Consider the following 72,089-nt stretch of genomic DNA (forward strand, 5'->3'; position numbering starts at 1 on the left):
CCCCAGCTTATTTCCCATTGTTATTGTCACACGCTTTGCTCGGCTCTGGCCACTCTCATCGCCGAGAAATGGAACCACAGATTAGAGCTCCACACTCACTTTGTACTGCTGTATGGCTCAGGCATGTCTGTATTTCTCAGGCCTTTCACACCATTCGCTTCGTCTGTTGCTGACCATGTACCTCACGGGATAGTGGAACTGCAGCTCGAGACTCCGCACTCACTTTGTGTTAATAACACGTCTCGTTTATTTACACATTCACACACTTTTCACACAATACCAAGATAGTGTCTAAACGATATGAACTTTATCCCTGGGGTGATACCAACTGATTTCGGGGTATAATTCCCAGGACGGTTCCCACTCCTGAATTTGAATGGGAATCCGGTATCAAGCTTTACACCACTTTTTCCGGTTACCAATGTGAGATATAAACCATAACAGGCACATATTATAATTATTCCGAAAAATAGACCAAAGGAAGCACTTATATTCTAACTACTCCCACAATGGTCATCCAAAAATATTCAAAAGACATACCCCAATATTTACTCATCTAGGAAATACAAGGGACAGATGGAATAGGTTTAAAGCACTGCCAAAAATAGTAAATAACAAGACTTATCCCAATCGCAATTATAGCTCCTAATCCAAATTCAAGCCACATAAGTCAATATATCAGTGTCGTGGTTTAGCCCCAGCCGGCAACTAAGCACCATGGGGCTGTTAAAGGGTGAGCGAGTCTTGCTGATCACTCCTTGGCTCTCCAGCCCACGAATCAGCTCACGGATGGGGATCAGGGAGTCTCTGTTGGTGTGATATTGCCGCCGGTGCACTGTTGTGGTAGCGATCGGCACCTGTTGTTCTTTGACCCTCAGCAACCCCACAACAAAAGGGTCCTCTGAGAGACCAGGCAAGGTGGACAGCTGTTTAATTTCTTCCGTCTCCAAGGCAGCTATAGCAAAAGCCCACCGGTACCCTTTTGGGCCCTTGAAATACCCTCTCCTGAGGTAGTCTATGCCCAGGATGCACGGAGCCTCTGGGCCAGTCACAATGGGGTGCTTCTGCCACTCCTTCCCAGTTAGGCTCACTTTGGCCTCCAGTACAGTCAGCTGTTGGGATCTCCCTGTCACTCCAGAAATACAGATGGGTTCTGCCCCTATATGGCTTGATGGCATTAAGGTACATTGTGCACCGGTGTCCACTAAAGCCTTATATTCCTGTGGGTCTGATGTGCCAGGCCATCTAATCCACACAGTCCAATAAACTCGGTTGTCCCTCTCCTCCGCCTGGCTGGAGGCAGGGCCCCTCTAGTCCTGCTCATAGTACTCGTTACCCACTTCTTGTAAATAGGAATCAGAAGTCCCTTCAAGAGGATCAGAGGTGAGATTCTTTCTGGGAAACTGCCCACTGGAAAGTGGAGCGACGATTTTTCTGGAGGAACCTGAACCCCCCTTTGTAATTGTTTTCCCTTGCAGCTCGCGTACTCGTGCCTCTAGGGTCGAGGTAGGTTTTCCATCCCACCTCCTCATGTCCTCTCCGTAGTCACGCAATTGAAACCACAGGGTGGCTCGCGGTGTGTATCCTCTATATCTTCTCTCTTGAACAGAAGAGCGCTTACTCCTAATGGCTGAGACACTGGTCCTTACGGGTGGAGGGTAGGGCATATCCTCTTTGAATTGCCGGAACTCCCAGGACAGTTTCTCTACAGCAGAGACACAGGCCCGTAGGGAGGAAGAGAGACTTTCTTCGTATTGCTGGAGTTGGCCAGCCAATTCGTCCACCGTTGGTCTCTCTCCGTCTTTCCAGGCCATTACTGCTAATGAGTTGGCATATGATGATGGTGCACTCCGTACAAACTTCCGCCACATAGGTTGCGTGCAATTGACTTCATCTGGATCTTTGGATGATTGTCCATTGTCCAAGTCACCATAAATCACCTCCAGCACAGCTAGCTCCCTCAGGTACTGGATACCTTTCTCCATGGTGGTCCACTTGCCTGGGTGACATAGAACATTTTCCTTGAAGGGATACCTTTCCTTCACACCTGACAGGAGTCGTCTCCAGAGGCTGAGGACTCGTGCACCTTTTCCAATTGCTTTGTCAATGCCCCCTTCCCTAGAAAGGGATCCCAGCTGCTTGGCTTCCCTACCCTCCAATTCCAGGCTACTGGCCCCATTATCCCAGCATCAGAGCAGCCAGGTGACAATGTGCTCACCTGGACGATGGCTGAAATCCTTTCGCATATCTTGCAATTCACTCAGGGATAGAGATCGAGTAGTTACCGTCTCTTTTATGAGTTCTTCCTCTTCCTCCTCTTCAAGCGATGACCCGCTCTCTTCCCTCTTCAGTCCTTGTGATGGCCCTGCTTCAGAGCACTCTGCCTCCTCACTCTCTTCCTCTGCCTCCTTCTTAGCAGAATCTTCCTCCTCCCTTACTAAACGAGCTGACTTCCGCTTCCAAGATTTCTTCTTTTGTATAGGGGCAACTGATAACGGGATGGGCTGGTTCTCTGGTTCAGCTGCAACAGTCTGAGTAGCTACAGTGCCCGCCGTGGGGGTTGGAGTATTCACAGTGCCTGCCACAGGGGTTGGAGTAGTCACAGTGCCTGCCACATTGCCATCAGATCCAGAGAGCCTCTCTCCCCTTTGCATAGTGTTAAATAGAGCTCGGTAGGCATGGGCCAGGCCCCAGCACATTGCAATGATTTGTGTCTCCTTGGAGCTGCCAGGCCGACAGCATACTTCTTCCAAATATTCTGCTAGTTTATCAGGATTCTGCACTTGTTTGGGAGTGAAGTTCCAGAACACCGGAGGTGCCCACCGCCCTAGGCATTTGCCCATGCTGTTCCACAAACCCTGCCATTCATAACTATCCAGCCTTGGGGTAGGTCTCTGGGCGATATTCTTAAATTGCTTGCCAACCTTAGACAAAACCGAAACAATGTTCCCCAGAAGTAGCAATAGAGGTATTTTAACTACCCAAGGGTGTTCAAAATACTGAAAAATTATTGTGATGAAGGAGGAAACGTTATGATAGAAGGTAGCAAAGGTACCATTCTGCATTTCCTCCATAAAAAGCCTTTCAGAGGCAGAAGTATAATTGCTAATCGTCTCCACAAGATAGTAGCCAAAATACAGTAACGGCTTTAGTACAGAGCTCAGATGATACCACATTAAGCTCAAGGTCAGTGTTCTAAAAACAAATCTCGCAGGCGAGACATTACTAATCATCGCAGAGTACAGCAGCCCGCAGAAACCAACACCAATCCTTAACATGTACAACAAAGACGAGAGCATCATGCAAATCAAATAAACTGATATTGTGACCTGCAACCGTTATTATCTCAAGCCTCGTGCCCCACGTTGGGCGCCAAAAAGGACTGTCGTGGTTTAGCCCCAGCCGGCAACTAAGCACCACGCAGCCGCTCACTCACTCCCCCTCCCCCCGTGGGGCGGGGGAGAGAATTAGGAAAAAAAACCCTCGTGGGTTGAGATAAACAGTTTAATAGGACAGAAAGAGAGAAGGAAACAACAATGATAATACCAACAAAGGAATGTACAAGAACAAGTGATGCCCAATACAGCAATTGCTCACCACCTGGCGATTGACAGCCCGTCCCCGAGCAGTGATTTTCGCCCCCCGGCCAGCCCCAGTTTATGTACTGGGCATGACGTCGTATGGTAGGGAATATCTCTTTGGCCAGTCTGGGTCAGCTGTCCTGGCTGTGTCCCCTCCCAGCTCCCCGTGCACCCCCAGCCTTCTTGCTAGCAGGCCAGCACAAGAAGCAGGAATGTCCTTGACTGCTCAGCAACAACCCAAAACATCAGCACATTATCAACAGTTTCTCATCCCAAATCCAAAACATAGCCTCACACTAGCTTCTGTGAAGAAAACCAGCTCTATCCTGGCTGAAACCGCATCAACCCATGGTGGGACTCGAACCCACAATCTTTAGGGTACCTTTAATACTCGACCCAAGATGGGACTCGAACCCACAATCCTAGTCCTGTACCTCCTGCATATATGACTTACGGATTTTATACAATGTTAGGTACCTTACAAACCTTAAAGAATAATATTACCAGGGAAAGGCGCTTTTATTTGGCTTACCTTCTTCCAGGGACTTGTCTGCTCCTGCAATGATCCAGGGGCCCGTGGAGCCTCCGCGGAGTAAGGACTCCGGGGTGCCTTTGGAGAGTCCCTGGTCCCGAGGGTCTCGCAGCCCAACAGAGGGTCTCCCGACTGGCTCGCCAGAATGATTCAAAGGAACCGAGTCACAGATGGACTGTAAGCCAAAGCACCTTTATTTTCACTAGCAGGGAGAGCATAGGGTCCGCACCCTACAAAACACACCTCCGCCGAGGTAGAATTTCAGTCAGCTTATATAGCAATCTTATCAAACATTCCATATGTGAAATATGTTTATCTGATTCGTGTGATGAAGTATAATCTTCTGTACTTTCATGGATTTCTCCTGCACCATAAAAAGGGGTATTTTACAGGAGAAAGTTAAACTACTTTGCTGGTATATCAGCTCAAACCAGTTTGACCACTGACCGCATAGTATTGTGTAAAGAAAGTGCATGCATAAGGTTTGGGGTCATCCTGGGGGCACGCCGAGGAAGATTCGAGAAGACTCTAGCAGGAGAAGAGGGCATGCGCTGAAGAAGACACGCCTGTTCATTAATATGTATTAGAAGACACGCCTATTCATGAATATGTATTAGCGAACAGGATCACGCTGAGGAAGATTCGAGAAGATTCTAGAAGGAGAAGAGGGCATGTGCCGAAGAAGACACGCCTATTCATGAATATGTATTAACGGACAGGATATAAACCAGGAACAGGAACTGAACCGCGTGCGTCTTGGTGGAGCAGAGACTCCCGGCGCACCCAGCGCTGTTTGCTTGCCTCTATTCGCTTAATAAATTGTAAATTTGAATTGGAATCCTGTTTGGGACTAAATCATTTATAACAATTGGGGGCTCGTCCGGGATGGTCTTGGTTCCTGAATTCTGACTTGATCTAGGAGGAGCGCCCCACCTTTTGGTGGCTCCTGATCGGGTCGGGTCGGGACTAACGCCATCCTGAACCTGAATAGGGGCAAGCAAAGAATTTGATTTTTTATGAGCTCCCTTGCCGGCTGCAGCGGTTTATTTTGCCCGTAATTCTGCGCGCGAAGATCCGAACGAAGACGACGGAGTCGTAAGTATTTAAGGTGTATACCGTTCGGTTGGGTAGGATTCGGTTGCCTGTGTGTGTAAGAGTGTGACTGAGACGGAACCTAGTTCCGAAGCGATTGTGGAGGTCTTCTAACCGCGGTTCCAATCTCCCGCGAGGGACTTGGCCGGTGAAGGACCGAAGCGATTCTTAGAGGATTCGTGGGTGGGTGATAGGTCCTAAACCCCCTGCAAGACACTCTTACTGGTAGCCAAGGGCTGTAGGAATTGCCACAGTAAAAATTCCTAGATGGGTCAGACGAAATCGAGAACCCAGGACCAGAAGAAAGGGAGTGAATTACTAGAAATACCTCCGGAGAGTCCATTAGGAATAATGATTGAAAATTGGAATGATAGGGGCCCCAGAAAAGGAAAAAGTAAATTAAAACTAGTTCAATATTGTATGGTAGAATGGCCAAAAGAACCTTTGAGACCACATGTCTTTTGGCCTGTGTTTGGATCTTTTGAAGACTGGGTCTGCCAGGCCTTAAATATATATGTTAATTCAAAGGAACCTTTTTGTCAGGAGGAAAGTGATTATGCAGGATTATGGGACAGAACTTTACGTTCTTTTCCAGCCTCAATACTTACATTAAAAACAGATGAAAAGTTTGAGGAAGAAGAAGAGGGGAAAAGTGAAAAGGAAAAAGATGATAAATGGGAGCCACTGGATAACCTACCGCCTCCATATTCTAATAATCCATCTCCGGCGGCGGCTCCCCCTCCGGTGGCCGTAGTACCTCTACCTGTACCACCGTTGCCCCTATCTCCACCACCAACAGCACCGGAATTAGATCGACCTCCGGCTGCATGTACGAGAAGTAGGACTGCTGTATCTGAGGGAGCTTCTCTATATCCCTTATGAGAAGTACCCCTCGGAGGCAATCAGGGAGGCATCGGGTTTGTGGCAGTCCCATTAAATACCACAGACCTAAGAAATTTCAAGAAAGAAATGGGGACCCTATTAGATGATCCCCTCGGAGTAGCTGAAAAATTGGACCAATTCCTAGGCCCCAATACTTATACCTGGGAAGAAATACAGTCCATTTCAGGGATCCTATTCACTGTTGAGGAAAGGGGAATGATTAGACAAGCTGGAATGAGAATTTGGGAAAGACAGAATCAGGCAGGACCCCCGGGAGATCAGAAATGGCCAAATGTGGATCCCCACTGGGATCATCAACAACCCCAAGGAAGACAAAATATGAGGCATTTGAGAACGTTAATCATACAGGGAATAAGGGAAGCGGTTCCCCGAGGGCAAAACATTACTAAAGCATTTAATGAACAACAAGGGAAAGACGAATCTCCAACAGAATGGTTGGAGAGGTTGAGGAAAAACCTGCAAATGTATTCTGGACTTGATCCGAATACAGTGGCTGGGACCGCACTCCTTGAAACACAATTTGTAGCTAAATCCTGGGGGGATATAAGAAGGAAATTAGAAAAATTGGAAGACTGGCAAGAAAGAGGAGTAGAGGAGTTACTTAGAGAAGCCCAGAAAGTCCATGTTAGGAGGGACGAAGAAAAACAAAAAGCAAAAGCAAAAATTTTTGTAGCAGCAGTAAGGGAAAGTCAGAAAAATAAGACGACTCCTGGAGAGAAAAGGGAAAAAAGAATAGAGCAGACACCCCGGGGACAGCCTTATCGAGAAAGATTTACAATTCCCGTCTGTTACTACTGTAACAAGAGGGGACATGTTCAGAAGAACTGCCGTAAGCGGGAACAAGATGAGAAGATGTTCAAAGAAGACTAGGGGTGTCAGGGGCTCTATCTTCTGGGGACTTCAACATCAACAGAGCCCTTGATAAAATTATTAATTGGTCCCCATAAAGAGGAAGTTTTATTTTTAGTGGATACAGGGGCCGAAAAGTCAACCATTCAAAAACTTCCAAAAGGAATAGAAAAAGGGAAGAGTTACGTGTCAGTAGTAGGAGCAAAAGGAGAGCCTTTTAAAGTAAATATATTGAAAGATGTAGAAGTAGAAAAGGAAAAGAAAATTTGTCTTAATGATTTACTTTTGCTCCCTGAAGCGGAATACAATTTATTAGGAAGGGATTTGATTTTGAAGTTAAACTTGAGCATTCAGAGTCAAGGGGACAAATTGCAGATTAAATTATACCCTTTAACACAAGAGGATGAAGAAGCTATTAACCCCTCAGTGTGGTATAAGGAAGGGGAAACTGGAAAGATAAAAATGGACCCCATAAGCGTTCAAATAATAGATCCGCACCGCCCAATTAGAATCAAGCAATACCCTATACCTATGGAGGGTCGAAAAGGATTAAAACCTGTAGTTGACAGACTTTTGGAAAAAGGAACCCTAGAACCATGTATGTCACCTCATAACACGCCCATTCTTCCTGTAAAGAAACCGGATGGGTCATACAGGATGGTGCAGGACTTAAGAGCTGTAAATCAGCGAACAATCACTAAATTCCCTGTGGTGGCAAATCCTTACACTTTATTGAGTCATATATCTCCCAAACATACTTGGTATAGTGTAATAGATTTGAAAGATGCTTTTTGGGCCTGTCCTCTGGATGAGGGATCCAGAGATTATTTTGCTTTTGAGTGGGAGGACCCCGAAACAGGGCGAAAACAACAATTAAGATGGACTGTGTTACCACAAGGGTTTACAGAGTCACCAAATCTATTTGGACAAACTTTAGAAAAAATTCTACAAGATTTCACAATACCTAAGGAGGTAAAATTATTGCAATATGTGGACGATTTATTAGTAGCAGGAGAAACTGAAGAGGGGATCCGAAAAGCCACCATTAAATTGTTAAATTTTCTAGGGGAAAAGGGATTAAAGGTGTCCTGATCAAAGCTACAGTTTGCAGAACAAGAAGTAAAATACTTAGGACATTGGCTGAGTAAGGGAAGGAAGAAGTTAGATCCTGATAGGGTATCTGGGATTCTATCCTTAAGACCCCCACAAACTAAAACGGAAATTAGGCAAATACTGGGATTATTAGGATATTGCAGACCATGGCTTGAAAATTATAGTGATAAAGTAAAATTAAAAACCTTTCTATCTCTTTGTGAATACATCAAGCCAGACAGCATATGGAGTTCTTACTCAAGACTGGGCAGGAATCAAAAAACCCGTGGGTTATTGTTCTAAGTTACTTGATCCAGTAAGCAGAGGATGGCCTGCTTGTCTCCAAGCTTTGGTTGCTACAGCATTATTAATAGAAGAAGTTAGGAAGATTACCTTTAGTTCTCCTTTAAAAGTGTATACCCCACACAATGTCAGAACTGTTTTACAACAAAAAGCGGAAAAATGGTTAACGGACAGCCGAATCCTAAAGTATGAAGCAATACTAATAGACTCCCCTGACTTAGAACTGAGGGTGACTTCTGCTCAGAGTCCAGCACAATTTTTGTTTGGAGAACCATCAGAGGAATTACAACATAACTGTTTAGAGGTAATTGAGACCCAGACAAAGGTGAGACCAGATTTAAGAGATGCTGAGTTGGAAAATGGAGAAGCGCTGTTTATAGATGGCTCCTCCAGAGTGGTAGAAGGGAAGAGAAAATCAGGTTATGCAGTAATTAATAAGGACTTGGAACTTGTGGAATCAGGACCTCTGAGTCCATCATGGTCAGCTCAGGCTTGTGAGCTGTATGCCCTATGTAGGGCCCTGGAATTATTAAAAGGAAGAAGTGGGACTATATTTACAGATTCTAAATACGCATATGGGGTGGTCCACACTTTTGGAAAAATTTGGGAAGAAAGAGGTTTGATTAATACTCAAGGGAGGAATTTAATACATCAAGAATTAATAGTAAAGATTTTGAAGGCGTTAAGAGAACCAAAGGAGATAGCAGTGGTACATGTGAGGGGATACCAAAAGGGATTAGATTACCGAACTAGAGGAAATAACTTAGCAGATAAAGAGGCCCAGGAAGCAGCCTTGAGGGCTAAAGTTGCCAAAATTAATGTAATACAAACAAAGGAGGACACCAGCAAAGAAGAACGAGAGGAAAGAGAGAAGAAGTCTACGCCAGAAGAACAAACAAAATTGGAGAAAATAGGAGCTAAATTAGAACAAGGAAAATGGACACTGCCCGATGGGCGAGAAATGTTGCCAAAAGCCTACACCAGGCGAATATTAGAACGTTTGCATGCGCAAACACATTGGGGTACAAAAGCGTTAAGTGATCATTTTCTTAAACAATTTGGTGGTATTGGAATTTTTGAAATAGCAAAGCAAATTACACAAGGTTGCTTAACCTGTCAAAAGGTAAATAAGACAGTGTTTCGACAAACAGCCACGGGAGGGAGAAAAACAGCTTACAGACCTTTTGAGAAAGTACAAGTCGATTTCACTGAATTGCCTAAGGTAGGGAGGATAAAATATTTATTGGTAATAGTAGATCATTTAACACAGTGGGTAGAAGCGTACCCTGTAGCACGAGCTACGGCACAGATGGTGGTAAAAATCTTATTGGAACATTTGATACCTAGATATGGGATAATCCAGTACATTGATTCTGACCAGGGCACACATTTTACTTCTAAAATAATAAAACTATTATGTCAATCATTAGGTATACAGTGGGAATACCACACTCCGTGGCACCCACAAAGCTCGGGGAAGGTAGAAAGAATGAATCAAACAATAAAACAACAATTGGCTAAATTATTGATTGAGACGCAAATGCCCTGGACGAAATGTTTACCATTGGCACTTCTAAACATAAGAACGAAACCATACAGTGAGACTGGATTATCGCCATATGAAATGTTATATGGCATGCCTTATTTTCAAGGAATGCCTCTGGGGAACAATGTAATTGAGGATCATAGTATCCAACAATATATAATTACCATTGGAAAAAGATTAAAAGAATTAAGAGAAATTGGGATGGTGGCCCAAACACCACCTTTAGGATTTGCAATTCATCAGCTAGAACCAGGAGATAAAATTCTGATAAAAACATGGAAAGAAAGAAACCTATCTCCCCTCTGGGAAGGACCATTCCTTGTTTTATTAACTACAGAAACAGCTGTGAGAACTGCTGAAAAAGGATGGACACATGTGTCACGAGTGAAAGGTCCAGTGAAGGAGTGGAAAGTCACATCTGACTGAATTGCTGTGGGAATTTTATTGCGGCTACTCCTGTAATAGAAACAGGAGTGAAACGTGAAATTCCCACAGTTGCTAAAAATCTATTTGTAAATCTTGCTGAAAACATTGCTAAGTCATTGAATATAACTGTTACATTTGTGGTGGAACAAATCAAGGTGAACGATGGCCATGGGAAGCTATGGAGAGAAATATAAGTAATCCCCCAAGTTTGGAAAACAATGGGAAAGGGTAATAGGAAACAACAATGGGTACTCCAAACGAGTATAATCGGAAGGAGTTGTTGGCAAAAGAAGAACAGGAAAAAGGAGCTGGAACTAGAATTTGTCCTTTGTGTAGAAGGTGGTGTGTATTTGTAAGATTAGTGTTGCAGGCTAACTGGCAGTTTTCTGCAGCCATAAAGCCTTGCAAATAAAGAGGATTGCCAGGCTCGGGCAAGTGCTCAGGTCTGGACAAACCACTGATCTATCAAAGCTCTGGCCTTCACAAGCAGTGCTCAATTAATTTGGGTACTAAGAAAGCACCCCCTTAAAGGAAAGAAGAGGGCAAGACCGGAGGGGAACTGGTGTTGCGGCTTAAAAAGGGTCTGCCAAGGGCTGCAACCCCTTTGGGCTGTGACTGCCGATCACTATGGCCCTGACCGGACCTCTTCTAGTTCTACTTGGGGTGAGTTCCTTGACTCTGACTACGGCAAATAACTGTAGTCAATATTGGAACAAGTCCAGCTGGGGTTTACCCCAGAAAAATGGAAAAAGTGAGGACCTTTTCTAATTGTACAGCCCGTACCTGTAATCAACAATAAAACCTAGTTTTTTCCTGTTACCCATAAATTAGGGAGAACGAATGGCCTCCTGAGAGACAAACTTGGAATGGAATAGGATTTTGGGGAGATTTTATGGGTGGTGATCGGCTTACTAAAATGGGGATAGTTGTATTGAGGATATGTGGGGGATTGTTACTAGATTAATCTACTCGGTTATACTCAATTGGAAATGAAAACACGAATCAATACTATAAAGAAGAAGATGGGCGATTGTGAAATATGTTTATCTGAATCGTGTGATGAAGTATAATCTTCTGTACTTTCATGGATTTCTCCTGCACCATAAAAAGGGGTATTTTACAGGAGAAAGTTAAACTACTTTGCTGGTATATCAGCTCAAACCAGTTTGACCACTGACCGCATAGTATTGTGTAAAGAAAGTGCATGCATAAGGTTTGGGGTCATCCTGGGGGCACGCCAAGGAAGATTCGAGAAGACTCTAGCAGGAGAAGAGGGCATGCGCCGAAGAAGACACGCCTGTTCATTAATATGTATTAGAAGACACGCCTATTCATGAATATGTATTAACGGACAGGATATAAACCAGGAACAGGAACTGAACCGCGTGCGTCTTGGTGGAGCAGAGACTCCCGGCACACCCAGCGCTGTTTGCTTGCCTCTATTCGCTTAATAAATTGTAAATTTGAATTGGAATCCTGTTTGGGACTAAATCATTTATAACACATACATCCTGAGGTTAATCTCTGTTAAGCAAGCGGTCTGGTTACAAAACTTTAGTGCTCTATTCTGTCTATTGTAACTAGTTTTGTGGTTTCCTAGATAGTAAGGCGTACGTGCCTAAAGGCAGCTGTCTCGGTATATATCATACCCCTGCAGAGGGGTAGGCCCCTGTCAAGTTAGAACATCTGGTTAAAACAAGAACTCACAGTATTTGCTAACTCATACTTATGCTAAGAGCGACCTGGTTGTGTCAAATAAACCTTTAAGCCATATTTGATTTCATTCCTTAATTCAACACCAGCCCCACCTGCTCCCCCATCCCAATAGCAGTGGCTTTGCTGAACCCCCTCACCTATCCTGGTTGGAATCCCCCCCAACAGTGGCTTGGCCTTCCTAACCTGTACAGCAGAGAGCTCGATCTTCCCCACCATCCTTGTGGCATCTCGGATCCCCATCCCCCGTAGCAGTGGTGTCCCCAGTGCCTATCGCAGGGCCTGGCCCTGCTGTTCCGCAGAGTGAGGTGTGTGCCAGGCCCCCTAGCACCGATGGTGGTCTGCTAGCATGCAGGGGGTGAGGGCCTCGTGGGAGGGCACATGCTTCCTAGGTACAGAGAGGGGTCATTGACCTGCCCTCTCTCCGTAGGGGATGGGGTACAAGATGTTGGCTCTGGGTAAAACAGGGCTCATGAGCCTACTGATACATTTATGTACTTTCTGGAAGGTTATTGATTACATGATTAGTTTAACTTTTAAAGATTTCTTTAGCCTAATAACTGTGTGATTATGTTTAACAACATACTCTCATAGTCCTTAGGCTATACTTGCCTCAAGGCTAACATTTCAGCTGTGTGTAAATAGTTAATCACAAGAAATGCATGCATGTAGAACTAAGAGGCCTCATGAAATTAAAACAAAGAAGAGTTAAGAGCAAGGACTGAGAAATTAATGAGTACAGAGAAGATATCTTAACCTTGAGAATAGAAACATCCTAGCAGGAGTGCTCAAACAAGGATGATAAGAAAGAATCGCTTGGCTGAACAACAGAAGGGGCAAACATCCAAGGAGAAGAAACTATCCTCAGGAGACCCGTGACCATAAAAGGGAAAAAGGAGTAGGGGGCTAACTCCCCAAATGACCACCCAAGACCCCCGCGCATGCATAGTGTAGTTTTACAATGCCAGCATTATGTAAATGTAGTAGATAGGCAGGGAGGCGGAGACTTCTCGGAAAATGTAATGAATATGTATAGTTTCTTACAATAAAAGAAGTGCTTATGAAACTCAAGACAGACACATTAGGCGGAATTATTCCCTGTGTCTCCAGTACTGCAATAAAGAATGCCTGCCTTCTAAAAATTCAAATTAAGTGTTAGAGGTTTTTCTTGCCGACTTTTTTGGTATCACTACAGTTAACAAAGCCTTAGTGCTGCATGCTTGGGCACCTTGGCCTTTCCATGGTGGGGAGGGGGGTGCCCTACACAGATTAGGCAGGCATTGTCAGGAAAGTGTAGTAGTGTAGACTGAATACAACCGTATGTTTGGGTTAATGTCTAGATAGTGGTGACACTGCTCGATTTAGGTCTGATTGATTACTTTGTATGCCTTACTAATCAACAACCTCCACAAGAGGGATTGATAAGAAGGACTTCAAGGAGACATTTTGTTACAAGGAAGATAACAAGGACAGAAGAATGCCACTGACAAGAAGTCAGCAAAATCCACAGTAAATGGGGTAAAGGTAAAGGCGGCAGGGGGAGATCACGACCACTGACTCGACTGAGGGTCTATGCAAATTGCCCCCCACACCTGCCAAAAGCATGCATGCTGATTTCACACTGAATCATTAAGGTTGGAAAAGACCTTTAAGATCATCAAGTCCAACCGTCAACCCAACACCACCATGCCCACCAAACCATGTCCCGAAGTGCCATGTCTACACGTTTTTTGCACACCTACAGTGATGGTGACTCAACCACCTCCCTGGGCAGCCTGTTCCAATGTTTGACCACTCTCTCAGTAAAGACATTTTTCCTAATATCCAGTCTAAACCTTCCCTGGCGCAACTTGAGGCCATTTCCTCTCGTTCTATTGCTGGTCACTTGGGAGAAGAGACGAACACCCACCTCACCACAACCCCCTTTCAGGTAGTTGTAGAGAGCAATAAGGTCTCCCTTATGGGGCAGGATCCTAGCAGGGAAGTTCAGAAGGACTTGGCTATCTGTGGGAACACCGCTTGTGACCGGACACCAACTGGATTTAACTCCGTTCACCACAACTCTCTGGGCTCAGCCATCCAGCCAGTTCTTTACCCAGCAAAGAGTACACCTGTCTAAGCCATGAGCCGCCAGTTTCTCCAGGAGAATGCTGTGGGAGACGCTGTCAAAGGCTTTACTAAAGTCCAGGTAGACAACATCCACAGCCTTTCCCTCATCCACTAGGCGGGTCACCTGGTCATAGAAGGAAATCAGGTTGGTCAAGCAGGACCTGCCTTTCAGGAACCCATGCTGGCTGGGCCTGATCCCTTGGTTGTCCTGCAGGTGCCCCGTGAGCGCCCTCAAGATGAACCGCTCCATAATCTTCCCCAGTACCGGGGTCAGGCTGACAGGCCTGTAGTTCCCTGGGTCCTCCTTCCGGCCCTTCTTGTAGATGGGCGTCACATTGGCAAGCCTCCAGTCTTCTGGGACCTCCCCTGTTAACCAGGACTGCTGATAAATGATGGAGAGTGGCTTGGCAAGCTCCTCTGCCAGCTCCCTCAGTACTCTTGGGTGGATCCCACCAGGCCCCATAGACTTGTGAGTGTCCAGGTGGCATAGCAGGTCCTTAACTGCTTCCTCCTGGATTATGAGGAGTACATTGTGCTCTCCATCCCCGTCTTCCAGCTCAGGGGGCTGAATACCCTGCGGATACCTGGACTGGCTATTAAAGACTGAGGCAAAGAAGGCATTAAGCACCTCATTCTTTTCTTCATCCTTGGTGACAATGTTCCCCCCCACATCCAATAAAGGATGGAGATTCTCCTTGGCTCTCTTTTTGTTGTTAATATATTTGTAAAAACATTTTTTGTTATCCTTTACGACCGTGGCCAGATTGAGCTCTAGCTGGGCTTTTGCCTTTCTAATTTTGTCGCTGCTTGACCTAATGAGATCCCTGTACTCTTTGTGAGTTGCCTGCCCCTTCTTCCAGAGGTGATAAACTCTCCTCTTTTCCCTGAGTCCCAGCAAAAGTTCCCTGTTCAGCCAGGCCGGTCGTCTTCCCCGTCAGCTCATCTTACGGCACATGGGGACCGCCTGCTCCTACGCCTTTAAGATTTCCTTCTTGAAGAACGTTCAGCCTTCCTGGACCCTTTTGCCCTTCAGGACTGTCTCTCAAGGGACTCTCTCAACCAGTGACCTGAACAGGCCAAAGTCTGCCCTCCGGAAGTCCATGGTAGCGGTTTTGCTGACCCCCCTCCTTACTTCACCAAGAACTGAGAATTCTATCATGTCGTGGTCGCTAAGCCCAAGACGGCCTCCGACCACCACATCTCCCACCCATCCTTCTCTGTTTGCAAACAGCAGGTCAAGCGAGGCACCTCCCCTGGTAGGCTCACTTACCAGCTGTGTCAGGAAGTTATCCTCCACACACTCCAGGAACCTCCTAGACTGTTTCCTCTCTGCTGTGTTGTACTTCCAGCAGATGTCTGGTAAATTTAAGTCCCCTACAAGAATAAGGGCTAGCAATTGTGAGACTTCTGCCAGTCGCTTGTAGAATGCTTCATCTGCCTCTTCATCCTGGCTGGGTGGTCTATAACAGACTCCCAGCAGGATATCTGCCTTGTTGGCCTTCCCCCTCATCCTTACCCATAAGCACTCGACCTTGTCATCACAACCGTTGATTTCTATACAGTCAAAACACTCCCTAACATTCAGAGCCACCCCACCGCCTCTTCTTCCTTGCCTATCCCTTCTGAAGAGCTTATAGCCATCCACTGCAGCACTCCAGTCATGTGAGTCATCCCACCATGTTTCTGTGATGGCAACTACATCATAGTTATCCCACTGCACAATGGCTTCCAGCTCCTCCTGTTTGCTGCCCATGCTGCATGCATTGGTGTAGATGCACTTGAGCTGGGCTATCGATTTCACCCCCAACTCCAGCATGCCACCCCTAGGCTCATCTCTAGTGAGCCTGGTTTTATCCCCTTCCCCCTTCGAATCTAGTTTAAAGCCCTCTCAATGAGGCCTGCCAGCTCCTAAGCAAGAATCCTTTTCCCCCTTGGAGATAGTTGAACTCCATCTGCTGCTAGTAGGCCTGGTGCTGTGTAAACTTCCCCGTGGTCAAAAAAACCCAAAATTCTACTGATGGCACCAGCCTCTCAGCCACATGTTAACCAGGTGTTTTCCTATTCCTTTCTGTGTTCCTCCCTGCCACTGAAGGGATTGATGAAAACACTACCTGTGCTCCCGCTCCATCAACCAATCGCACCAGCACTCTGAAGTCACTTTTAATTGCTTTTAGACTTCTTTGTGCAGCCTCATCGTTGCCAACCTGCATGACCACACTGCTGAGATTGTTCACACTAATGTTATTTAGCAGTAATATTTCTGTAATAAAAGAAATCAATGGGCAAGAGAAAAGACCTGTCCAGAGCTTTGATTTTCTCATTTTAATGGCATATTTACTCCCACCAGCACGCCCATCAGATTTTCATTACATGGCCCCTGCTGTAAGTGGAGTGGTATTTATATGAGCTGCTGAGTTCCCGTGCGGGCCAGCGTGGGATTTCTCATCTTCCTTGACAGGGCCCCACTAAACCCCAGGGAATGGGCATGGCGTGCCCACACACATGCACATGACTCTCCTCCCTACACACATGCACATACAGAAATGTCCTACCCATATGTGCTCAAGCACTCACACGTATGCAATTGTTCTGACCATATGGACAGATGCCCAATTGTTCTACCTATATACACGTGTGTGCACACACATGTGCACACCCACCCACCTGTCCTGCCTACACCCACCTGCAAACTGTTCTACCTATATGCAAGCACACACCTATGCATGCCTAACTGCCCTGCCAAGACACACACAAAACCATCCTGTTTGCACCTGTACACACATGTGCATGCAATCTGCCTGCCTGTCACAGATGGAGTGCCCTTCACTCATGAGAGAGAAGCAGCAATATGTCTATTGATATATAACAGTGATTTAACAAAGTTTGATAGCAAATGTGACGGTGTTTTAACAAGATTTGATGGCAAGGTACACTGGATTATTTACTGCATAGAGGACAGGGTAAGTCAGACAAAACTGTCAGGGAGACCCTCCTGTTGAGTCATGAGGTTCAGAGAGGACCCCCTTGCTTTCTAAACTCCTACTCAGAGGAGCCTAGGTGCAGCTGGATCCAATCCTAGTCCCAGACTTGGTCAATGGTTTATGTCTAAAGGATTATATGTGCACAATCAACCTAAGATATAATCTTAGCAAAGCTTACAAAGTTTAGCAAGCTATCAGTCACTTACCGAGGATCTGTTGCGGCAAGGAATCTCTCAATATTGAGGAGGGATCACTTCAGCAGGTGTAACCTTGAGAGGCATCCCTACTCAAGGGGAGATCCTGTCTTGCAGCCCACTGCCATGCAGGAAAGCTCAAAGGGCTCTTGGGCTGCTCACTATTTATGGGGGTAAGATGATTGACTCATAGTCATATTTGCATAACGACCACAGGTTTTAGTTTCATTGACCAGCACTGTGGTTAGGTGGGTGCGTTGCTCAAATTAGCCCTTGGCTATTGTGGTGTTATCTATCTCCCGAATCCATTTTGAGCTGGATGCAGCCATCACAACCAGACGAATCCATTACGACTGCCACCGGTGGTCATCGCTTGAGCAGGGTTAAGGGAAATAAAAGTCGGATTGGGGGTAGGGGGGAGCACACCGTCACACTGCCAGCATGCACACACACACACACTATGGTGGGTTGACCCTGGCTGGATGCCAGGTGCCCACCAAAGCTGCTCTATCACTCCCCTTCTCAGCTGGACAGGGGAGAGAAATTATAACAAAAAGCTTGTGGGTCAAGATAAGGACAGGGAGAGATCATTCAGCAATTACCGTCACAGGCAAAACAGACTCGATGTGGGGAAATTAGTTTAATTTATTACCAATCAAATGAGAACTAAAACCAAATCTTAAAACACCTTCCCCCCCACCCTTCCCTTCTTCCTGGGCTCAACTTTACTCCCGATTTCATATTCTCACTCCTCTCTCTGGCTGCAATTGCTGTGCCCTTCCCCCCCCCCCCCCCTTAAATCTGTTATCCCAGAGGCGCTACCACCATTGCTGATTGGCTCAGCCTTGGCCAGCGGTAGGTCCGTCTTGAAGCCCGGCTGGCATTAGGCTCTATCAGACATAGGGGAAGTTTCTAGCAACTTGTCACAGAAGCCACCCCTGCAGCCCCACCCCCAACCTTGCCACACAAATGCAATACACATACAGACACAGAGCCTATAGATCCTGTGATTCCCTCCTGTGCCCTTCTCACACCAGGGGGTGTGTGTCTGTGTGTATGTGCACGTGCATCTGTGTAAACCTCTCAAGGACCACCAACCCACTAGGCATGGATCCATCCACCCCCAGGGCCAGACACCCAGCATCGGCACTGCCTCCGAAAAGGATGGAGCCCCCCCTGGACTCCCAGGTTCCCTGTGGAGGCAGGGCCCTGGCACCAGCCCAGGCTTTCAGCCCCCAGCAACTGCAGCAGAGAGAGGAGTAACAGCACCATCTCCCACCGGTCCCCGGGAGCTGAGATGGGCCTGATCCTGCCCAGCACCACACCCCCTGGCTCCCAGGACCCTGGGCAGGATGATGGTAGCTGCCAGCAGGACCCCTGCTGAGCCCAGAGCTGGCCACATCCAGCACTGTTCCCCATGGCAGGGACTTAGCGCGCTCCACAGACTCTCCTGGGGATCCAAGCAGGTGATATGAACAATTTTATTACTGACATCTCTTTTCAGGTGGCAAATTAAGAAGTAGCCTGTGTGTGGGGCTGCCAGTTGGCAGGACAGGGACAGTCCGGGTTGCGGGAGGAGGGACATGCTACAGGCCTGGTGGCCGGGGAGATATACATTAGTTTGGCAGCAGCACGGAGGCGAAAGCTCTCCACCAAGCAGTGAGCCCGCCTGGGTCTGGCCACAGGGCTGCGAGCAGGGTCCACAGCCAGGCTCAGCCAGGGAACTGCAGCACTCCCTTGGTGGCCAGGACCCCACACCGGGAGCTGAGCAGGGTGGCCATCCCTAGGGGGTCTCACAGCCAGGGGAAGTGTTTCGAGGGGTGAGATCCCGTCCTGAGCTAGTACAGAGGTTCGAGCACCCGCAGACACTAGGTATGTGCATAGACCAGAGGCCACACAGAATAGGCTCTCGATTAAGGCGACAGATGGTGGCTCTCCCCCTTGGGGGGGACTGCAGGGAAAGGGACCCTCTTCCAGCCCCAGCCATCCCCTGGGGCAGATGACACACAGGGGACCAGTGTCAGGGGACTCACTGCTGGGGGGTCCCAGTGCAGATCCCTCCCTGTGCCGGGGGATGCTGTGTGCTGCCAACTCATGTCAGCAGGGATGGAGCCACTGGAGATGCTGCCAGCTGGACACAGTGCCCTGCACTGCCCGCAGACCTAGCAGCCCGCCAGGGAGATAGGGAACCTCTCAGCCAATCTTTACAGTGGCCCAGCTCACCTTGTGCACCCTGCCCCGAGGGGCACAGTGCAGCCTGGCTCATGCCAGCATCCTCCTCCTGATGTCTCAGGAGCTGCAGAAATTTTGCAGAGCCCGGGGACAGCCAACCCCTCTCCCGCTGCACGCCGGGGGCACACAGCGGTGTTCGTACCCCACAAGGTGAATCCAGTCCCAGGGGACGGAAAAGTAGGACATAGCTCCGCTCAAAAGGGGGGACAGGCAGGTAGTAAAGAGAACCGGTGGTTTGCATTGCAGTGACCGCCACGGTCCCTCTGTCTTGGCACCCAGCTGGCCCATGGGGAAGGACAGAGCAATTGGGGGGAGGCACAGGGGGTATCCTGCTGCCTTTGCTAGAGCCTGGGCCTGGGGAGGAGGAGGAGGAAAGGGGAGAAAGGCTGGGAGGAGAGGAGACAGCTGTGCCCAGCAGGGCACCCCAGTGAGCCAGGCTCAGCAGACCAAGGTGCTGAAGAAGGCATTGGCTTCCAGGAGCAGGCCCTTGGCATAGACGTGCAGGGTGTAAAAGAGGGTGACAAAGTCCTTAGTGCTGAAGAGGGTGTCAGCCAGGGCGAAGGTGAGCATGGAGGGGATGAAGCCCCGGCCGTACTCTGCGGGAGAAGGATGGACTTCACAACTCTATGAGAGTTATATTCCGAAGCCGTTTATTGTCTTGTCTGACTCCAATATATATCATAATCTTTGTTTAGTCACTGCGCACACACTCATGATTGGTTACAACTTGTTACACACACTATTGCAATTGGCTATATACAAAATATCACGTGCTGTCCACGCGCCTCTCACACAGTCAGGATTCGCTGCTTGCAGTTGTTCCTGTTTTCCTCGCTTCTTCTTAGTTGTTTACCACAGCTCCTTCTCCTCAAGGCCGAGCCGTGCAGATATCCAGCTGTTTACCAGCTTCTCAGTGCCACAGCACCTTCTCCTTAAGGTCGAGCCGTGCAGGGTGATCCCAACATCTCCCCCTTTTAGTTTATCTATAAACAAAACCTGATGGATCATTTGCAACCCAAGGACTGTGAGGAAGATGGACCATCTGCACATTCTTGTATCGTCCTGTGCCGCGAACTCAGCCTAGCAGTCGGTAGGTGCCAGCTTTACGTGGGCGTCCCCACGGAGGCAACGGTGGCCTTGCCGTACACCGATCCCCCTGCTCTTCGGGAAATCCCGGTATTTCACATTCTTAGAGGAACGAGTTTCGACACACGTGGCCAGCGAGTGTCGGAACACGCCTCGGTTGCCACCTTTCAACACAGGGAGCCTATGGCGCATGTGCCCGCTGGCCAGACGTGCTGCACGCGCCACAGCCATCCCGTCTATTGGTTCGTAGGCTTTGTTCACACGGCATCTTACCATAATCCAGCAGTCACATATCAACTATGCTTAAATTAATAGCAGAATGTTACAAGGCAAACAATTCTAGCTGTACTACTCCTAGCGATAGAAGCTACTTCTAGTGATGGAAAAAGTGCTTGTATAAAGCTATGAAAACCAATATTATATCTTACCAAAGGATTTGTAGTTATAGAGCACTTTGCCTTAAAAGCTTTCCATGTTTGTCTAATGATACTGCTAATTTCAGTGTGATTAATTATTTGCAAATTAGGAACTAGGACGCCCATGGTACAGTCCCCTTACCAGTTCCCGGGCAGCTGTTTCCCAGCCCATTGATCTCCACACAGCCACCATAACCCTTCTGGCAGATTGAAAAGGGATTGCCCGGGGAGGAAAGAGACAGACAGAAGGTGTCCTGTCCTGTTTGGTTTGCTAATGTTACCCATACATTTTCTTTTGGCTGAGGTGGCATCCAGATTGCGATGACACCTGATAGTGTCAAGATGTGTCCGACAATGACGATGGTGACTGTTTCACCCATGGTTTTACCCATTTTGCGGGTACCCAACGAGTTCCAGAATCTGTAATGACACAAGCATAACCTTGTCCCCAGGTTAGCAGTTGAAAAGGTCCTTCCCACATATTCTTTTCCAGATTTTTAACTTTTACTTGCACATTTTGTGTTAACTCAAACAGACTTCCTGTCATTCCTTTTACATGTTTCTCCTTCTGCTAGATGCAAATAATTTAACACATATAAGGCTTTATTCAAACGTTCTTGGGGTGGTGTGGTAGCCTCTCCCCCTTTTTGTTTTTGCAATAAACACTTCAGGGAATGATTCATTCGTTCAACAATAGCTTGTCCAGTTGGGGAATGCGGTATTCCAGTAACATGCGTCACTCCCCATTGAGCAAAAAATCGTTGGGTTGACTGGGCTACATAACAAGGACCATTATCGGTTTTAATTTGTAGGGGTATACCATGGGCTGCGAATGCAGCTCGCAAATGCTTTTGTACATGCCTACTAGTTTCTCCCGTTTGTGCAGTGGCCCAAACTACTGCAGAATAGCAATCAATTGAAACATGAACATATTTAAATCTTCCAAAGTCAGCAACATGTGTCACATCCATCTGCCATAGTTGTAGCGAATGCAATCCTCGGGGACTTACTGTAATCGCGATTCCTGGGCCTATTTGTTGACAATCAGCACAAGTCTGTATGATAGCTCTAGCGTCACCTGCACTTAGATTAAATTGTCTCGCTAAAACTTTGGCAGATTGATGGCAAAAGGCATGAGAGGCTTGTGCTTGACCTAAACGGTCCGGGGCAGGTCCAGCCCATACTGCGGCAGTCAGCCGATCAGCTCTTGCATTTCCTTCCACCAATTCCCCTGGAAGGTTGGTATGGCTGCGTATATGCATAATGTAATAAGAATGTCGTCTTTTCTGCAATAAAAACCAAAGCGTTCTAAATTGTTGATATAGCTGTTACTGCTGTACCTGTCTAAGGATTGAACCTTCCAATCTTTGGAGTACTCTAGCTACATATAAAGAATCAGTAATTATATTCACAGGTTCTTCAGACCATAATTTAAAGGCTTCAATTACTGCCTGTAGTTCTACCTTTTGAACTGATCCTGGCACGACAAGTACCCGTTCTTTCCATTCTCCGTGCTCTCGCCATACTATTGCTGCCTTGCCTGTCTTCCCACCACCATCCGTAAATACTGTAGCACCTTGAACTGGATATTGACTACACTTTGATTTTTCTTCTACTTCATGGGTGTTTGGTTTTTTTGTTTGTTTGTTTGTTTGTTTTGTGTGTGGGTTTTTTTTTTAAGGTAAACATTTTGTGTGATGGATAATGAATCTGAATGCCACCTTCAAATCCTGCTAATGCAGTTTGCAAGGGAACAGAGTGCTGCAAAGCCCAAGTCAAATATTCTTGTTGTAATGGTATTAAAATCGTTTTCGGGTCCTTTGCTGATATATCAATAATTCTGTTGTGCCCTTTCATAATCAAATTTGCAGAACACTCTGCTTTCCTGGTGATGGTTTTTCTCTGCTGCTGAGGCAAAAAGACCCACTCTAAAATTCTCAATGGGTCCGCTTTTGATTCTAGCTTTGTTATCCACTGTATTATAAGCACATAGGGATGTCGCTCATGATTGACTACTGCCAAAGTGATCCCTATCGAGGGGTCTATCCTAGAACTAAATGCTTGAGTTACCTTTTCAGAAATGTTTGCTACTGCTTCCCGGGCTTCCTTGGTCAATTGCCGAGGAGAGTTTAACCTGCTATCCCCTTGCAAGAGCTGAACCAAGGGCTCCATATCTTGGTTTGTGATCCCACAAATAGGTCGAATCCAGTTAACGTCTCCTACCAATTTTTGTACATCATTTAATGTTTTAATCTGAATTCTTAATTCAACCTTCTGGGGGGTCACCGACGTTTCAGTGACCATCCACCCCAAGTACCTCCAAGGCGCTTCAGCTTGTATCTTTTCCGGTGCCACTTGCAGCCCACTTTGCCTCAAAAGCTCAACGAGCTCCCTGATCATTTCTTCTGGATTTAATTGATCACCAGCCAACAATATGTCATCCATATAATGATAGATGAGATATTGAGGCCACCTTTTTCTGATTGGCTGTAAAGCCCAATTTACATAAATTTGACACATCGTGGGTGAATTTTTCATGCCTTGTGGCAATACTGTCCAATGATATCTTTGCATGGGTTGCGCCTTGTTTGTACTTGGGACTGAGAATGTAAAATGTTTGGCATCGTCTTTATGCAGAGGGATTGTAAAAAAGCAATCTTTGAGATCTATAATCAAAAGCTTCCAATACTTCAGTATCATACAGGGAGATGGTAGCCCTGGTTGCAAGGCTCCCATGTCCACTATAACCTTATTGACTTCTCGCGAGTCATGTAATAGTCTCCATTTTCCACTTTTCTTTGGAATCACAAAAACAGGTGTGTTCCAAGGACTAATGGTTGGTACAATATGGCCTTTTTCGTCAATGACTCCAGGGAGAACAAAAAGTCCCTGCTTTGTTGCTGAAGATCATCCTAATAACAAAGCACTCAACCCATATCCTAATGGTCCATTCGCGTTAGTCGGGACATCGTAAACCGACGTGTCCCATAAGGTAAATTCTACTGTTGTTTCCACATCCACTCCGGCGCTCCCTCTGGTTTGGGCGCTGAGGCTTGACAAGCAGCCTGGTGGTGCTTCCCCATTTGTGTCGTCGTGTGGGGTGCCTTCGTGCTCAGTCACCCGTTTCCCAATTTCATACCATCCCGATGATACTTTGAACAACATTCTGAGGCTTGATGACCAAATTTTTGACATCGACCACATGGTGCTCCTGCTGGGCCTATTCCTTGCTGAAAGGGTCCTTGTTGGAAGGATTTATGACCTGTCTCAATCTGCCTAGGTTTTTTCCTTGTGGCCTTGCGCTGAGCTCTAAAATGGCCTGTTTTTCCACAATTAAAACATTTTTTCTCCCCTTTTCCATTTATAAATGGCTTAATTGCTGCTGCGAAGGCACTTGCGAGTGTCTCTGCCTGATGTGTGGCAGAGCCTACTGTTGCAGGCTTCTACCATTTGTACTAACGTTGCTTCTTTTGGCAAAGCTAACAAAATTCTTTTACAATCTACATTGGCATTTTCTACCGCTAAATTCAACAACACTGCTAATTTTGTGTCTTCATTGGTATACACCTTATTCAAAGCGTCTCTCAGACGATCAACAAAAGACATATATGGTTCATCTCTCCCTTGTCTAATTTGAGTGTAAGATGGTTGCCTCTTTCCCTCCTCAGGGACTGTTCGCAACGCATTCAACGCTAGTCGCCCAACTAATTGCAAGGCTTCTAAGGGCAGCCGAGCTTGCAATCTAACATCCACAAACAGTCCCTGGCCTGTCATTTGTTCCATAGTAATGTTCTGAAGTGGATCGCCGTCTTGACGTTCCAGGTTTCTCAGGGCTTCTTGCATACAGTTTATACCATCTGTCTGCCCACAGTAACCTTTGGGTTGGTGTCAACAACATATCTATCATCTGCCGACAATCCCATGGTGTAAGAACCATTCCCGTGAATATGTTATCTAATAGAGCTTGCGTGAAAGGTGATTGCAAGCCATAATTTTGCACTGCCTTCCGCACTTTCTTAATCAAGTCCCAATGAAATGGGTCCCAGCGATTGGGCCCGTGAGGCTGTACACTAACGGGGAATGCCATCAGTAACTCCGTTTCCTCGTCTTTCATTGCTCCTAAAAAAACGTCTTTCCACTGCTCTCTAGGGTCGCCTTTCATTCTAGGCTCTTGCCTCCCTATAGTCTCTACAACAGGCTCTTCTCCTTCATCGCTGCTATCAGGCAACGGGGGCCGTAAAGGTGGCAGGGGCTCGGCTGAGGGCTTCAAAACTACGGCTTTCGATCGGTTAAGTCTGGGTGGTTTCGGGGGTGGTGAAGCCCGCCCCATCAATCTTTCACACGGGCACACAGGGGAACATTGAGTAGATTGTTCTGGGCAGCTTTGTCCCGTCTTGCCCTCACATATATCATTGTAGATCTGTTTCTCTGACTTATCTAATGCGGCCAGTTCACCCGGTGCATCTGGCACCTCAGGCGGTGCAGTCGGAGTCGCCGAAGGTCCTGGACCCTCTGGCTCGGTTAAGAAGGGATTGGTTGAAGGCAGTTTAACAGCCTCCTCCATATCAGCTGCAGCTTTTCTCTCTGCCTTCAAGGCTTTTAATGTGGTTAATATCAACTTCCACGCCGTCACTAACTCTGCAGCGGTTTTCTCAATATGCTCCCATAACATTTTTCCTATCTCCTCCCACGTCTCTGCCTTAAACGCCACAGACGGATCGGGGGGGTACCCTTTCTTTCGGCTCCAAATTAGAAGCCTTCTAAGTGTATATTCATCATATTTCAGTCCTCTCTTAGAGAGCATATGCAGCAGGAGTCTGACTATCGCCCCTTCTTCATGCGATGTGTTCTGCCCCATGCCGCCCCGGTTGCTCACCTCACCTCGCTGGGTGCTTCTGCGTTGCAACGTATTCCTTTTTCTTTTTCCTTGTGTCAGTCCCGCTGACTGCAATTCTTCCAACCGGGCTTCTCCCGTGGCGTCCTCTGCGCTCGACCGGTGTTCAACGATGAGATCCCAGAGATCGTATCACGTCGGGGTCACCAGTTGCGGGAGAAGGATGGACTTCACAACTCTATGAGAGTTATATTCCGAAGCCGTTTATTGTCTTGTCTGACTCCAATATTTATCATAATCTTTGTTTAGTCACTGCGCACACACTCATGATTGGTTACAACTTGTTACACACACTATTGCAATTGGCTATATACAAAATATCACGTGCTGTCCACGCGCCTCTCACACAGTCAGGATTCGCTGCTTGCAGTTGTTCCTGTTTTCCTCGCTTCTTCTTAGTTGTTTACCACAGCTCCTTCTCCTCAAGGCCGAGCCGTGCAGATATCCAGCTGTTTACCAGCTTCTCAGTGCCACAGCACCTTCTCCTTAAGGTCGAGCCGTGCAGATCAACACCACAGCTCCTTCTCCTTAAGGTCGAGCTGTGCAGGGTGATCCCAACAGTACTCCACCATCCAGGTGCCTGCGCTCCACTGCACCTGAACAAGCAGGGTAGAAAGAGCTCAGAGAAACTCCCCACCTGCTAGCCCTGTCCCCCTCTTAACCTGAGTGGCCCCCGGTGTCGACGGCTGTCCCGAAGAGCAGCACATACTCGGTGAGCGAGGCGTGCAGGAGGCACATGGAGCCCATCCACCTGCCTGCATTCACAAACACCCACTGCAGGTCCTCATCCGGCAGGATGTGGCCCGGGTGCTTCTTCCGCAGCTCCACAATGATCTTGGAGAAAGCCAGCTCATGGTCCAGCCCTGCAGCACCCAGGGTCGCCGTGAGTCCCTGGCATGGAGCAAGCCCTGCTGGCCCCCCCTTGAATCCCCTCCCCAACCACAAGGTCCTGGCACATCCTTTGAGGGGTCTCCCTAGGAGAGATGTCTCCTTTCTCCAGCCTTCCGGCCCCATGGCTGCAGACCCAGCCCCACTGCCTCTCCGGATGGGGATGGAGGATGTGCAGCACCGAGCGCTCCAGCCCTACAGCCCACCCCAGATGCTGGGCTATATGGTGGACCCAAACAAGGTGACAGTGGCCCTGCCTCGGTGACATGCACACCCTGCACCCTACGGAGCCAGCCCTCCCCTCCAGCCCTATTATTTGGGGGGTCGGTTCTGCCCTGACCCACCTGGGGCATGGTTCTTTGACCTGGCCCAGCCCCAGCACAGAGGGAGCCGCCTTAACCCCGGGTTCAGCCCCAACGGGGCTGGGTGATGCTGCTGCCCTAGTCCCCATTCTCCTTCATTCCAGTCCCATTACTGCCCCAGTCCCCATCCCAGTTCCCCAGTACCGATCCCTTCCCGATACCGGTCCTGCTGCCCCAGTCCCAGCCCCCCAGCCCCTCCCTGACCCCAGTCCCATTCCCCTCCGTGATCCCGGCCACCCTGTGATAAACTGTAAACTGTTTTGTTCATCAAACTTTGTGTCAGATGCCTGTGATAGGTGTTATACAATTAAGTACTGTGATCGCTAAAGTTTTCTTAAAGCATTAAAGTTTAGATGGTACAGAACATGCCCGGCAACAAGACAAAACAAGCCCGGCAACAAGACAAAACATGCCCTGAGGTAGAAGGGGAGGGGGGAGCGGAGTAGATTGCAATTGGAAGATTCGAAAGAAGGCGCGAGTGAAAACGGATTGTGATTGGAGAAACTGACAACCGACGAAAAGTATAAAGAGAGGACTGAAAGACTGTTAAGCGGTTGGCCGTTGGTGGAGCAGGAGACTCCCCGGCCGCCCCAGCGCTGTTTTGCTTACTTGTCGCTTGCTTTAATAAATCAAAAAATTTCTAATTGACTAGCCTCTGTCACTCAATTGGACAGGTAAATTTATAACAATTTGGTGCCATGACTCGGATAAAGGCAATCTGGCCTGAGGTCCTTGGCAGGGGGGGCGCCCCGCTGAATAAGCGGCCCTTGTCAGGGTGCTTCTACGCCAAATCCTTTACCGACGAACCCAAATTTGACAGTAAGCAAATAAAACCGGTAACCCCATAATATTTGTGCACGAAGACTGAACGAAGACGCAGGACGCGTGAGTATAGGCCGGTTAGCCGTTCGGTTGGAGTTGGGTATCCTGAAGCGTGCTTGTGTGAGACGTCCACGGGACTCAGTAGTCCACCGGGTGAAGTGAGTGCGGACCCTCAGTAGTGCGGTTCCCAAACCCCACGAGGGGCTGGGCCACGAACCAGGGGAAGCGAGTGTGTGAGTGAAAGAAGGCGCTTCGGAAGATGGGACAGAGGAAAAGCAAGCCCTCTGGTCCCATGGGTGGTTCTGAGGTTATACCACTGGATAGTCTGTTAGGCTTAATGATTAAAAATTGGGATGATTACCCCTCTAGGCGGGGTAAGAATAAAGTAATAATGATTCACTATTGCATGGAAGTTTGGGGTGGTAAACAAATTAGAGGAGACCACCTATATTGGCCTGTATTTGGGTCCTTTGAAGATTGGACACTCAAAGGAACCTTTTAGTTTGGAAGAAAGTGAATCTATATCCTTTAAATGAAAAGAAAGAAGAGGCTAGGAGAAAGAAACCGAGGGACGAGGAAGGGGTTCCTACCTCGCCCTCCCCCTTATATTCCACCACCCTCTCCTCCGCAGCCTTCGGCACCCCCCCTATCGGTGGCGCCAGGGTATGAGAATGACTCAGCTCCAAGTTCCCCTGAGGAAAATAGGGTAGTAACCCGTAGCCGAACTAGATGGAGAAAGGAGCAGGCAGAGGTATACCCCCTTAGAGAAATTGCGATGGGGGGACCTCAACCTGGCGTGGGATATGTATCCGTCCCACTTAACTCAGGGGATGTGAGAGAATTTAAAAAAGAAATGGGGGGTTTGTTGGAAGACCCCTTAGGGGTCTCGGAAAAATTAGACGGATAATAATTATACAGGGAATTAAAGAAGCCGTTCCTCGAGGCAACATCAAGGAGGTCCGGCAGCAGATATAAAGTGGCCAACCCAAAAACCTAATTGGAATAATCAGAACGAAGTTGATAGAGGCCACATGTCCGATTTACGAACAGCAAAAGAAAGATGAAACCCATACAGAATGGTTAGAAAGATTAAGGAAGAGTTTAAAAGATGGAGGACTGGCAGCAAAGGGGATTAGATGAGTTACTCCGGGAGGCGCAGAAGGTTTATGTCCGGAGAGAGGAAGAACAGCAGTACAGAGAGGTACTCCGCCCAGACGGAATAACCCATCGGGACCCTCTGGAAAGGAAAGTAGGGACCAGGGAAGGAAAAAGGAAACAAGAACCTGTTTTTATTGTGGGAAGATTGTAGAAAAAGGATGATGGATGAGAGAATGTTTAAAGAAGATTAGGGGGGTCAGGGGCTTTATTTGCTGGGGACCCGTGAGAAAACTGAGCCCTTGATAAAATTAAAAGTGGGTCCCCAGCAACAAGAGACAGAGTTCCTAGTGGACTCTGGAGCAGAAAGATCTACTGTTATAGTGTAATAGATTTAAAGGATGCCTTCTGGGCATGCCCCTTAAAGGAAGATTGCAGGGATTATTTTGCCTTTGAATGGGAAGACCCGGACACTCACAGAGAACAACAACTACGGTGGACAGTCTTACCTCAGGGGTTCATCGAGTCTCCAAATTTGTTTGGACAGGCATTAGAACAAATATTGCGGGGGTACGAACTAGAAGGGGGGGTTGACCCTTGTCCAGTATGTGGATGATTTACTGTTGGCCGGTGGCGACGAGGAGGCAGTTAGGAAGGAGAGTATCAGGTTACTAAATTTTTTTAAGCTTACAGGGATTAAAGGTGTCGAAATCAAAACTGCAATTTGTCGAAGAGGAAGTGAAATATTTAGGCTGAGTAAAGGAACTAAGAAATTAGACCCAGAAAGGGTACAGGGCATATTATCATTGCCGGCTCCAAAAACTAAGAGACAGATCAGACAATTGTTGGGCCTTTTGGGATATTGCAGACAATGGATTGAAGGCTACAGTAAGAACAAACTAAAATTAGACCAGATTTAGAGGAAGAAGAACTGGAAGATGGGGAAAAACTTTTTGTAGATGGATCTTCCCAGGTGGTGGAAGGGAAAAGAAAATCAGGATATGCGATAATTAATGGAAAAACATTCAAGGTAATGGAATCAGGGCCCCTAAGTCCCAGCTGGTCGGCCCAAGCATGTGAGTTCCAGATATGCCTTTGGAATAGTGCATACATTTGGAAAAATTTGGGAAGAAAGAGGCTTAATAAATTCCCAGGGAAAGGGGTTGATTCATCAGGAATTAATAGTTGAAATTTTGCAGGCTTTACAGGGACCAGTAGGAATAGCAGTGGTTCATTTAAAAGGACATCAATGGGGATTGACTCCGCTGACAAGGGGAAACAACTTAGCAGATCAAGAAGCAAAAAGAGCTGCTCTGATGATTTTTAAGGAGAAGAAAGTTCAGTTGCGGGGATGATTTGCTTGAGCCTCCCTGTTATGATTGTTGGAAGGATTTTGGGAGCGATGCGCTCCATTGTAGTTGTGATAATCCCAAGTATAAATTTTGTAGTGTGCATGGGAAAAAGTTTTACCTGTACAGCTTTACTGTACAGGAAAAAGACAAGTTAACTCGGATGGGAGCAAAGGAGATCGAATCAGGAAAGTGGGAACTTCCTGATGGGCGAGAAGTCATCTCAAAGACTATGGCTATAAGAATCATGCGCAAGTACCATGAAAACACCCATTGGGGGGTTCAAGCATTAGTAGACCAATTTGCTATAAAATATGCCTGTATTGGGGTATATAATATAGCAAAAAGAATAATTGGAAACTGCTTAACTTGTCAAAGGGTGAACAAGCACCAACTAAGAGAAAGGCCATTAGGAGGAAGAGAGTTAACCCATCGACCTTTTGCCAAAATTCAGTTAGACTTTATATAGATATTTGTTGGTACCATTTAACACACTTTGTACCAAACTACTGCTCGAAAATGTGATAGGACTCAACCCCGTACTGATGTGGGAATCTCCCCTTTTGACGTTTGTGGTGGAACAAATCAAGGTGAACGATGGCCATGGGAAGCTATGGAGAGAAATATAAGTAATCCCCAAGTTTGGAAAACAATGGGAAAGGGTAATAGGAAACAACAATGGGTACTCCAAACAAGTATAATCGGAAGGAGTTGTTGGCAAAAGAAGAACAGGAAAAAGGAGCTGGAACTAGAATTTGTCCTTTGTGTAGAAGGTGGTGTGTATTTGTAAGATTAGTGTTGCAGGCTAACTGGCAGTTTTCTGTAGCCATAAAGCCTTGCAAATAAAGAGGATCACCAGGCTCGGGCAAGTGCTCAGGTCTGGACAAACCACTGATCTATCAAAGCTCTGGCCTTCACAAGCAGTGCTCAATTAATTTGGGTACTAAGAAAACACCCCCTTAAAGGAAAGAAGAGGGCAAGACTGGAGGGGAACTGGTGTTGCGGCTTAAAACCGCCGATCACTATGGCCTTGACCGGACCTCTTCTAGTTCTACTTGGGGTGAGTTCCTTGACTCCAACTACGGCAAATAACTGTAGTCAATATTGGAACAAGTCCAGCTGGCGTTTACCCCAGAAAAATGGAAAAAGTGAGGACCTTTTCTAATTGTACAGCCCATACCTGTAATCAACAATAAAACCTAGTTTTTTCCTGTTACCCATAAATTAGGGAGAGCGACTAGGAGTCCAGGTGTATAACGAATGGCCTCCTGAGAGACAAACTTGGAATGGAATCAATCTAGGAGGATTTTGGGGAGATTTTATGGGTGGTGATTGGCTTACTAAAATCGGGATAGTTGTATTGGGGATATGATTTGGAGGTTCCACCGAGATCATCCCCAGGTTGAAAGTTTATTGATATACAACCTGGAGATAAAGTTCTTATCAGGTCATGGAAGGAGTCCTCATTAACTCCCCGCTGGGAAGGGCCTTATCTTGTTTTACTTACTACAGAAACCGCCATTCGGACTGCTGAAAGAGGGTGGACTCATGCCAGCCGAGTGAAAGGACCCATCTCTGAGGAGCAGTGGGAGAGTTCTGGAGATCCAGAAACTCTAAAACTAAAACTGCGGAAAAAAAGGGTTAATGAACTGGATTGATATTCTGCCCTAAAAAGGATTGTATTTGTTATTCTTTTGTTTGTATAAAATGCAATTTATGTAAAGAGAATTGGTGGGATCACTGCGAACAGTGTTATAAAAAGGAAAGAAAAGTAACTCAACAAGCTTTAAGGCTGTTGGTGGCCACTGGACGAATAATTAAGGGGACCCAAGCCTGGTGGGAAATTTTGGAATTTGTAGAACTACAGTGCCTAACATTCCTTGTATACAACCTCAAGTTAAAGCAAAAATTGGGAGGCCTATAAAAAGCGAAAAGAGAAACAAGAGCATTCTCCTGAAGAATACGTTTGCTGCCGAGAAGATGGTACACCTCGCTGCACTAGGCAAAAGTGTAGGCGAAGGAGGCAGAGACGTAAAGAAGTGGAGGCTGGAAAAGGGACGCTCAAGGGGGATGTATAACAACAATCAACATCACTCACCCCCGAGGCCCCAGGCTTTATTGCTTGAGGAAAAAGGAAAAAGGCACAAGGGACACAACCAAATTCTGCAGGCTAAAAAGGGAAGTTTCAATTAGAAATAAGAACCCACCAGTCCTCTTTAACATTGGGTACTTGTATTGATAAAAGCCAAGCATGAACCTTTGAGAGGAATATCGGAGGTGGAGGAGACCTTCATTTTAAGCCAGCAGGAGCTTAAGCGATTTGATGAACAAAATGGTGAAAAGAAAAAGGGGGGATTGTGATAAACTGTAAACTGTTTTGTTCATCAAACTTTGTGTCAGATGCCTGTGATAGGTGTTATACAATTAAGTCCTGTGATCGCTAAAGTTTTCTTAAAGCATTAAAGTTTAGATGTGTGATAAATGATTTAGTCCCAAACAGGATTCCAATTTAAGTTTACAATTTATTAAACGAATAGAGGCAAGCAAACAGCGCTGGGTGCGCCGGGAGTCTCCGCTCCACCAAGACGCACACCTTCACTTCTTACAATTCCTTCCTTTATACTTCTCTAGGCTTCGTTTCTCGCCTTTCTCCGCCTTTTTCTTGGAAGATGACTCTTTCTTTAAGTACGTCACCACTTCCCCGGTCTGCGCATGCTTCATCTTTTTCTAGGTGGTCGTCCGGTGGTCGTTGGGAGGAAGATGCTCCTCTTCGTCAGTGCACTCTACATGACCTCTCTGTTTGTGCAGGCGCTCCGTTATTCTACTTATATTATGCTACCTTATTTGGCTATACATTTTCTCGACATTTCTGCGGTTATTTACAACACTGGTTTGCACTAGTATATCAGGAACTAACTTACATATCAGGAGGCTACATAAGCTACACATATCAAGGGAGTTACCCAAACTATACTTATCAGGAAGTTACATAAAGACTACCACTCCCCTGTTTATGGTCATGCCCTACATATATTCCTTTATTTCAGTATAAATGACATTTGCTTCAAGCTTATATTCACTAGATTTTCTTTACACGAATCACTCATTCCTCACAATCCCCCGTTTTCTTTTTCACCACTGTGATTCGTGTAAAATTTATTTAAAGTTTGTTTGATGGGTATTAACTCGGGTTCCTCTATATGTTTTACCAACATTAAAACATGTTTTCTCTCACTCTGTGTTGGTTCTATTGGAGTGGCTGTAAATTTCATTCCATTAATCGCAGAAGCTACAGCTTGTGAAAGACAAGGAATTAGACATGGTATTATTAACATACCTCCAAACAATCCTAACAAAACGATAATGATTTTTGTTACCCAGTTTCCTGAGAATAAATTTTCCCACGTTGTCCATAGTCCTTGGACATTTATTCCATTCCACGTTTGGACTGGCACATGGGCTACTTTTTTCATTTCTCTTACTAATTCATTGATGGCTTTTCCTTCATCATCTATCTCCAAACAACAATTTGTGAGATTAAATTTTCCACAGACTCGTCCTTCCTGTGCTAGTAAATAGTCTAGCGCGAGTCTATTTTGATATAGGGCTGTACGCATTTTAGTATTTTGTTTAGCCACCAATCCTAGAGCATTACCCGTTTTATTTACAATTATTTCTACTACAGCTTGCAACCTGATTATTCTATTCAACATATAAATGGGGGTCCTATATCCCCAGCACCCATCTTCTGCCCATGTCGCTGGGTCATAATATGCTATTATTCTTTCAGGTGGCCACTCATTATCTTTCCACTTTCCTATTTGTAGCTCTCTTTTTTCCCTTCGGTTGTGAGTTTCTAATGCGTCTGTATATACCGGTACCCCTAGGTGTTCTCCTTGGTTTATAGGTAATAAGAAAAAGCTTGGCCGTATAGTTCCTAACACGCACGCTCCGGTCCAATTTTTTTGGTAATCGGGTATATGCAAATTTTCCACAGATCCAATATTGCCCTTCTGGACTTGACCACCCTTTATCAATAGTGGTTCCGTTGGTCCAATTCGCATGATTTTTACTTATTTCTTGGGCAGTGCCCCATTTATCCCACTTTTGGTAAGTACTATTCCAGTTATATCCCCCTTCACATACTAAATATCTGACTGGTTTACTCCCGCCGTCATTTTGCCAACAGCTTCTTCCTATTATGCTGGTTTGTAATATCCATTGTTGTTTCCTGACCTGAGCTGATATATTCCAAACATTAGGGTCTGATATGTTGCTCTCTTGGGCCTCCCAGGGCCAATTCTCTCCTGATTAGTTCCACCACATACATAACAATTAGTTACATTTAGTGACTTAGCAATGTTCTCAGCACGATTTACAAATAGATTTTTAGCCACTGTGGGAATTTCATATTTCATTCCTGTTTCCATTTCATGATAAAATGACTTAAATAACAGTCTATGCTGCACTGATTCTCTTTTCTTTCATTTCAATATTAATAACTACACCTGGGTCTTCTCCAGGTCCATATATCTTAAGTCCAATTTTGGTTATTTTTTTTTTTTCTGTTTCCAAATTTCTAAATTTATAAGGGTTAAATTTACTAAATTACAGGTACAGGTTGTACAATTATTGTCTGTTTGTACCCTTGTGATTGAAGCTTGTAAATCCCCACATTGGCTGTCATATCCCCAGCTTGCAGTATCCTAACATACACAAGACCATCCCCTTCTTCCACATAGGTGTGCTGACTGATATCTCACCGTTTGACTAGGTACATAAACAGGATTTATCTGACATTGACGTCCACCTCCACCTGGGCAAATATATTTTGGTTGATTACTATAGTACCATCTCCACTCTACACTCCCACAATTAATATCCAGATCATCATCTATAATATCGCATGCATCAAAAATTACCGATACTGATGTGCTCAAATTGGCCATATCCTTACTTATTCCAATTAATCTTCCTACTTCCGAATTTGTTTTCATTTCTATCCACTATTGATAAGGAAGTTCCTTTGGATCGTAACAAACAGTATCATTTTCCACCGAGCATTTCTTATATTGTGTTCCATTGTATATACAACTCCCGTTCTGTTTCCCTTTGCACTCGTAATAGGTGTGGTATATTAATGTTTTATTACTTACTCGTCCGTGCCGGGTGGTTCTTATGCACTCGGTGCAATTTTGATTACCTGTCACCAGGCTGGTGAGTCCGAGTAAAATCAGGAGAGGTCCGGTAAGGGATCTCATGGTCGGAGGCATCAGCTACAAGGGGTGCTCATCCTTGACTGGCCTTACTTGGTCGCGACTGAGAATCCCTACCCGGTCTTGCCCTCTCCCCCTTCTCAAGCGGACTTCTTTATTTCGATGACAGTAATAAATCTTACCCACCAGAAATCTCCTATAGGAGTAGTCTGTCCACACCGAATGCAGAGGAAACTTCAGCTTTGAATTTGAAAACGTCCCTGTTAGCCTCTGTGGGAAATGATATATTTGTTACACAGGTTACACCTAACCCTCAATAATCATACAACATGGTTTACATAGTGGACATAAACTTAGTCCTGCCCGATAATTGCTTAATGCTATAGTCTTTAATTCGTGATCATTTCTCATACGTTCATTCCCTTTTTAATGTTATTTTTGTGGTTCCAGGTTGTAAAATAACTTTCCAGTCTTTCATGGGTCCTTTTACTCGAGTCGCGTGTGTCCACCCCTTTTCCGCGGTCCGGATGGCAGTATCTGTAGTTAACAATACAACAAAGGGTCCTTCCCATGAAGGAACTAAAGTTTCTTTCTTCCAAGTTTTGATCAGTACCTTAACCCCTGGTTTGAATTGATGGATTGCAAACCCCAAAGGTAGGGTTTGTGCCATTATTCCTATATCTCTTAGTTCTTTCAACCTTTCTCCTAAAACGATAACATATTTCCGAATATTATAATCTTCCACTACATTGTTTCCCTTGGAGATAGGGCATGCCGTATAAAACCTAATATGGCGATAATCCAGTCTCACTGTGCGGTTTGGTCCTTATGTTAAGAAGGGCTAGCGGTAAACATTTAGTCCATGGCATCTGTGTTTCAACCATTAGCTTCGCTAGCTCTTGCTTTATTGTTTGGTTTATTCTTTCTACTACTCCCGAACTTTGAGGATGCCATGGGGTATGATATTCCCATTTAATACCTAATGATTGGCACAAGGATTTTATAATTTTAGAAGTAAAGCGAGTGCCTTGATCAGAATCAATATATTGTATTATCCCATACCTGGGGATTAGGTGTTCTAATAAAATTTTATCACCGTCTGAGCTGTCGCTCTTGCTACAGGATAGGCTTCGACCCATCGTGTTAAATGGTCTACTATAACTAACAAATATTTCAATCTTCCTATTCTTGGTAATTCGGTAAAGTCGACTTGAATCCTTTCAAACGGTCTATAAGCTAGTTTTCTTCCTCCCATGGCCATTTGTCGAAACACGGCCTTATTTACCCTTTGACAAGTTAAACACCCTTGTGTAATTTGCCTTGCTATTTCAAAAAATTCCAATACAGCCAAACTGTTTAAGGAAATGATCACTTAACACTTTTGTACCCCAATGTGTTTGCGCGTGTAAGCGTTCTAATACCTGCCTAGCGTAAGCTTTTGGCAACATCTCTCGCTCATCAGGTAATGTCCATTTCCCTTGTTCCACTCTAGCTCCTATTTTCTCTAATTTTGCTTGTTCCTCCAGCGTAAACTTTTTCTCCTTTTCCTCTTATCCTCTTCCACTAGTGTCCTCCCTTGTTTGTGTATGATTAATTTTAACAGTTTCAATCCTCAAGGCTGCTTCCTGAGCCTCCTTATCTGCTAAATTATTTCCTCTAATTCGATAATCTAATCCCTTTTGGTGTCCCCTCACATGCACCACGGCTATTTCCTTTGGTTCTCTTAACACTTTTAAAATTTTACTATCAACTCCTGATGTATTAAGTTCTTCCCTTGAGTGTTAATCAAGCCTCTTTCCTCCCAAATTTTTCCAAAAGTATGGACTACTCCATATGCATATTTGGAATCTGTGAATATGGCCCCTCTTCTTTCTTTTAATAATTCCAGGGCCCTACATAGGGCATAAAGCTCACAAGCCTGAGCTGACCATGATGGACTCAGAGGTCCTGATTCCACAAGTTCTAAGTCCTTGTCAATTTTTGCATATCCTGATTTTCTCTTCCCTTCTATTACTCGGGAGGATCCATCTACAAACAATTTTTCTCCTCCCTCTAATTCAATATGTCTAAGATTGAGCCTTACTTTTGTCTGGGATTCTATAACTTCTAAACAATTGTGTTATAGCGCTACTGCTTCTGAGGGTTCCCCAAACTGGAACTGAGCGGGGCTCTGGGCAGAGGTGACTCCTAATTCCAAATTAGGTGAATCTATCAAGATGGTTTCATATTTCAAAAGTCGACTATCTGTCAACCATTTCTCTGTCCTCTGTTGGAGGACATTCCTAACATTATGTGGCGTATATACCTTTAGAGGTGCACTAAAGGTAATTTTCCTAGCTTCCTCTATCAATAATGCCATAGCAACTAGGGCTTGGAGACATGCTGGCCACCCCCTGCTCACCGAATCTAACAATTTGGATAAATATCCCACCAGGTTTTTGTTTTTGTTTTTTTTATTTTTTTCATTCCCTTTTTAGTCTGTGGAGGTTTTAGGATTAAAATACCAGAAACCCGGTCAGGATCTGATTTCTTTTTTTTTCCTTTGCTTAACCAATGTCCCAAATATTTTACTTCTTGCTCTATAAATTGTAATTTCGAGCAGGACACTTTTAATCCCTTTTTCTCTAAAAAATTTAACAATCTAATGGTGGCTTTTCGGGTCTCCTCTTCAGTTTCTCCTGCTACCAGTAAATCATTCACATATTGTAATAATTTTCCCTCCTCGTGTACTGTAAAACCTTGTAAGATTTTCTTTAAGGTCTGTCCAAACAAATTTGGTGACTCTGTAAACCCTTGTGGTAGCACAGTCCACCTTAATTGTTGTTTTTCGTCCTGTTTCGGGGTCTTCCCATTCAAAGGTAAAATAATCTCTGGACCCCTTATCCAAAGGACAGGCCCAAAAGGCATCTTTCAAATCTATTACACTATACCAAATATGTTTAGGAGACAGGTGACTCAATAAAGTATAAGGATTTGCCACGACAGGGAATTTGGTGATTGTTCGCCGATTCACGGCTCTCAAATCCTGTACCATCCTATATGTACCATCTGATTTCTTTACAGGGAGTATCGGGGTATTATGGGGTGACATACACGGTTCCAAAGTCCCATTTTTTTAGTAATTTATCCACAATAGGTTTTAGACCTCTCCGGCCTTCTATAGATATAGGATATTGTTTAATTCTAATTGGCTTATGAGGGTCTGTTATTTGTACCTTGATGGGTTCCGTATCTAATCTCCCAACATCTCCTTCCTTATACCATACTTGGGGGTCAATTTTTTCCTCATCAAGTTGGGTTAAGGTACATAAGTTAATATATAACCGATCTCCTTGGTTCTGAATAGTTAGGTTTAGTTTTAAAATCAAGTCCCTCCCTAATAGGTTATATTCTGCTTCTGGTAATAAAAGTAAATCATTTAAACAAATTTTTGTCTCTGTCTCAATCTCTACTTCTTCTAAGATGGGGACTTTGAAGGGTTCTCCTTTTGCACTTATTACTGACATCTGGGCTTTTCCTTTTCCTACTCCTTTTGGGAGTTTCTGAATCATTGACCTTTCAGCTCCAGTATCGACTAAAAATAAAACTTCTTCTTTTTGGGGACCTACTAATAGTTTTATCAAGGGCTCTGTTGATGTTGAGGTCCCCAGAAGATATAGCCCCTGACACCCCTAATCCTCTTTGAACATTTTCTCATCCCGTTCCCGTTTACGGCAGTTTTTCTGAACATGTCCCTTTTTGTTACAATAGTAACAGATGGGAATTGTGGGTCTGTCTTGATGAGATTGTCCCTGGGGTGGCTGTTCTGGTCTCTTATCTTTTTTCTCTCCCAGCTGAGTCTTACTCCTCTGACTTTCCCTCACTGCTGCTACAAAAATTCTTGCCTCTGCTTTTTGTTTTTCTTCGTCCCTCCTGACATAAATCTTTTGAGCTTCTCTTAGTAATTCTTCCAACCCTCTCTCTTGCCAATCCTCTATCTCCACCCAGAGGTACTTCCCGTAAAGGATACAAAGACGCTCTGGGTGCTCAGTTTGGGATCCTTCCCTTAGAGTTGAATTCGACCCCAGGGCCGTAGGGGAAGTCGTCAAATTTGGTGACGGTATTTGACGGGTAGCTGGATTATACGAGGGAGGTAAGTGATCTAGGGGGTCCCAATCCTTCTTTTCCTTTTCCATGTGTTGCTCCCCTACGGTCTTATTTTTCCCTACTCCTGTTTTAAGATTAAAAATGCCCACACAGGCCTTTATCCATAAACTAGCATACTCGCTCTTCTCTTGGCAAAACGGTTCCTTAGAATTTACATACAGGTTTAGCGCCTGACAAACCCAATCCTCAAATGACCCAAATACAGGCAAAAAAACGTGGGGTCTCAAGGGGTTCTTTGGCCATTTTACCATACAATATTTAACTAATTTCTCTTTTGTCTTCCCTTTTCCAGGGCCCTTATTATTCCAATGTTTTAACATTATTCCTAATGGACTCTCCAGAGGTATTTTTAGTAATTCGCTCCCTTTCTTCTGGTCCTGGGTTCTCGATTTCGTCTGACCCATCTAGGAATTTTTACTGTGGCAATTCCTACAGCCCTTGGTTACCAATAAGAGCGTCTTGCAGGGGGTTTCAAACTTGTCACTCACCTACGGATCCTATAAAAATCGCTTCGGTCCTTCACCGGCCAAGTCCCTCGCGGGAGATTGGAACCGCGGTTAGAAGACCTCCACAATCGCTTCGGAACGAGGTTCCGTCTCAGTCACACTCTTACGCACACAGGCAACCGAATCCCACCCAACCGAACGGTATACACCTTAAATACTTACAACCCCGTCGTCTTCGTTCGGATCTTCGCACGCAGAATTACGGGCAAAATAAACTACTGCAGCCGGCAAGGGAGCTCATAAAAATTAAATTCTTTGCTTGCCCCTATTTGGGTTCAGGATGGTGTTAGTCCCGACCCGATCAGGAGCCACCAAATGGTGGGGCGCCCCTCCTAGATCAAGTCAGAATTCAGGAACCAAGACCATCCCGGATGAGCCCCCAATTGTTATAAATGATTTAGTCCCAAACAGGATTCCAATTTAAGTTTACAATTTATTAAACGAATAGAGGCAAGCAAACAGCGCTGGGTGTGCCGGGAGTCTCCGCTCCACCAAGACGCACACCTTCACTTCTTACAATTCCTTCCTTTATACTTCTCTAGGCTTCGTTTCTCGCCTTTCTCCGCCTTTTTCTTGGAAGATGACTCTTTCTTTAAGTACGTCACCACTTCCCCGGTCTGCGCATGCTTCATCTTTTTCTAGGTGGTCGTCCGGTGGTCGTTGGGAGGAAGATGCTCCTCTTCGTCAGTGCACTCTACATGACCTCTCTGTTTGTGCAGGCGCTCCGTTATTCTACTTATATTATGCTACCTTATTTGGCTATACATTTTCTCGACATTTCTGCGGTTATTTACAACACTGGTTTGCACTAGTATATCAGGAACTAACTTACATATCAGGAGGCTACATAAGCTACACATATCAAGGGAGTTACCCAAACTATACTTATCAGGAAGTTACATAAAGACTACCACTCCCCTGTTTATGGTCATGCCCTACATATATTCCTTTATTTCAATATAAATGACATTTGCTTCAAGCTTATATTCACTAGATTTTCTTTACACGAATCACTCATTCCTCACAGATGGTACAGAACATGCCCGGCAACAAGACAAAACAAGCCCGACAACAAGACAAAACATGCCCTGAGGTAGAAGGGGAGGGGGGAGCGGAGTAGATTGCAATTGGAAGATTCGAAAGAAGGCGCGAGTGAAAACGGATTGTGATTGGAGAAACTGACAACCGACGAAAAGTATAAAGAGAGGACTGAAAGACTGTTAAGCGGTCGGCCGTTGTTGGAGCAGGAGACTCCCCAGCCGTCCCAGCGCTGTTTTGCTTACTTGTCGCTTGCTTTAATAAATCAAAAAATTTCTAATTGACCAGCCTCTGTCACTCAATTGGACAGGTAAATTTATAACAACCCTGTACCAGAACCTCCTCGATTCTGCATCCACGGTATGGGTCCCTTCCCCAGGCCGCTGCCCGCCCCCCCCCCCCCCCCCATCCCCGGTTCTGCTTCCCGCTCCCCGTCTCCATCCCCATCCCTCCTCGGTCCCGGTCCCCCTGCAGGCCCCGTCCCCACGGGCGGCGCGTACCCGCGTGGTGCCGGGCGAGCTGGGAGATCTCGGCGGGCGTGTAGGGTACCGCTTGGAGGCCAGCAGTCCCTGCAGCGCCAGCGCGACCAACGCCAGCCCGGCCCGCAGCGCCCGCCGCCCCCATGCCGCCCGCCACCGTCGCTCCGCCCCGCCAGCACCGGGACGGGGAACGGGACCGCTCCCGCCGCGGCCACGCCATACCCGGCCGCGGGCGGCCCTGCGCCGGCGGGGCGGAGCGGTGGCAGAGCGATGCTGGTGCTGTCGCCAGGGCTTTCGGGACGGCCGTAGCATGGAGCCGCCGGCGGGGAAGGAGGAAGTGGGTGGTGGTTGCTTCCGCGGACACGGCCGGGGCTGCCTCCCTCCGGACCCCCGGGAGAGCTCAGCCCAGCTGCGCCTCGAGAAGTCGAGGGCTGTGGGGACTCTTCCTGTCCGGGGGGGCGGTTGCAGCGGGGAACCCCCCCCCGGACTGGGACAGGGAGGAAAGGGTGAAGCTGGGCGGAGGCATAAAATGGGGTGTAGACCCTCTTGTAGGGTTACCCGAGGAGGGGGCATGGTGGGTTGGGGGTGCCTGGCCCGCGGGGGTTTGCCTCCTGCGTCCCTCCCTCCCTGACTCCCCGCTTCTCTCTCCCCACAGAGCACCAGCACGCTCGTTACAACCCGCTGCGGGATGACTGTGTGCTGGTGTTGGCCTACTGGGTGAAGTGCCCCTGGCAGGGGCAGCTGGAGAAGCCGCCCCGAGGACGTGTCCCACTGGGACCCCAAGAACCCCCTCTGCCCTGGGGCCAACGGCAAGGTACTGCCAGGGACCCAGGCATCCAGGCTCCCCCTGCTGCCCCATTCCCCCCCAACCCCATCTCTCATCCCAGCAGGTGAACCCTCTTTACGAGGGCACATTTGTCTTCCCAAATTACTTACCCGCGCTGCAGCTGATGCTCCCGAGCCTGGTAACTTCTGGGGGAAGAGTAGGCTGCTGGGAACCTCCAGGCTCAGGTACTGGGGTGGGGGGGGGCTGGAGCTGGAGGGGCATGGGTGCTGCCCTGGTCCTCTCTCCCTCCCTGCTCTCTGTCCTTCCCCAGGTGACAGCGATCACTCCTTGTTTCAAGTGACAGCAGCCTGGGGTGTGTGGTGAGTACCCCCATGGCTCCAGAAGGTCCAGGCTGTGATGTCAGCCGAGACCCGTTGGATGAAGCAGGACTGAGCCTGCACCCCTCCTTGCGGTGCCTGTTCTGTGCATGCCCCCTGTTTTGGGGGATTTTAGGGGTCTCATCCTTGTTCAGCTTTCCCTGTCCCTCTGTGACCCAGCAGGGCCACAGGGTTCCCTGAGGATGCCCCGCAGCCCCAGTCACGTGTCTCATCTGCAGCAAGGTGATATGCTTCCACCCCTAGTCGGACCTGACACTGCCCCTCATGTCCCTGGCGGAGATCTGGGCCGTGGGCGGATCTGTTGGCCGAGCTGGGTGCCTCCTACCCCTGGGTGCAGGTCTGGGGCTGGTGGGGTCTGCCCTTCTCTCCCTGCCACAGGGGACTTGGGTGGAGGTGGAAGGCTGGGGCTGGGTGTTCTGGCAGCACCCACAGTTGGGACCCTCCCAGCTGCGTGTGGGCCCCCCATCCCCACCTGTACCACCCCTGCCTGGGCGGGTCCTGCTGGCTGCACCTCTTCCTTTGCAGATCTTTGAGAACAAGGGAGCCATGATGGGTTGCTCCAACCCACACCCCTACTGCCAAGTGAGGCTGTCCCACCCGTGACCTGGCTTAACTGCGAGTCCCTGTGGGCGACCCTACAACAACAAACCCAGGCAGAAGATATGAACAGGAATCACCCCCCTGGTCCCAAAGCATTCTGCAGCAAGGATCCACCCCATACTTGTCCTGTCACCTCCCCTCCTGGGGACCATCCTTTGCGGCTGCCACATGTTGGACTCTCTGCCTGGTGGCAGCATGGCTGGGGCACCCCTGCAAATGGGGGGTACTGACACCCCATGTGGGGGTGGCATGACTGGATCCTCCCAGCTTGGCAGTGTTTGTGGGAGTGGCTGTGGTGTGAGCCCAGAGCACCCAGGGGATGGTGAGGCACTGCAGAGGGGATGTGTTCGTGTCTCTGGGCTGGGTGATGGGGCAGGGTGGCATGGCAGGGGGGTTGGGTAGGTAACCTGGCCCTGTGCCCTGATTTAAAGAAATCCAAACTTAAGAAATTCAAACTTAATAACATCAAAGAGTTATTAAGTTGACATCTTTATTACAGCGCCAGACGCATGGGGGATATCTCCACCTAACATGCGTGCCTCATGTTACCAGCATCCAAATTAAATAGAGTACATACATTCATATTCATAATGATTATTTGCATAGTCATAATAATTCTGGGAAATGATTAACATATTCAAATGTCCTTAACGCATGCGCTGTTAAATGAGTCTGTGGTCTCTGGTGGTCGTTTACAGCACTTAGCCACCTTAACTTGTCTGTCCTTTAGATGAACTCTTTTCTCATTGGTCCCTTCCACCTGTCTTTTGCTTATCTCAACCTTGTGCTGGTTCTTGTCAGCTGTGTGGTGAAGATTAACCACAGGATAAAAGAATTCTTCCACGGTACAGTTATCTTACACAATCCTTATAGAAGAAAATTCAATGGAAACTCATATTTGATTGATTATGCATGTTAAAAACCTTTTCCTTGTCTCATACCTTTGTTTCAGCCCCAGTGTCCCTCCCAGATGTGCGCCAGCAGCTTCCTCCTGAATGAGGCGTGCCTGGAGGACCACACTCAGGGGCAACACCTGAGACAGCACAGAATGCCCATACTGCTGGAGTATGCTGAGCAGGAGATTTGCTGGAAGGTGAGGATGTGGCTGTCATCTCTTCCCCGGGTGCTGGATGTGTGCTGGGGTGGGCCGACCAGCTCCCAAAAGCAGGGCTCCTGGGAGCACTCATCCCCGGGGCGTCCGGGCTGCATGTGTCCCCATTGAGCACAGTGTCCTGCAGGAGCTGCAGGTGGAGAATATGGACTGGCTGGTCATGGTGCTATACTGGGTCACCTGGCCCTTCCAGATCCTGCTGCTGCCTCGCTGCCATGTCCACCACCTCCAGGACCTCTGTGAGGGCGAGAGGGACACTGAGTGGCTCCACACTCTGACAGCCCCTGTCCCATGTTCGTTGGGCTTGGCCTTCATTAGGAGGCAGCTCTGCAGCAGCCTTGCTGGTGCCAGAGGGTCTGCGTTCCCCTGGGGTGCAGGGCTGCCAGGTTTGTCTTGGGCGGGACAGGCACCTCTGTTATGCTAGGGCAGGAGCTGTGCGTCCAGGCGCAGGCTGTACCAGTGGGGGGACTGTCATCCTTTCTGGGGTGATGAATCATGTGGTGCCCCATATTTTTGGGGTGCTGGCTGATTATGAATGGGGGTTCCTCCTGCCATGTTGCTCAGGCTGTCTGCATGGATTGGGGGGGGGGGGCTAGCCAGTGTATCACTCCTGCCTGTCACCGATGTCCACCCAGGAAGGGGTGCCAAGGGTAACCCTCCCCAGCTGGGCGTGCTGCCCGCCCTCAGTGGCAGCTGACCAGCTTGGGGTGCAACTCCCCAGCACTCCCCTGCAGGCCTGGCCTCCATCATGCAGAGGCTGCTCATCAAGTACGACAACCTCTTCGAAGTCTCCTTCCCCTATTCCATGCACTGGCATGGCGAGTGGGGCGACCAGGTGACCCTCAAGACCCTCTCATCTGCATCCTCATCCCCTCCTTGGGGCTCATGCAGTGGCTGCACCCCTGGCAGGAGCCCCCATGGGCCCCTACCTGGAGAAGGACTGTGGGCACTGGCAGCTCCATGCCCACTACTACCCCCCACTGCTCTGCTCCGCCATTATCTGCAAATTCATGGTGGGCTATGAAATGTTGGTGCAGGTGCAGTGGGGACCTCATAGAATCATAGAATAGTTTGAGTTGGAAGGGACCTTTAAAGGTCATCTAGTCCAACCCCCCCGCAATGAGCAGGGACATCTTCAACTAGATCAGGTTGCTCAGAGCCTCATCCAACCTGAACTTGAATGTTTCCAGGGATGGGGCATCTACCATCTCTCTGGGCAACCTGTGCCAGGGTTTCACCACCCTCATTGTGAAAAATTTCTTCCTTGTATCTAGTCTAAACCTATCCTCTTTTAGGTTAAAAACATTACCCCTTGTACTATCACAACAGGCCCTGCTAAAAAAGTCTGTCCCCATCTTTCTTATAAGCCCCCTTTAAGTACTGGAAGGCTGCAATAAGGTCTCCCCGGAGCCTTCTCTTCTCCAGGATGAACAACCCCAACTCTCAGCCTGTCCTCATAGGAGAGGTGTTCCATCCCTCTGATCATTTTTGTGGCCCTCCTCTGGACCCTCTCCAACAGGTCCATGTCTTTCCTGTGCTGAGGGCTCCAGAGCTGGATGCAGTACTCCAGGTGGGGTCTCACCAGAGCGGAGTGGAGGGGCAGAATCACCTCCCTCAACCTGCTGGCCACGCGTCTTTGGATGCAGCCCAGGGTACGGTTGGCCTTCTGGGCTGCGAGCGCACATTGCCGGCTCATGTCCAGCTTTTCATCCACCAGTACCCCCAAGTCCTTCTCGGCAGGGCTGCTCTCGATCTCTTCATCCCCCAGCCTGTACTGATACCGGGGGTTGCCCTGTCCCAGGTGCAGGACCCTGCACTTGGCCTTGTTGAACCTCATGAGGTTCACACAGGCCCATGCCTCGAGCTTGTCCAGGTCCCTCTGGATGGCATCCTGTCCTTTAGGCGTGTCAACCACACCACTCAGCTTGGTGTCGCCTGCAAACTTGCTGAGGGTGCACTCAATCCCACTGTCGATGTCACTGATGAAGATATTAAACAGTACTGGTACCAATACAGACCCCTGAGGGACACCACTCATCACAGATCTCCATCTGGACATTGAGCCCTTGACCGCTACCGTCTGGATGCGACTGTCTAACCGATTCCTCATCCACCCAACAATCCACCCATCAAATCCATATCTCCCCAATTTAGAGAGAAGGATGTTGTGGGGTACCGTGTCAAAGGCCTTACAGAAGTCCAGAGAGACAACATCGGTAGCTCTTGCCTTGTCCACTGATGTGGTCACTCCATCAGAGAAGGCCACTAGGTTGATCAGGCAGGACTTGCCCTTGGTGAAGCCATGCTGGCTGTCTTGGATCACCTCCCTGACCTCCATGTGCCTTAGCATAGCTTCTAGGAGGATCTGCTCCATGATCTTCCCAGGCACAGAGCTGAGGCTGACAGGTCGATAGTTCCCAGGGTCATCCTTGCTACCCTTTTAAAAAATGGGTGCAATGTTTCCCTTTTTCCAGCCTCCAGGGACTTCAGCTGACTGCCATGACTTTTCAAATATCACGGAGAGTGGCTTGGCAACTACATCAGCCAATTCCCTCAGAACTCTGGGATGCATCTCATCAGGTCCCATAGACTTGTGTATGTTCCGGTTCCTCAGGTGGTCTCGAACCTGATCTTCTCTTACAGTGGGAGGCACTTTGCTCCTCCAGTCCCCGTCTTGCAGTCCATCCACTCGAGAGGTGTGGGAAGAGAGACTGCCAGTGAAGACCAAGGCAAAGAAGTCATTCAGTATCTCAGCCTTCTCCGCATCTGTTGTTACCAGTCTGGCAGCCTTGCTCATCAAGGGGGGTATGTTGGGATCACTCTGCACGGCTCGACCTTAAGGAGAAGGAGCTGTGGCATTGAGAAGGTGGTAAACAGCTGGATATCTGCACGGCTCGGCCTTGAGGAGAAGGAGCTGTGGTAGACAGCTAAGAAGAAGCAAGGAAAACAGGGACACCTGCAAGCAGCAATCCTGACTCTGTGAGGGGCGCGTGGACAGCGCGTGATATCTTGTATATAGCCAATTACAATAATGTGTGTAACAAGCTGTAACCAATCATGCGTGTGTGCGCAGTGACTAAGCGAAAATTATGATATATATTGGAGTCAGACAAGACAATAAACGGCATTGACCTGATCATATTGGTCGTATGCGTCATGTCCGAGACTTCCGCATCAGGTGGCGCCCGAACAGGGACCCTCTCGTTGATGCTTCCCGGAGCAGAAGAGACAGCAAAGGGGGTGCGGAAGCCAGCCGTAGCAGGCACTGCCCCGGTGCCTGGAAGTCGCTAGCGCAACTGAGGAAACTGTTGGAATCTCGCCCTGATCAGGTGAGCGGCTGGGGAGGAGATGGGGTCCACGCTAACAAAAGAGGAAGAAGCAGTGGTTAAGCTCCTCCAACTAATCCTCTCTAAGAGAGGTGTACAGTATGAGGAAGCCGGCCTAAAAAGATTATTGGTATGGGCGTGGCAAAAAGGACTAATCCCCTCAGTAAATGAGGCTTTTGAGATCCCGATTTGGGAAGGAATTGGTGCAGCACTGAGGAATGAAGTCAGCACAGGCAACAAAGACAGTATAAAGTTTCCGACGCTCTGGAGGTTGATCCTAGAGACATTAAAAGAACTAAAGGCAGAACGCATCGCATGAAGAAGGGGCGATAGTCAGACTCCTGCCGCATATGCTCTCTAAGAGAGGACTGAAATATGATGAATATACACTTAGAAGGCTTCTAATTTGGTGCCGAAAAGGGTACCCCCCCAATCCATCTGTGGCGTTTAAGGCAGAGACGTGGGAGGAGATAGGAAAAATGTTATAGGAACATATTGGGAACGGAGATAAAACCGCCACAGAGTTAGTGACGGCGTGGAAGTTGATATTAACCACATTAAAAGCCTTGAAGGCAGAGAGAAAAGCTGCAGCTGATTTGGAGGAGGCTGTTAAACCGTCTTCAACCAATCCCTTTTTAACTGAGTCAGAGGGTCCAGGACCTTCAGCGACTCCGACTGCACCTCCTGAGGTGCCAGATGCACCGGGTGAACCGGCTGCATTAGATAAGTCAGAGAAACAGATCTACGATGATATATGTGAGGGCAAGACGGGACAACGTTGCCCAGAACAATGTGCTCAATGTTCCCCTGTGTGCCCATGTGAAAGATCAATGGGGCGAGTCTCGAAAGGAGATGGGCAAGCAGCGGAGCTAGCAACAACGTGGTGATTGCTATTCGAGACTGTTTTGAAGAGCCAGGGGCTAGCAGCAGACTCTGCAACAGCTTTTGAGTTACCTACCTGGGAGAAAGCAGGGAAATTGGTGTTTGAGGCAGCCTCCAAAGGGGATCATACGGCTGCGAAAGTGTTAACAACCTGGCGATTAGTCAGAGACTCTATAAAGGCGATAAAATCAGAGCGGATGGCGGCGGCGGCAGCAGCTGCCGCTGCCACAGCCTCGGGAGAGAAGGGAGGCCGAGCTGGGGATGATGAGAACGAGCGACCCCCGCCCGCCCCCCCCACACACACACACCCCTGCCCCCCCGCTAACGCAACCAACGGAGGTGGCGAGTCCTCCTTGGTCCCTGCCTCCTGACCTAGAACATGAGCGCTGGTCGCCCGTGCCGCAACAGGAGGGGGCTGCCTGGGACGATCCTTCCCCCAAGTCGAGATATGACCCTGCCCAACATTGGTGAGGCATGAGACAAGAGGCCTTGGCAGAGGGGGAGGGGACAGAGTGAAGTGGGTACCGGCCAGGTCGGTACGTCCGGCAGTAAGACCAGAAGATCCTGTCACACATCCCACGGACGCAGTCAACTCCGATGTACCGCCAGCTGATGCTTTCGCTCTTTTTTATGTGGAATGACGGCTCGTTGACCGTCTCAGCGGCTCTCCCTGGACATTCAAGAGCAGGAACTTCAATATGCCATATTTGTAAAACGGTGTTGTGGGTTTGTTCTATGTCGTTGTAATTATTGTCACAAATGTATCATTTCTTTTACAGGGAATCAAAGAGTATATTTCAATTGCTTTTTTACCATTCCCTTAGCAGCTGAGGATGCAGAGAAGTTTGCCTTTATGGTACCATCGGTAAATAAAGGAGAGCCAGCGAAGAGGTATCATTGCGTAGTATTACCGCAAGGAATGAAAAATTCACCTACGATGTGTCAGACATTTGTGGCATGGGCTCTAGAACCGGTGTGGAAAAAGTATCCAGATTTAATAATGTATCATTATATGGATGATATATTAATAGCAGGGACGCAATTGAATGCAGACCACATTTTACAGTACTTGGAGCACGATTTAGGAAAACGGGGTTTAAAAATAGTGCCGGAAAAAATTCAAAAGAAGGGACCACGGCAATATTTGGGCTGGATTATTACCAGTGGAGCGGTCTGCCCACAAAAAATAAAGGTTAATTTGAAAATAGAAAATCTTTCTGATGTCCAAAAATTAATGGGGGATATACAGTGGGTTCGAAATATTTGCGGAATTACTAATGATGATCTGAGGCCTTTGATGCCGCTCCTGGGGTCTTCGGTGGAGACTCCAGAGCGCCGTCAACTGGACGAGGATCAACAGCAAGCATTGCAGAAAATTACTGAGAAGATAGCAACAGCCTATGCTCACAGATGTTCACCTACTGACAGTATCTCGCTTATGATAGTTAATTCAGGAGGGGAACAGAAACATCCACTAGGACTGATTGTGCAGTTAGGAAATACGGCAGACAGTTTGAAAGTGTTGGAATGGGTTTTCCTCTTGTTTTATTATTTGTTACCTTAATAATAATGCTTATTGTACCGTGTTTATTACACTGTCTACAAGGAATGGTTCAAAAGGTACTAAGGAATGCCTGGCTAGCTAATAATTCAAATGAGTGTCTTACACACCCAATGAATGAGCTTTGTTAGATAAACACGCTCAAAACAAAAAGGGGGAGAGGCTACCACATTACCCTAAGAACGTTTGAATAAAGCCTTATATGTGTTAAATTATTTGCGGAAGGAGAAAGGACCTTTTCAACTGCTAACCTGGGGACGAGGTTATGCTTGTGTCATTACAGATTCTGGAACTCATTGGGTACCCGCAAAATGGGTAAAACCATGGGTGGAACAGTCACCATCATCATCGTCAGACACATCTTGACACTATCAGGTGTCATCGCAATCTGGATGCCACCTCAGCCAAAAGAAAATGTATGGGTAACATTAGCAAATCAAACAGGACAGGACACCTTCTGTCTGTCTCTTTCCTCCCCGGGCAATCCCTTTTCAATCTGCCAGAAGGGTTATGGTGGCTGTGTGGAGATCAATGGGCTGGGAAACAGCTGCCCGGGAACTGGTCAGGGGACTGTACCATGGGCGTCCTAGTTCCTAATTTGCAAATAATTAATCACACTGAAATTAGCAGTATCATTAGACAAACATGGAAAGCTTTTAAGGCAAAGTGCTCTATAACTACAAATCCTTTGGTAAGATATAATATTGGTTTTCATAGCTTTATACAAGCACTTTTTCCATCACTAGAAGTAGCTTCTATCGCTAGGAGTAGTACAGCTAGAATTGTTTGCCTTGTAACATTCTGCTATTAATTTAAGCATAGTTGATATGTGACTGCTGGATTATGGTAAGATGCCGTGTGAACAAAGCCTACGAACCAATAGACGGGGTGGCTGTGGCGCGTGCAGCACGTCTGGCCAGCGGGCACATGCGCCATAGGTTCCCTGTGTTGAAAGGTGGCAACCGAGGCGTGTTCCGACACTCGCTGGCCACGTGTGTCGAAACTCGTTCCTCTAAGAATGTGAAATACCGGGATTTCCCGAAGAGCAGGGGGATCGGTGTACGGCAAGGCCACCGTTGCCTCCGTGGGGACGCCCACGTAAAGCTGGCACCTACCGACTGCTAGGCTGAGTTCGCGGCACAGGACGATACAAGAACGTGCAGATGGTCCATCTTCCTCACAGTCCTTGGGTTGCAAATGATCCATCAGGTTTTGTTTATAGATAAACTAAAAGGGGGAGATGTTGGGATCACCCTGCAAGGGCTCGACCTTAAGGAGAAGGAGCTGTGGCATTGAGAAGCTGGTAAACAGCTGGATATCTGCACGGCTCGGCCTTGAGGAGAAGGAGCTGTGGTAAACAGCTAAGAAGCAGCAAGAAAAACAGGAACACCTGCAAGCAGCAATCCTGTCTGTGTGAGAGGCGCGTGGACAGCGCGTGATATCTTGTATATAGCCAATTGCAATAATGTGTGTAACAAGCTGTAACCAATCATGAGTGTGTGCGCAGTGACTAAGCGAAAATTATGACATATATTGGAGTCAGACAAGACAATAAATGGCATTGACCTGATCATATTGGTCGTATGCGTCGTGTCCGAGACTTCCGCGTCAGGGGTACGCTTTCTTTGACCTTCCTTTTCTGGCTGACATACCTGTAGAAGCCCTTCTTATTACTCTTTGCATGCCTTGCCAAGTTCAGCTCCAGTCATGCCTTGGCCTTCCTGACCCCATCCCTACACAACTGGGCAGCATCCCTTTACTCTTCCCAGGATACATGTCCCTGCTTCCACTGCCTGTGCATTTCCTTCTTGCCCTTTCGTTTGACCAGCAGGTTTCCACTCAGCCATGCTGGCCTCTTGCCTTCCTTTCCTGATTTCTTACACCTGGGGATCGAGAGCTCTTGTGCTCTGTGGAAAGTGTCTTTAAATATCTGCCAGCTCTGTTCTGCTCCCTTGTCCCTGAGGGCAGTTTCCCAGGGGGAAAAATAGTCCTATTGACTAACTCCCTGAAGAGCTGGAGGTTTGCTTTCCTAAAATTCAGGGTCCTGACTTTACTCTTCACCTGCCCCATATCCCTCAGGACTGCGAACTCCACTGCAGCCCAGGCTGCCTCCAGTCTTGATGTCACCAATTAGCTCACTTGCATGGGTGACCAGCAGGTCCAGTATGGCATCCCTTCTGGTAGGGCTGTCTATTACCTGGCACCGGAAGTTATCCTCAATGCACTCCAGGAGTCTCCTGGATTGCCTACAGCTACTTTTCCAGCAGATGTCGGGGTGGTTGAAGTCCCCCAGCAGGACGAGAGCCTGCGAGCATGATGCCTCCTGTAGCTGGAGTAAGAAGGCTTCATCAATACACTCCCCTTGATTGGGCAGCCTGTAGTAGACACTAACCACAAGGTTCCCTTTGTTGCCTCGGTCTCTGATTCTTACCCATAATCTTTCAACCTGCTCATGGCTATTCTTCAGAGGAAGCTCTTCACACTCTATCTATTTTTTGATGTAGAGGGCAACGCCTCCGCCCTTCCTTCCTTGCCCGTCCCTTCTGAACAGCCTGTAGCCATCGATAGCTGCACTCCAGTCATGGGATTCATCCCACCAAGTTTCAGTAATGGAAACAAGGTTGTAGCTTTCTAGCAGCATGGTGGCTTCCAACTCCTGTTTGTTGCCCATGCTGCATGCATTGGTGTAGAGGCATTTTAGCTGGTCTGTTGGCCGTGTCACCCTCTTAGAGGAACACCCCTTAGTTCCTTTGAGGTCTTTCTCTGGTGCAACAGGTGGAGGGGCCTCGCTAGCACCCTGTTCCTCTAACCTTGGCGTGTCATCCCACAGCTTGTCATGGGTAAGCCTGATATTATCCCCCTCCCCTTTCGTGTCTAGTTTCAAGCCCTGTCAATAAGTCGTGGTAGCTTGCGAGCAAAGACCCTCTTCCCCCTTTGAGAAAGGTTAAGCCCATCTGATGCCAGCAAGCCAGGTGCCGTCTAGGCCCTCCCATTATCAGAAAACCCAAAATTGTGGTGGTGGCACCAGTCATGGAGCCATGTATTAACAGACTGGGCCCATGTGTTTCTTCCTGTCGCTGCCCACAACTGGCAGGAGAGAGGAAAAAATAACCTATGCTCCAGATTCTCTTACCAACTGTCCCAAGGCCCTGAAGTCTCTTTTGATCACCCTTGGACTATGAGTTGCAGCTTCATCTCCACCCACATGGAAGCCATCCCATCCCCTGGCTTCAGGGCTCCTTAGGTGCCCAAAGGCTTTGGAGAGGAGGTGGTAGGTTTTGGGGTGACCCTTGATCTTGGAGCCATTGTTGCATGCAGCATCCCCCCCGCACGGCATGGCGGGTGCCCAGCTCAGAGTCTGGCCTCTTGCAAACCAATTTCTCCCTTCCTGGGACAGCCAGCACCTGGCCGGGCTTTGCGACCATCCCAATCACAGCCCCCATCCCTTCTCATCGCAACAAGTGCCTTTGTGCCAACCTCCCGTCTGCCTGGCTCTTCCCCAGGGCTCTGGAAAAGCAGCAATGAATTGGCTTAAATGTGAGAATCCAGATTGGGGTAATTAGCCACTGAACCAGTTGTAACAATGCTAGTCATCTCTCTGCACACACAGTTAGCTCTGATTTAATAGCCCACTGGCTCCCAGCCTGGGCTGCAGTGCCTCGGCCCAGGGCCGTAAATGAAACTTGCAGTAAGTCAGTCAAGCTGTATTAAACTTCACAGTTGCTGTCTTTAAAAATGAGACTCTTGCTCTAATAAATCAGAGCAAGTGGTATTGTAAATATTGAGGCAGGATCCATATTGCTTAATTAAATAGCGTCTAATGAACAGCCTGTTTGTTGTATTGTGATTTAGGATGGAGGCTGGGGAGGCAGTGTGTGTTGAGGAGTGCGAGTGCATGCGCCGGGATGCCCTCCCTGGCAGGTAGCAGCTGCTGGAGTTTAGCTGCTGCTAAAATAGCTCAGAGACGGCCTGAGAATTAATTTTTAAAAATTTGTAATAAAAAAATTTTCCCCAAAAAAAGCATCTCCTGAAAAACTTGGGGGGAAGGCAGTAGCAGGTGGAGGAGGAGTGGGGGATGCAGCCAGGTGTGAGCGCTGAAACCTGGGTGTGCTGAATCCCCCCCCTTCCCCATGACAAATCCACCTCTGCTCCCTCCCGATATTTTTAGCTTGTGTGAGGGGGTGGGAAGGGCCATGAGGGAGAGACGAGCCTTTCCTGCAGTGTGGGGAGGTGTTGGACTGGCGAGGACAGGGTTGCCAGGGATGCAAAGGCGTTGCAATTCGTAGAAACCATCACTGCTGTGCTGTAAAGTCCTGAAGCCTTTTATATTTTGGTAGTTACAGTCCAGTTGTAATCAAAAAGTGATTTATGGGAAGGAGATTAAAAACATCTAGCTGGGTGTGGGGCAGCAGAGTGGAGGGGCTGTGGGGCACCCGGCCGTTGCTCCTGACCTGGAAGCATCAAAGGGAAACTGAGGCCCGTTGGGATGCCCTGTAGGGATGTGCCTTGATGCCGTTTCACTTCTGTGGGGGAGCTGTTGGAGATCATCCTGAGAAAAATGTCCTTGGGATAGGGTGACCCTTATCCTGAGCCCCCGTCCCTCAGCATCAGGGCAAATACATCCTCCACAATCCCCATGTTGAGCTGCTCTGGGAAGGCGAGTGGGGCAGATGATGGGGGGAACGAGGGGAGCTGAGTTGAAGCTCAAGCATGGAGTTATGCATTAAAAATGCATCAAGGTCCCACGGAGGCATGTACTCCCTCTGTGGTGCGTTAATAGAGCCATGAGAGATTAGGAAATGGTTGCGGTGCTTCTGTGCCCAGGTTGGCACATCCTGTGCTCTGCAAGAAGCAAGGGATTAGCCCAGCGGGGTATGCGGAGATGTAGAGACACTCAAGGGGGGATGGCCAGGAATTTAGTCTCATTTCCATCCTGTTTTCTGATGCTGCTGAAACAAATAGGTCGGGCTATCAAGGGACATGGTTTCCCTAGAGCTGCTGGGGCTTTGGCTCGACGAAGACAAATCAATCTGGTCACCCAGGCTGTAGCAGTGCCTGTCTCTGTTGTTGTCCCTGTCCCGTGTGTTTGGGAGACCCAGAGCATTGCCCAGGATGTAAGTCCTGGGATGTTGCCCTGGTGCACAGAGACCCTTTGGCACAAGCACTCAATGATGGAGGGTAACTGTTGGAGGCACATTCATCACCTTTGATTATGTGTCCATGTCCTAAGCAGCTGCCAAAGGCTGCAGAGCTGCAAATCTGATGCAGATCCTGAGTCCCAAACCCTGCCCACCCCTCTTCCTCTCCTCCCTGCCTTCCAGTGCAGGTAAGACAATAAATACTGAGCAAAGGAAGTTAATCTGTGAGCGTTTTAATCAGAAAAAAGGTATTAGTGCAGGCCTGCTGGATCCTGCCAAACTGCAGTTTTATTGTCCCTCCAGGGTACTGGGTTTATGGCTGTCATTTCATTCCAGTTTTACTGTTGGTTTTGCCCTTATCATTGAGTTTCTCCTTGCCTGCTGCTGCCTATGACTGAATGGGGCTTTTAGGGACATAATAAGGAAGAAATTATTAAATTTTTTAGGGAGGAAGAAGGGGAGGGAGGGAGGGAGGGAGGAAGGAAGGATTTCGATTATTTTTTTCCCTTTCTCAAAAAATTCTTCTGCAGTGTTGCCCCATATGATGATGTCATCAATGTATTGCAGGTGTTCTGGAGCGTCACCCTGTTCCAGTGCAGTCTGGATCAGTTCAGGGCAAATGGTAGGGCTGTGTTTCCACCCCTGGGGCAGTCGGTTCCGGGTAGGTGTACTGGACACCCCTCCAAGTGAAAGCAAACTGTGGCCTGCTCTCTTCTGCCAAAGGGGTCGAGAAAAAAGCGTTAGTGATATCAGTTGTGGCATACCACTTGGCTGCCTTTGGCTCCAGTTCGTATTGAAGTTCTAGCATGTCGGCACAGCAGCACTCAGCGGTGGCATGACTTCATTCAGGCCATGATAGTCTACTGTCAGTCTCTACTCTCCATTAGACTTTTGCACTGGCCATATGGGGCTGTTAAAGGGTGAGCGAGTCTTGCTGATCCCTCCTTGGCTTTCCAGCCAACGAATCAGCTCATGGATGGGAATCAGGGAGTCTCAGTTGGTGCGATATTGCCGCCGGTGCACTGTTGTGGTAGCGATCGGCACCTGATGTTCTTTGACCCTCAGCAACCCCACCACAGAAGGGTCCTCCTCTCGGAGGAGCAAGGTGGACAGCTGTTTAATTTCTTCCGTCTCCAAGGCAGCTATAGCAAAAGCCCACCGGTACCCTTTTGGGCCCTTGAAATACCCTCTCCCGAGGTAGTCTATGCCCAGGATGCACGGAGCCTCTGGGCCAGTCACAATGGGGTGCTTCTGCCACTCATTCCCAGTTAGGCTCACTTTGGCCTCCAGTACAGTCAGCTGTTGGGATCCCCCTGTCACTCCAGAAATACAGATGGGTTCTGCCCCTATATGGCTTGATGGCATTAGGGTACACTGTGCACCGGTGTCCACTAGAGCCTTATACTCCTGTGGGGCTGATGTGCCAGGCCATCTAATCCACACAGTCCAATAAACTCGGTTGTCCCCTTCCTTCGCCTGGCTGGAGGCAGGGCCCCTCTAGTCCTGGTCACAGTATTTGTTACCCACTTCTTGTAAATATGAATCAGAAGTCCCTTCAAGAGGATCAGAGGTAAGATCAGCCCTTCTACTCTGTCTGGGGAACGGCTGGGTGACCAGATTGATTTGTCTTCCCTCAGTAAGTTTGCAGATGACACCAAATTGCGTGGGAGTGTTGATCTGCTGGAGGGTAGGAGGGCTCTGCAGAGGGATCTGGACAGGCTGGATCGATGGGCAGAGGCCAACTGTATGAGGTTTAATAAGGCCAAGTGCAGGGTCCTGCACTTCGGCCACAACAACCCCATGCAACGCTACAGGCTTGGGGAGGAGTGGCTAGAGAGCAGCCCGGCTGAACATGAGCCGGCAGTGTGTCCAGGTGGCCAAGAAGGCCAACAGCGTCCTGGCCTGTATCAGGAATAGTGTGGCCAGCAGGAGTAGGGAAGTGATTGTGCCCCTGTACTCGGCACTGGTGAGGCCGCACCTTGAATACTGTGTTCAGTTTTGGGCCCCTCACTACAAGAAGGATGTTGAGGTGCTGGAGCGTGTCCAGAGAAGGGCAACGAAGCTGGTGAGGGGTCTGGAGCACAAGTCTTATGAGGAGCGGCTGAGGGAACTGGGGTTGTTTAGTCTGGAGAAGAGGAGGCTGAGAGGAGACCTCATCGCTCTCTACAACTACCTGAAAGGGGGTTGTGGCGATGAGGGTGTTGGTTTCTTCTCCCAAGTAACTAGTGATAGGACAAGAGGAAATGGCCTCAAGTTGTGCCAGGGGAGGCTTAGATTGGATATTAGGAAAAATTTCTTCACTGAGAGGGTGGTCAGGCATTGGAACAGGCTGCCCAGGGAGGTGGTGGAGTCGCCATTGCTGGAAGTGTTCAAAAAACGTGTGGATGTGGTGCTTCAGGACATGGTTTAGGGAACATGGTGGTGCTGGATTAATAGTTGGACTTGATGATCTTGAAGGTCCTTTCCAACCTAGTGATTCTGTGATTCTGTGAACTGCCCGCTGGAAAGTCGATCATCGGTTTTCCTGGAAGAACCCCCTGTTGTGACTGTTATTCCTTGCAACTCACGTACCTGTGCCTCTAGGGTCGAGGTAGATTTTCCATCCCACTTCCTCATGTCCTCTCCGTGGTCACACAGATAAAACCACAGGGTGGCCTGTGGTGTGTACACTCTATATCCTCTCTCTTGAGCAGAAGAACACTTACTCCTAACAGCTGAGATACTGGTCTGTACAGGTGGGGAGTAGGACGTATCCCCTTTGAATTGCTGAACTCCCAGGACAGTTTCTTGGATAGTTTGTCAGCTAGCATGTCTGGCAGTTTCTCTACAGCCGAGATGCAGGCCCATAGGGAGGAGGAGAGACTCTCTTCGTATTGGCAAAGCTGGCCAGCCAATTCATCCACCATTTGTTCCTCTCCATCTTTCCGGGTCATTACTGCCAATGAGTTGGCATACGATGATGGTGTGCTCCATACAAACTTCTGCCACATGGGTCGCGTGCACTTGACTTCATCTGGATCTTTGGATAACTGCTCGTTGTTCAGGTGTGGTGGGTTAACCCTGGCTGGATGCCAGGTGCCCACCAAAGCCGCTCTATCACTCCCCTTCTCAGCTGGACAGGGGAGAGAAAGTATAATGAAAAACTTGTGGGTCGAGATAAGGACAGGGAGAGATCATTCAGCAATTACCATCACAGGCAAAACAAACTCAACTTGGGGAAATTAGTGTAATTTATTACCAATCAAATCAGAGTATGGTAATGAGAACTTAAAACACCTTCCCCCCACCCCTCCCTTCTTCCTGGGCTTATCTTTACTCCCAATTTTCTCCACCTCCTCCCCCCAAGTGGCACAGGGGGACAGGGAATGGGGGTTGTGGTCAGTTCATCACACGTTGAGCGAGCAGCTGCGTGGTGCTTGGTTGCCGGATGTGGCTAAACCACAATGCACCCACTGGTTTGAAAGCTGAACCACTGACAGCACATGTGAAATGGTACCTGGAATTTCTTTTTCTGTGTCACATAGGTGAAAGAAGGCACCATGCTCTATCCAGGATAGAGTTTTTATATCTGTGAAGTTATCAGTTTTTCTGCTTTTCAATACTCAGGTTTTCCAGTATTCTTGCATGGGTCCATGCACGTTAACAGCAATCCAACTGTAACACATTTGTGTGATGGTTAAGGTGACAGCCCATGTCATCATCTCAGTGGCAGGTTTCTTAGGGGAGCTGCAACCCTGTACGTAGTGTGCTTATGGGAAGCAGAGACTGTATTGGGAAGGAGAATGGTTCATATCACCAGCATGATGTGTCGTTATGTGGCTCCTAGGAGACCGCAAAGGTGGTCCTTCAGTATCTGTGGTCCTTCATGTCTGCAGCACTGACATTTTCTAGCAGGGGAGTTACTGAAGCACCGTCTGGGATGCCAAGGGCTCAACCCTGGGATGATTCCAGAGCCATTCATATTTCAGAAGACCTTTGCTGCTGTCCTGGTTTCAGCTGGGATAGAGTTAATTATTTTCTTCATAGAAGCTAGTGTGAGGCTATGTTTTAGATTTATGATTAAAAAATGTTGGTAACGTACTGATGTTTTCAGTTGTTGCTAAGCAGTCAAGGACTGTCTGGCTTTTCATGCCAGCGAGAGGGCTGAGGGTGCACAGGAAGCTGGGAGGGGACACAGCCAGGACAGCTGACCCAGGCTGGCCAAAGAGATATGACGTCACGCTCAGTATATAAAGCTGGGGTGAAGAAGAAGGAAGGGGTGGCGGGACGTTTGGAGTTATGGCGTTGTGGTGGGTTGACCTTGGATGCCAGGTACCCACCAAAGCCGCTCTATCACTCCCCCTCCTCAGCTGGACAGGGGAGAGAAAAATGGAATGAGAAGCTTATGGGTTGAGAAAAGGACAGGGAGAGATCATTCAGCAGTTACTGTCAACTTTAATTTTAATTAAATTAGTTTAATTTATTGCCAGTCAAATCAGAGTAGAGATAATGAGAACTAAAACTAAATCTTAAAACACCTTCCCCCCACCCCTCCCTTCTTCCCAGGCTCAAATTTACTCATGATTTTCTCTACTTCCTCCCCCAGCAGCAGCACAGGGGGCAGGAATCCTCACACTCTTCCCCTGGTCCAGCGTGGGGTCCCTTCCACAGAAGAGAGTCCTCCACGAACTTCTCCAATGTGAGTCCTTCCCACAGGCTGCAGTTCTTCACAAACTGCTTGTCGTGGTTTAGCCCCAGCCAGCAACTAAGCACCACGCAGCCGCTCGCTCACTCCCCCACGGTGGGACGGGGGAGAGAATCGGAAGAGTAAAAGTGAGGAAACTCATGGTTTGAGATAAAGACAGTTTAATAAGTAAAGCAAAAGCCGTGCACGCAACCAAAGCAAAACAAGGAATTCATTCACTACTCCCCATGGGCAGGCAGGTGTTCAGCCATCTCCAGGGAAGCAGGGCTCCGTCACGCGTAATGGTTTCTTGGGAAGACAGACGCCATAACTCCGAACGTCCCTCCACCCCTTCCTTCTTCTTTGTCCCAGCTTTATATACTGAGCATGACGTTATATGGTATGGAATATCTCTTTGGCCAGCCTGGGTCAGCTGTCCCAGCTGTGTCCCCTCCCAGCTTCCCGTGCACCCCCAGCCTGCTCGCTGCAGGCCAGCATGAGAAGCTGGACTGTCCTTGAGTACTTAGCAACAACTCAAAACATCAGCACCTTATCAACATTTTCTCATCCCAAATCCAAAACATAGCCTCACGCTAGCTTCTATGAAGAAAATTAACTCTATCCTGGCTGAAACCAGGACATTATCCACCCCTTATTCCATACCATTTACATTATGCTCGGGTACCACAGTATCCAATATAACCTCATCAACCACCACCCCCCTTCCCATCCTTTAATATAATACACAGATTATCATCCCCTTAGTCCATAGACTTCCCTCCAAAATGTCCGTGAAAAGTCTGCTGAGTTCGTTTAGTCCATGACTTTGGGCTCCATCCCTTATGGTTGTCACTCAGGACAGGCGAGGTGGGGTGTTGCATGGAGTTACTGGGTACCAAAGCCAGCTCAGGTCAGGTCACTGCTGCACTGGCACTGCTTCTTGTAAGGCTTGTCCTCCATTCGTTCAGGTGGTTCCTGCTATAGTAGTTCCTATAACATGCAACTCAAATCATGGGTTACAACAGTTTAAAGGTATTTCCATTACAATCTCCACCCCTGGGCCCTTTGGACTGGACCATAGGGTTTAACCTTGCAATGAACTCCTCCCCTTGCCCCTGCTCCAGCTTGGACTTATCCACAGACTGCAGTCCCTTCCATGAGCCACAGTCTCTCCAGGGGTATATCTGCTGCGGCATAGACTTATCCACAGTTGCAGTCACTTCGAGGTGCACCTGCTCCAAAACGGCCGTCTCCACGGGCCACAATACCTCCAGAGATAAATCTGCTCCAACGTGGCCTTACCCATAGTTCCAGTTCCTCCAGCAATATACCTGCACTGTTGAGGGCTTCTCCATGGCCACACACTTTGAGGTGCTCCAAGCATGACCTCATGCACAACCAATAATGCTTCAAGGTGCACCTGCTGCAACATAGACTTATCCACAGCCACAGACACTTCGAGATGTACCTTCTCCAGCGTGGACTTATCCTTGTGCCACAATCCCATCAGAGGTATACCTGCTGCGGCACACACATAACCATGGCCACAGATGCTTCGAGATATACCTGCTTCTGGCATGGGCTTATGCACAGCCACAGATGCTTCGGGGTGTCCTGCTCCCACATGGACTCATCCACAGGTCACAGTCCATTCGACTCGAGTTCACAGTGGAGTTCCAGCCTATTCAGTACAGCAGCACAGGAAAAAAACCAGCAATACCCCGGCCATCTGCCAGCCCAGGTGCAAGGCCATTGCTGTTATCAGAATCTTCCCAGGCACAGCAGAGTCAGACGATCAGCAGTACAGCAGCAGCGAAAGCAAAAAGCAGCCACTAACGAGCACTGGACTCTAATATATGCAGGGAAGGCAAACCCATGGCAAGCACAGGGGCCTGGCAATTAATGGCTAAGCAGCAATAACAGCTATAAATTCTATCATCTAGCACATTCCAATCAAACTTGTCATTATCTCAAACCCTTCGAGCCCCACGTTGGGTGCCAAAAAGGACTGTCGTGGTTTAGCCCCAGCCAGCAACTAAGCACCACGCAGCCGCTCGCTCACTCCCCCACGGTGGGACGGGGGAGAGAATCGGAAGAGTAAAAGTGAGGAAACTCATGGTTTGAGATAAAGACAGTTTAATAAGTAAAGCAAAAGCCGTGCACGCAACCAAAGCAAAACAAGGAATTCATTCACTACTCCCCATGGGCAGGCAGGTGTTCAGCCATCTCCAGGGAAGCAGGGCTCCATCACGCGTAATGGTTTCTTGGGAAGACAGACGCCATAACTCCGAACGTCCCTCCACCCCTTCCTTCTTCTTTGTCCCAGCTTTATATACTGAGCATGACGTTATATGGTATGGAATATCTCTTTGGCCAGCCTGGGTCAGCTGTCCCAGCTGTGTCCCCTCCCAGCTTCCCGTGCACCCCCAGCCTGCTCGCTGCAGGCCAGCATGAGAAGCTGGACTGTCCTTGACTACTTAGCAACAGCTCAAAACATCAGCACCTTATCAACATTTTCTCATCCCAAATCCAAAACATAGCCTCACGCTAGCTTCTATGAAGAAAATTAACTCTACCCTGGCTGAAACCAGGACACTGCTCCAGCCTGGGTCCCTTCCATGGGGTGCAGTCCTTCAGGAACAGACTGCTCCAGCCTGGGTCTCCCATAGCGTCACAAGTCCCGCTAGCAAACCTGCTCCAGTGTGGGCTCCTGTGTCCTCCACAGGTCCTGCCAGGAGCCTGCTCCAGCGTGGGCTTCCCACAGGGTCACAGCCTCCTTTGGGCATCCACCTGCTCCAGCATGGGGTCCTCCACAGGCTGCAGGTGGATATCTGCTCCACCGTGGAGCTCCATGGGCTGCAGGGGGACAGCCAGCCTCACCATGGTCTTCACCCCAGGCTGCAGGGGAATCTCTGCTCCAGCACCTGGAGCACCTCCTCCCCCTCCTTCTTCACTGACCTTGGTGTCTGCAGAGTTGTTCCTCTCACATATTCTCACTCCTCCCTCTGGCCGCAATTGCTGTTGCTGTTTTTCTTCCCCCTTCTTAAACATGTTATCCCAGAGGCGCTACCACTGTTGCTGATCGGCTTGGACTTGGCCAGTGGCAGGTCCATCTTGGAGCCAGCTGGCACTGACTGTATCAGATACAGGGGAAGCTTCTAGCAACTCCTCACAGAAGCCACCCCTGCAATCCTATGCTACCAAAACGTTGCCACGCAAACCCAATACAGGTGTCTGTCTTCCCAAGTAACCAGTACGCGTGATGGAGCCCTGCTTTCCTGGATGGCTGAACACCTGCCTGTGGATGGGAAGTAGTGAATGAATTCCTTGCTTTTGTTATAGGAGTCACTTCCTAGTTCAGATGGAATCTATCGTATAGCATCAGTAAAAAGTCTCAGGCCGCAAGCAGTGAACTTTCACCTAGATACTGATGAACTTATACCGAACTCTTACTTAGTTACATGAGGGAAGGCCCTGAAACCGGTGTGAATTAGAAAGATAAGATAGGCACATCCATCAGCAGAAGTTGCCTCCTTGAGAAAAGAAAAAGAACGACCCGCCTGGAGATAGTAAAAGGATCCAATGAGGAACAAGGAGACCCCAGACCCAAATACTACTATTGGACTGAAACGTCTCACGAGGGGAGGGGAACTTAGACTGTAAGGCTATAATTGCCCAGAGATTCTTTTGTTCGGGGTCCCTCTTCGGACGCACCCAGCTTGAGCTGTTTTTCACTGCTGTACCGCTTAATAAATTCATCTGGTGTATGTCATATCGGAGATTCTGCTTTGGGAAACCTAGGATCGAGCCTGAGGGAAGAGGAAGCACCTGAGAGTGAGTGTATGTGTGTGTGAGGAGTCAAAAGGGGCACTTCACTGGAGTCACCCACTGCAAAGGGACTCTGGTCCTAGCAGTTAAAGTCTTGGGCAGTGTGTGTGCGACTCCTTGATTGGTGTGTGAATGCTCAGACAGAGACTTCTCCTTTAACAGTTTGCTTTGCTTGCATGTGCGGCTTTTGCTTTACCTATTAAAGTGTCTTTATCTCAACCCATGAGTTTTCTCACTTTTATTCTTCTGATTCCTCCCCCCCATCCCACCGTGTGGGAGTGAGCAAGGGGCTGCATGGTGCTTAGTTGCTGGCTGGGGTTAAACCATGACAGCTGCCTTGGCCGAAATGCTGTGTGGAAGCTCTGGTTCTGCAGTGGCCAGGAGAGACAAAACCTGCCAGGCTGCACTGAAATCAGCAGGGAATAAACTGATAACATACAGCAGCTTGTATAGATATCTACAGTGTTTTATAGATATCTACAGATATCTCCATGTGTTTTATGATGTTAAACATGAAATATATAGTATGTAAAACTTTGTAATGTTCATAAGCATATTAATTAATCAGAAAACTGTAGACTTCTCATAAGATATGTTAAAGTGTTATGTTATAAACATAGTTATGTAGTTATAGTGGTGCAGTATTAACATCTTTAAACTATAAAGGTGTATTTTAAATTCGCACTTATTTATCCACTTCCATACAGGAACTTCATAAAAAGTGGACAAATCTCTTGCACAGATTAAAGCAGCCCAACGACTGCTTTTATCAACAGTAATTTAAAAGGGCTCCCAGTGCTCTTTGTCTTTCTATCAGGCAGGAGTTCGTGGGATAACAGAGGATGAAGCTTGGCCCCTTGATGCACACTCATGCTTCATGGTTGTTCCATCAGATGCTGATCCCTGGAGAAGCTGGAAGTCCACCACCATCGGGATCTGTGCCCAAAGAAGGTTCACATATGCCTAGGAAACCTTATGTCCAAACAGAACTGGCTTTAGGCTTAGTGTCTGGGGCAGGATCTGTTCCATAAGGCACAGGGCAGAGCTCCTGAATGTGCAGGCATGACAGACTGAAGAACATGTTGGTCTGTGGTTTATGCTCACTGTGATTTTCTCTTCCTGGTGGTGTGTGGTCTGTGCAATGAATAAGTGAAGGGAGCTGGCCAAGCCCCTAACAGAAGCCTACCTACCTTGGACACTTCATGGTTAACTAGAAAAAAATTTTAAAAAGTGTTTTGACCCTTGTGATGACATGTAAAAGGCATGTGTGGGATGCATAGTGATGTTTTTAAAATAAAGTAGATGCAATGACATTTCATGAGTCTTATTCCTGCTCATAAGTAAGCTTCCTCCACCTTTCCCTGCCGTGCTTGTTTCCACTTCCTGGCATGCTTTGTTAGGAGCAAGGTGCCAGACCACAGGGATGGGTGGCTGTGGACGTGTGGCAGTGCAGAACTGTGGACAACTGGGACACTTTGAGGTGAAACAGAAAAATACCTTTTAATTTGGGAGGGTGCCAGGAGAAGGGTTTAGTGATCATGTTTTGAATATAAGCACCTCAATTCCACATAAGCCTTGTTCTGGGCACTTGGGTTTGTCATTGGATAAAATCTTTAGGTGTTAATTAAAAAGTGATACCAGACCTCAAGATACAGCTTGATTAAACAGAAATACTAGTAAATAGTTGCAGTAGTTTTAGTAAATGGTCAGTAATTTTAGGTCTCCAAGATGGCAAGGGCAAAAGGGACCTGGATGGATGTATTTAGAAAAGCCATCGGGCTTTTGGTATAATTATAGCTTGTGAAAGTCTTTTTTATTAGCAATATTGCCCGTTCCCTGGTCTAAAGGCAATACCCAAGGCTGAGTGTTGGCATGGAATTTTCCTGTGGGGGTTTCCAAGGTTGTTCAATGTGTCATAAAGAGAAAACATTGCCTGTTCACGAATCTGAGCTACTCTCCACATGTTTATAATAAAAATGCCCTTGCTTTGGTATTCATATCAACTTATACATAAATACAGGCACACATTTGGTGACATTTAATTGGCCTGACTACCATTTTTGAAGCACACAGGTTCCTACAACTTCCATTCATGTGAAGCTAACGTCCATAAGAAATATCCAGCTGGTGCTCCTGTTGGTTTGCCACAGACCCTGGGTAGCAGCACGCAGGTGCCGAGGTGGCTTGAACACTTGGTAATCTTGTAGAGAGCAGACTGTAAAGCAGCTACGGTACTCTAGCAGTAGCAGTAAACTACTCCTATTGGTTTTGGCTCTTCTATTCAGTGCTTGCAGAGAAATGGAATTTCACTGACTTTTCCCTGCAGTTAGACATAGTGGTAATTTTCTTTAGAAAAATATTCAGGAAAACAAGGGGAGAAAAGACAAACATTTTTCAGTCAATTTTATATGGCAGCAGCAGCCCTCTTCATCTTTTATAAACATTGACTTACTTCTGGTCAGTGGCTGTTATTTACATTTGGCATTGCACAGTCTTAATGAACAACTAAAGCTAATGAGGTCAAAAAAGGCTGTGGTTTGCTTTGGCACAACTTTTTCATAGGTGTATCAGAAACAGTCTTAAAGTCTGCCTCACACCTAGCACCTGTTCAAACTCTGATATCAAGTGACTATGTTCAATATTTACTTTATACTCTTCAACAAAATGCTATGAAAAATTCAAAAATTAATAAATGTCTTCAAGTTTATTCCCACATTGTGATCACTTTTGGTAAAGTCTCAGGATTTCTTGCATGGATAATGCAGTTATAATTAGAACTCACTTGTTAAAATAGAGTAGGTTGAAATTTTGAAGCTTATTCTCCTTTTCACCCAGTAAACTGTGGTTGCAATGGCCTGTGAGGGTATGCGGCAGACATCCTCCATGTAAGTTACTCTGCCACAGGCTGACAGACACCAAGCATGCAGAAAATGGTGACATTGACCAACGCAAGTGAGATAACTGGTGACGTCAAGATTGGAAGTAGCCTGGGCTGCAGTGATCATGCACTGGTGGAGGTCGCAGTCCTAAGGGATATAGGCGAAGAGTAAAGTCAGGACCCTGAGTTTTAGGAAAGCAACCTTCCAGCTCTTCAGGGAGTTAGTCAATAGGACCCCCTGGGAAACTGCCCTCAGGGACAAGGGAGCAGAACAGAGCTGGCAGATCTTTAAGGATGCTTTCCATAGAGCGCAAGAGCTCTTGATCCCCAGGTGGAAGAAATCAGGAAAGGAAGGCAAGACACTGGCATGGCTGAGTCGAGACCTGCTGGGCAAACTAAATGGCAAGAGGGAAATGCACAGGCAGTGGAAGCAGGGACATGTATCCTGGGAAGAGTACAGGGATGCTGCCCGGTTGTGTAGGGATGGGGTCAGGAAGGCCAAGGCGTGGCTTGCAGCTGAACTTGGCAAGGCATGCAAAGAGTAATAAGAAGGGCTTCTACAGGTATGTCAGCCAGAAAAGGAAGGTTAAAGAAAGTGTAACCCCCTGATGAGCAAGACTGGCAGACTGGTAACAATGAATCAGGAGAAGGCTGAGGTACTCAACGACTTCTTTGCCTCAGTCTTCACTGGCAGTCTCTCTTCCCACACCTCTCGAGTGGATGGACTGCAAGATGGGGACTGGAGGAGAAAAGTCCCTCCTACTACAAGAGAAGATCTGGTTTGAGACCACCTGAGGAACTGGAACGTGCACAGGTCTATGGGACAAGTCTATGAGATGTATTCCAGAGTCCTGAGGGAGCTGGCTGATGTAGTTGCCAAGCCACTCTCCATGATATCTGAAAAGTCCTGGCAGTCAGCTGAAGTCCCTGGTGACTGGAAAAAGGGAAACATTGCACCCATTTTTAAAAAGGATAGCAAGGATGACCCTGGGAACTGTGGAGTAATAGGGCACGGACTCTGGCAGGGATTCAGGCCAAAGACCTTTATTGCTACAAGTGTCCGCTTTTTATGCAGTTACAGCTCTTTCACACGCCACAAAATACGTCCTGGTTGGTTACCACACACAGTCCATGCGCTTCTCCACAGTCAGGATTCGTTGCCTGCAGGTGTCCATGCACTCCTTTGCTTCCTCTTAGTTGTTTACCACAGCTCCTTCTCCTCAAGGCCGAGCCCTGCAGGTGTCCAGCTGTTTACCAGCTTCTCAATGCCACAGCTCCTTCTCCTTAAGGTCGAGCCCTTGCAGGGTGATCCCAACATCTCCCCCTTTTTGTTTATCTATAAACAAAACCTGATGGATCATTCGCAACCCAAGGACTGTGAGGAAGATGGACCATCTGTACATTCTTGTATTGTCCTGCGCCGCAAACTCAGCCCAGCAGTCGGTAGGTGCCAGCTTTACGTGGGCGTCCCCACGGAGGCAACGGTGGCCTTGCTGTACACCAGCCCACTGCCCTTCAGGAAATCCCGGTATTTATACATTTGCAGAGGAACGAGTTTCGACACACGTGGCCAGCGAGTGTCGGAACACGCCTCGGTTGCCACCTTTCAACACAGGGAGCCTATGGCGTATGCGCCCGCTGGCCAGACGTGCTGCACGCGCCACAGCCATCCCGTCTATTGGTTCGTAGGCTTTGTTCACACAGCATCTTACCATAATCCAGCAGTCACATATCAACTATGCTTAAGCCAAATAGCAGAATGTTACAAGGCAAACAAAATTGTGAATTGTGCTTTATATTCCTCCGTTACTGCACGTCTTCCACATCCTCCCCTAACCTTGATCAACTTTCTTATCTCTGTGGGCTGTTTTCTCTCACCCAGCATAGTATCTATTTCTTACCCAGCCATCCGTTTCCTCCTATGCTAACTGCAGTTTTCTCACAGGCCAAAATTCCATCTGTTAACCCCTCCGTATACAGCTGCAAGCCTAAAATCGCGTCTACAGTGCGATTAGCAATAATTTCCATTTCTGCCGACAAGTTAACGATTGCTTTTTCTAGCTGTACTACTCCTAGTGATGGAAAAAGCGCCCGTACAAAGCTATGATAACCTTTATTATATCTCACCAAAGGATTTGTAGTTATAGAGCACTTTGCCTTAAAAGCTTTCCATGTTTGTCTAATGATACTGCTAATTTCAGTGTGATTAATTATTTGCAAATTAGGAACTAGGACGCCCATGGTACAGTCCCCTTACCAGTTCCCGGGCAGCTGTTTCCCAGCCCATTGATCTCCACACAGCCACCATAACCCTTCTGGCAGATTGCAAGTGGTATTTATCCTTTTGCTGTTGTTGGTGGTGCTTCATCCCCAGAAATAGTCCGCCCATGGCTGCACCCTTACCATGAACTTACTGCCTCCCTCCATCATCGTTGCCTGATATATCGTTCTATATTACAACAGAAATATCGAATATACCCAAAATTCTCTATCCTCCCAACTCTGTTACACCGTATACACCGTGGGGAGAGTGTCTTATTCAAATATACTCTTTGATACCCTGCAAAAGAAATGATACATTTGTGACAATAATTACAACGACATAGAACAAACCCACAACACCGTTTTACAAATATGGCATATTGAAGTTCCTGCTCTTGAATGTCCAGGGAGAGCCGCTGAGACGGTCAACGAGCCGTCATTCCCCATACAAAAGAGCGAAAGCGTCAGCTGGCGATACGTCGGAGTCGGACTCCGTGTCCGTGGGACATGTGACAGGATCTTCTGGTCTTACTGCTGGCTGTACCGACCTGGCCGGTACCCACTTCGCTCCGTCCTCTTGTCTCATGCCTCGCCAATGTTGGGCAGGGTCGTATCTCGACTTGGGGGAAGGATCGCCCCAGGCAGCCCCCTCCTGTTGCTGCACGGGCGAGCACTGCTCATGTTCTAGGTCAGGAGGCGAGGGCCAAGGAGGACTCGCCACCTCCATTGGTTGCGTTAGCGGTGGGGCGGGGGTGCGGGTGGGGGGCGTGGGCGGGGGTCGCTCTTTCTCATCATCCCCAGCTTGGCCTCCCTTCTCTCCCGAGGCTGTGGCAGCAGCAGCTGCTGCCGCTGTCCGCTCTGATTTTACCGCCTTTATAGAGTCGTTAACTAATCGCCAGGTTGTTAACGCTTTCGCAGCCGTATGATCCCCTTTGGAGGCTGCGTCAAACACCAATTTCCCTGCTTTCTCCCAAGTAGATGATAACTCAAAATCTGTTGCAGAGTCTACTGCTAGCCCCTGGCTCTTCAAAAATGCTAATAATAATCGCAAAGTTTGTTCATCATAAGTAATCCCCATTTTATTCAAAATTTTTACTATAATACAAAGGATTGCTTTTTCTTCTGAAGATATTTGCGACCCCATTACTTAACGTCCCCAGCTGCTCACCTCTTTGGTGATTATTCATCCGGACTGCAGCTCTCCGTCCCACTGCTACTTTCTCCTGCAGCTCTCTGGTCCGCTGCTATTTTCTCCTTTCAGCTGGGCTACTCCACCGGTCGTTCTCTTCCCACGATTCAGTCCCTGATTCAGGGCGCCATTTGTGGAGTAATAGGGCATGCACTCTGGCGGGGATTCAGGCCAAAGACCTTTATTGCTACAAGTGTCCGCTTTTTATGCAGTTACAGCTCTTTCACACGCCACAAAATACGTCCTGGTTGGTTACCACACACAGTCCACGCGCTTCTCCACAGTCAGGATTCACTGCCTGCAGGTGTCCACGCACTCCTTTACTTCCTCTTAGTTGTTTACCACAGCTCCTTCTCCTCAAGGCCGAGCCCCTGCAGGGTGATCCCAACAGGGAACTACCAACCTGTCAGCCTCTGTGCCTGGGAAGATCATGGAGCAGATCCTCCTAGAAGCTATGCTATAAGGCACATGGAGGTCAGGGAGGTGATTCAAGACAGCCAGCATGGCTTCACCAAGGGCACGTCCTGCCTGACTAACCTAGTGGCCAGCTATGATGGGGTGACCACATCAGTGGACAAGGGAGACGCTACCAATGTTGTCATGGTTTAGCCCCAGCCGGCAACCAAGCACGACGCAGCCGCTTGCTCACTCCCCCACGGTGGGATGGGAGAGAGAATCGGAAGAGTAAAAGTGAGGAAACTCATGGGTTGAGATAAAGACAGTTTAATAAGTAAAGCAAAAGCGACGCACGCAAGCAAAGTAAAACAAGGAATTCATTCGCCACCCCCCATGGGCAGGCAGGTGTTCAGCCATCTCCAGGGAAGCAGGGCTCCATCACGCGTAATGGTTTCTTGGGAAGACAGACACCGTCACTCCGAACGTCCCTCCACCCCTTCCTTCTTCTTCGTCCCGGCTTTATATACCGAGCATGACGTTATATGGTATGGAATCTCTCTTTGGCCAGCCTGGGTCAGCTGTCCTGGCTGTGCCCCCTCCCAGCTTCCCGTGCACCCCCAGCCTGCTCGCTGCAGGCCAGCACAAGAAGCTGGACTGTCCTTGACTACTTAGCAACAACTCAAAACATCAGCACATCATCAACATTTTCTCATCCCAAATCCAAAACATAGCCTCACGCTAGCTTCTATGAAGAAAATTAACTCTATCCTGGCTGAAACCAGGACAGTTGTCTATCTGGATTCCTGTAAGGCCTTTGACATGCCCCCCCCTCCCAACATCCTTCTCTCTAAATTGGGGAGATATGGATTTGATGGGTGGATTGTTGGGTGGATGAGGAATCGGTTAGACAGTCGCATCCAGAGGGTAGTGGTCAAGGGCTCAATGTCCAGATGGAGATCAGTGACAAGTGGTGTCCCTCAGGGGTCCGTATTGGGACCGGTACTCTTCAATATCTTCATTGATGACATAGACAGTGGGATCAAGTGTACCCTCAGCAAGTTTGCAGGCGACACCAAGCTGAGTGGTGCGATTGACATGCCTGAGGGACAGGATGCCATCCAGAGGGACCTAGACAAGCTTGAGGCATGGGCCCGTGTGAACCTCATGACGTTCAACAAGGCCAAGTGCAGGGTCCTGCACCTGGGACAGGGCAACCCCCGGTATCAGTACAGGCTGGGGGA

General features: G+C 47.8%; 2 pseudogenes across 2 annotated transcripts; one reads left to right on the forward strand and one right to left on the reverse strand.

The window, feature by feature from the left end:
• Nucleotides 1-19,991: 19,991 nt before the first annotated feature.
• Nucleotides 19,992-42,070, reverse strand: LOC309415099 (sigma non-opioid intracellular receptor 1-like; annotated as a pseudogene). Its single transcript has 3 exons — nucleotides 41,872-42,070; nucleotides 26,519-26,812; nucleotides 19,992-20,153 (listed from the first exon to the last, which is right to left on the reverse strand). The product of its transcript is annotated as a sigma non-opioid intracellular receptor 1-like (transcript).
• A 90-nt stretch (nucleotides 42,071-42,160) lies between these two features.
• On the forward strand, nucleotides 42,161-45,795 carry LOC309415146 (galactose-1-phosphate uridylyltransferase-like; annotated as a pseudogene). Its single transcript has 10 exons — nucleotides 42,161-42,311; nucleotides 42,506-42,664; nucleotides 42,741-42,815; nucleotides 42,948-42,996; nucleotides 43,233-43,351; nucleotides 43,540-43,596; nucleotides 44,585-44,707; nucleotides 44,853-44,982; nucleotides 45,460-45,543; nucleotides 45,635-45,795. The product of its transcript is annotated as a galactose-1-phosphate uridylyltransferase-like (transcript).
• Nucleotides 45,796-72,089: the final 26,294 nt, after the last annotated feature.

Source organism: Phaethon aethereus (assembly GCF_964289735.1).
Source record: "Phaethon aethereus genome assembly, chromosome: W".
NCBI classification, from domain to species: Eukaryota; Metazoa; Chordata; class Aves; order Phaethontiformes; family Phaethontidae; genus Phaethon; species Phaethon aethereus.